Source organism: Crotalus tigris, unplaced genomic scaffold (genome assembly GCF_016545835.1).
Source record: "Crotalus tigris isolate CLP2741 ecotype Arizona unplaced genomic scaffold, ASM1654583v1 scf7180000023746.1698619, whole genome shotgun sequence".
In the NCBI taxonomy this organism is placed as follows: domain Eukaryota; kingdom Metazoa; phylum Chordata; class Lepidosauria; order Squamata; family Viperidae; genus Crotalus; species Crotalus tigris.
In genome coordinates, this window is record NW_024100155.1 from 1,362,370 (window position 1) to 1,431,919 (window position 69,550).

At 46.2% G+C, this 69,550-nt stretch overlaps 3 protein-coding genes across 17 annotated transcripts in view; 2 read left to right on the forward strand and 1 right to left on the reverse strand.

The window, feature by feature from the left end:
• Positions 1 to 1,582: 1,582 nt before the first annotated feature.
• Positions 1,583 to 8,119, reverse strand: NAIF1 (nuclear apoptosis inducing factor 1). 2 transcript variants are annotated; one of them, XM_039321551.1, is made up of 3 exons: positions 7,697 to 8,119; positions 5,541 to 6,122; positions 1,583 to 3,432 (listed from the first exon to the last, which is right to left on the reverse strand). In XM_039321551.1, the coding sequence occupies exons 2-3, from the start codon at positions 6,046 to 6,048 to the stop codon at positions 2,960 to 2,962; spliced, it is 981 nt and encodes a 326-aa protein (XP_039177485.1). In that variant the 5' UTR covers positions 6,049 to 6,122; positions 7,697 to 8,119; the 3' UTR covers positions 1,583 to 2,959. The 2 variants fall into 2 exon arrangements, with proteins under 2 accessions (XP_039177485.1, XP_039177484.1); XM_039321550.1 differs by lacking the exon at positions 7,697 to 8,119 and adding an exon at positions 6,683 to 7,532.
• Positions 8,120 to 8,258: 139 nt separating this feature from the next.
• SLC25A25 (solute carrier family 25 member 25) lies at positions 8,259 to 43,506 on the forward strand. 10 transcript variants are annotated; one of them, XM_039321544.1, is made up of 12 exons: positions 13,258 to 13,275; positions 16,848 to 17,266; positions 34,933 to 35,059; positions 35,194 to 35,281; positions 36,963 to 36,998; positions 37,411 to 37,522; positions 38,404 to 38,562; positions 40,478 to 40,630; positions 40,767 to 40,874; positions 41,662 to 41,829; positions 42,902 to 43,052; positions 43,168 to 43,506. In XM_039321544.1, exons 2-12 carry the CDS (start codon positions 17,039 to 17,041, stop codon positions 43,350 to 43,352), a joined length of 1,515 nt encoding a protein of 504 aa, XP_039177478.1. In that variant the 5' UTR covers positions 13,258 to 13,275; positions 16,848 to 17,038; the 3' UTR covers positions 43,353 to 43,506. The 10 variants fall into 10 exon arrangements, with proteins under 10 accessions (XP_039177473.1, XP_039177474.1, XP_039177478.1 ...); XM_039321542.1 differs by lacking the exon at positions 13,258 to 13,275 and adding an exon at positions 15,761 to 16,338; XM_039321543.1 differs by lacking the exon at positions 13,258 to 13,275 and adding an exon at positions 15,761 to 16,157.
• Positions 43,507 to 55,744: 12,238 nt separating this feature from the next.
• The window catches only part of COL27A1 (collagen type XXVII alpha 1 chain), a 129,670-nt gene continuing 115,864 nt past the window's right edge, over positions 55,745 to 69,550 (forward strand). For 4 of the 5 annotated variants that reach the window (XM_039321566.1, XM_039321563.1, XM_039321567.1 and 1 more), the window contains exons 1-5: positions 55,745 to 55,821; positions 61,128 to 61,273; positions 63,040 to 63,246; positions 65,339 to 65,631; positions 69,366 to 69,436. In XM_039321566.1, coding sequence (XP_039177500.1) covers positions 65,576 to 65,631; positions 69,366 to 69,436 — 127 coding nt within the window. In that variant the 5' untranslated portion in view covers positions 55,745 to 55,821; positions 61,128 to 61,273; positions 63,040 to 63,246; positions 65,339 to 65,575. Of the gene's footprint in view, positions 55,822 to 61,127; positions 61,274 to 63,039; positions 63,247 to 65,226; positions 65,632 to 69,365; positions 69,437 to 69,550 lie in introns of those variants that run through there. The other variant, XM_039321565.1, reaches the window with a different exon arrangement.

Consider the following 69,550-nt stretch of genomic DNA (forward strand, 5'->3'; position numbering starts at 1 on the left):
GGAGGCGTGAACTTCAATGGACTCCAGAAGATGGTAGAGGACAGGATGGCCTGAAGGAACATTGTCCATGGGGTCACGATGGGTCAGATGCGACTTCGCAACTAACAACAACGGGTGATACCTTCTCCAAGCTTGACCATGGATATTGGTCTGCCTCAAAAACCCTGCCTGCCAGGAAACCATCTTGTCCCAGAAAGCTTTTAACTGGTAAGATGCCAAATGGACATTTGGGGCCATTAGCCAAGGTAGGCCTGGCTGATGGCCACGAAATGCAATAGCACTTAATTGGCCTTTGATGGCCCCTATTGTTTCCTGGCTTTTCTATTCTTCCCAATAAAAATGTCCCTGTAGCAGGAAGAGTGGAGAAAGTGCTGGAAAGATTACGTATTACAGGAATGTGGGCTTTAATTTTTTTTTTTTCTTGCTTGCTCTATTTTCTGGGACGCCAGAAAGCTTCCATTCCCAGATGGCTGAGAAAGCTGGAAAAAAAAATGTGGCTTAGAATACCCCACAAAGGTAAATGAAAGCACACAATGGAGAAAAAAAAAGGGGGGGACATTTTGTAAGAATCACATTAACAATACAGGTTTGTATCTTGTTATGCAACCTATTGCTCAGGTTGGGATTTAAAAAGGTAATTAATTCCGATGACTTAGACGGTGTCCTACTTAGAGGATTTCTCAAACCTACCAAATGTTGATTTTATTCAATCAACCACTATTAAAACAAGCCAAGACTGATGCTAGGTATGAATCCATTTTATTATTCTGGGGGATTCTGTTGATTCTGAATTACTTGCCCTGCCACGCTGGTTATGGTTTTTCTCTCTGCTCTTCTGTTTGGACTTTAAAGTCGTGAATAGATGAAAATAAATTGTTTTTTTTTTTTTTTTTTTTTGAGCATATGGAGAACTTGAGAGGTTGACCTAGTGGGAAATCCCAAGCCCTCTGTTTCTGCATTTTGAACAATGGGTTGGTTAAAAGAGGCCAGTTCTCTTAAGAGAATTCTTCCCAGTTATGTAGAAAAACCAGAAATTCTTTGCTTTAAAAAAAAACAAAAACCCTTTATACTTCCTTAAGTTGTCTTGAGGAAAATACCACAAACCAGGAGAGGTGACGATCGCCCTTTCAGCTGGTTTACATAAGCTCAAACTGGTTTGTTCAGTTTCCAGTTGCCTAGCAGTATTGGTTCAGGTGTCCAGGTAGGGATGGGGAGGATAGGTTCACATCCTCAGATATCCTGGTATGTAACAGTAGGCCAAAAAAACCCTGTGGTTGGCAAAAACCATAGAGGCTGGAATTCACACGCCACGCTAATTATATTGTGGTTAGAATTCCGTGCATAAACCTTTGCAGCTGGGGGAATTAAAAAGGGACAACGCAGGAAGAAGCCTACCTAAACATCTGGGGGCACATGTGGAATGGTGGAAGTTGCTGAGGTTGAGAAACACTGCTTTAGATTATCTTCCCCCCCCCCCCCAGAAAAGACTCAGTGTTCTGGAGAGGATTCGTGGTGAATTGCTACCGGCACAGGCTACAAAGTTTAGTCTTTGAAAACTTTTTTTTTTAACCAAACTCTGTTATGGTATATTTCTTATAAATCTAATTGTACTCTACCCTCTTACGACAGTAGACTGTGCTGCAAAGCTAGAAGAGAAAGCTAGACTTTGTGACCGGCCAAATTCTGACACCGCAGATTGTTCTCTCTTTTTTATTCCTATATAGATAGAACATCACGGAAGAGAAAGTCCTATCTGGGACCTAAGGAATGCCAGGCCAGGCACGAAAACCACACTTCGTGGCATTTGTTTCATCTAATTATTTTAGGAGAGAGTTGGCCAGTCTAAAAAATGTTCTTTTTCTCATTCGGACTACGTGAGGATAAAAGGACCAGAAGTACGAATGTAGCTTCTTGCTTATCCATCGTTTTGACACTGCGGTGTTCATTTGTCACGGTGTACGTGGCTGATGGTGGAACAAAGTTCTCAGTTAATGGCCTTTTAGATTTATTTTAATGTGGGGAGCCCCAGGGCTTTATGCTTAACAGTATACTAGTTTTCAAAGATAGAAACGTGGGGGTATTATGCCCCCTGCAGGTAGCATAAACACCAGGAAATATATAGGACATCTGGACTATTTCATCTTTCAGATCCAAGTTACTGAAAAAACAGTCTTCCCTACTGCTCTGTTTTTTAAAGCTTCAGATACTGGGAAACCTCTGAAACAGGATTTGTAAGTTTTTGTCGTAGACCTGTTGTATAGACGGCCAAATGCAACAAGCATCCATCCACAAAGTGATGGCTGAGTGCATTGTATTAAGCCAGAATGACTTTCTTGCTGTGGCTTCGGAGTGTCTCATTCAATCAACTAAGGTCCATCCTATCATCTCTCATAATGCTCGTGTTTGTGATCAGAATGTGTGTCAGTCCAGGCACCACAGCATCATCAGTGTGGCGTAGGAATGCTTAGAAATCCCATTTAAGCGATCAACCCATCCCAGCCACACAATTCAAGGATCTCCTACACTACGGTGTCTACAATGATTCACGCTTACTTTGCTACCAGCCTTTTTCAACCTGGTCTCCTTTCTCTGAACTGGGATTTCTTTTCCAAGAATTCCTTAAGTAGGATGGCAAAGGCTGTCACCTGTCTCTCCCAGCCTGAATCGTGGAAACAGCAACTTTTGGACCAATTTAGAAAAAAGAAAAGAGACAGAAAAGCTGCTTTGTGTTTATATCAAAATCTATTTGCCAATCTTTTCCTTTAAAATCCAAGTTAGGGTTTATGCCTAACAGAGTCAGTTCAAGGAACTGCGTAAACGATTAAAAAAAAAAAAAAGGACAGAGGCTGAGCCAGGTTAAGTAATCCTGAGCGAAGTTTTTGGCTTCTAAACCACAAAACAGGGCACCCAGTCTTCCCGGGCCAAGACTGGGTTTAGAAGACTTTCCTTATTCCAAAGTTCATTGAATGAGGCTGTCCTGTCCGTTCTGGGTCACTTGGCTCGGATCGGCGGTCCCCGAAGGAGCGACGGGGGTGTTGGTCTGCAAAAAACGGCGGAAGTCCTTAATCACCGGGTGCACGATCTGGATGAGGGCGTTGAGCGCGGCCTGCATCCCTTCCATGGCTTGGGCCTGGCGTTCCTGCGCGCAGGCCTGCACCTCCTGAGAGTGGCGGATTTTCTGCAGCAGGTCGCTCTGCTGCTCCAGGTGCTGGGCAATCTCTTTGACGTGGAGGTTGGTGACTCGCTGCTCCTGCAGGAGCTTGCCGGAGTTCAGAGCGATCCTGTTTTTCAGCTCCTGGGGCTTGGCTGAGACATCGGCCTGCTGGGTGATCATCTCCAAGGGGGCTTCGGCGGCGACGGTGGTGGGGGCTTCGGTGGTGCAGTACTCCACCACCCCGTCTTCCAGACTGTGGTAGGTCATCTCTGCTGGAACTAAGAAAAGAAGGAGATCTTTTTGAGAAGCGGGACGTTTGCAATGTGCCTTTCGACACAACGGTCGACGGAATTAAATCTGGGAATTGAAGCGTCCCAAACAATTGGGTTTAGAATTAAATCTGGGAATTAAAGGTCCATGGAGATTCTCAGTCATCCAGGTCAGGGTTGTCCCAAAGCTGCTTTTTCAGGAGGCAACTGGATTTCCTTTTTTTTTCCTTTGAAGGCGTTTCGCTTCTCATGATCTGGATGACTTGAGAATTTCCACAGACATTCAGCAGGGCACCTTAGGATGAGCCCCCTTGGAATGGTGAGGGAGGATGAATGGATTTCCAGAAAACTTTGCAGACTGCAGGAACCGTTTGCGCTTCAGTTTGAGATGTAGATAACCCAGACTCATCCCCAACAAGGAAAGGACCCAGGGCAGACACCATCCTGCAGCCAAGAAGGCTCCACACCCATTTGCACTGCTCAGGTGACCCTGAGGACACAGATAAACCTCCAAATGGCCTTAACAACTCTCTAAAATAATGCAAATGACCAGCTGTCTGCAAGGAGTATAAATCCTTCCATTCCCCACCATCCAGTCAGAGCTGAAGAAGCTTCTGGGATGAGAAGCAAAACGTCTTCAAAGGAAAAAGGATTGGAAAAAACTCCTGGAAAAGCACCTTTGGATCTGGGAATGAAAGCATCCTAAACATTGTGTTTCAGCTATAATCTTAATAAATAAAGGTTTGGAAACAAAATGGAGTTCCTGGGGTCCAGAAAACACATGGGATAACTACATTTCCCACCCTGTAATACTGTATTTTTTTTGTTATTTTGAAGACACCGTACCCTGGGTAGCAAAGTGGACTGAAACGGCAAGGACGCAGGATCCTCCTCTTTTGCCCCTTAGGACTTTGAAAAGAGTCCCATTATGGATCTAGCATAATCACTGCTCCATAAATACCGGATGGTATTACAGTCTCACGCTTGATAAATGGCCCAGGGTGGTGAAAAAGCAAACTTTTATCTACTGCTTATCACACAAAGCCTATTGACTGATAACAACGTGACCTATTCATGGCCTTAAGACGGAATGAGGTTTCCTGAGAAATTACCGCTACGGAGTTTATCAGTGCAATTATTTTTTTTTCAAGGACAGGAGTCTCCAAAGAGGCCTGGGTTTGGGGTAGGAACAGAACACGGGAAGAGTCCATTAAAAGGAAGGGAGTGAGTCAAGAACACAACAGATACAGGATGCTTTTATCAAGTATCTCCAGGGCTACCGGAGAAAACAACCATCTGCAACTAAGTCACCTGGCCAGATTAATAGGAGCAGCGCCGTGGAGATGAGCCAGGAGATGGAAAACCCATCTTAGTGTTGTTTTTTTTTTCCGTTCAACCCCACCCTCTTTTTGCGTGCCTTGCCTAAATTTTTCTCCTCCTTGGGCAGGCAAGGACAAAAGAAGATTGCGGTGTACTGAACAGGCTGCAAGCAGCAGGTTGCAGAATCAAGCAGAGGCAGTCAGGTGCAACCTTAAAGGTGCAGGTTACCTGCTGCTGCCAAACACATTGGGCTGGTTCCAGGCGAGCTTTCTTTCCTGAAACTCTAGATCAGGTGCTGGACATGCACCTGGTTCAGACCAGGATGGGAAAAAACCAAAAACACCAAATCAGGGTTTCTCAACCTCAGCAATTTGAAGATGAGCGGACTCCAAATGCCAGCGAGAATTGCGGGAGCGGAAGTCCATCCATCGCCTCAGCCAGAATTCTGAGATTTGACGTCCACATATCCCCAGACAGAATTCTAGGAGTTGAAATCCACATCGCCCTAGCCAGAATTCTGGGAGTTGAAGTCCATCCATCCCCAGACAGAATTCTGAGATTTGAAGTCCACATATCCCCAGATATGGAGGAGTTGAAATCCACATCGCCCTAGCCAGAATTCTGGGAGTTGACGTCCACATATCCCCATCCAGAATTCTGGGAGTTGACGCCCACATATCCCCAGACAGAATTCTGGGAGTTGAAGTCCACCTGTCTTAAGGTTACCAAGCCATTCGCTAATCTGAATGGCTCTGACTAACAATGGCTGTACGGGAAGGAAGGAATAAACTACTTACTCTGTGTAAGGGTGACGGTGGTTGCGGCAGCGGTAATGGGTATTTCCGACGTATGGGGGCCGGTGCAGCTTCCCGCGGGCAAGTTGATGATGGTGGCTTCTCCCAGCAGGTTGCAGATGCGCTGCTGCATGGGGGTGAGAATCACTGGGGCAGCGGAGGTCCCTGTTGCGTCTTCTTCCGCTTCCTGGCCTTCCCCGCCTCCTTCCTGGTCATTGCCACCGTCTTCCACAGCAGCTCTGACTTGGGCCACCTTGCGCCGCACCTCCGTCTTGAGGTCCGACCACTTCTTCTTCACCTCCGGCAGCTCCCGGCGGCAGGTGGCCACCGCGTTGACCCGTCGCAGGATGTTGTGCCAAGCAGCGGCCTTGACGGTCAGCGGCACGCCGGCGTTGAAGTGGTTGATGAGCAGGTGCTTGCTCCGTTCGAGTTCTTCCACGATGATCTCCACCTCCCGCTCGGAGAAGTTCATCTTCCGTTTTTTAGCTGGAGGGGCCGGAGGAGACGACATGGCTGTAGGAGGGCCCGAGGATGAAGACCACAAGCCAGATCAGGGGTCTTCAGACGAAGTCCGGGGGACTGAGCCTGCGAAAAGAAAGGGGATCATGTTGAAAAAAAACAGACCCAGGGGGCCAATTTTGGAGCAAGTCACTCTATTCTGGAAGGAAGAAGAGAGATTTTCTTATGCATGGATGCAAAATTCAACCAAAGGGCTGATAAACAGAGCCAGCGAAGTATTTATAAGCCACAGGACTGAAGGTAAATGGCAAAACTTAGGTAGGCACAAATTATATTTTGGTTAACGCCAAGCAGAAATTAGCTCTCCAAATTAGCGTGCTCCTTTTTGAAGAAAATTACTGAGAACCACGGGGAAGATGGGTGGCGTTTTAGGACCAATTGTTTTTGTTGTTGTTAATTGCGAAGTCGTGTCCGACCCATCGCGACTCCACGGACAACGTTCCTCCAAGTCTTTCTGTCCTCTACCATCTTCTGGAGTCCATTTAAGTTCACACCTACTGCTTCAGTGTTTAGGACCAATACAGAAGCCAAACGAGAAGCCATCAAGAGGGTGGACACAATGGCAAATACAAGGAGTGTTTAATGGACCCTGGTGCTGTTCAGGTGGTCCTTTTGTACAAACTTACCTACGACAGCATCTCATTTGGTATTTCTGGACTTGAAATCCAGAAATCAGGGTTAGGTTTGTGCCAAAAGGAAGCCAGAGATGGCAGGCTGAGGTTTAGGATGGCATTTTGGAATCGGATCATCTATCTCTAAGGCTGATGGGGAAATGGGACTCTCCCAATGGGATATTTGGGGGTCTCTGAAATAGGGAACTACATGGAAAAATCCCACACAACTGTAACAGCCCTTAGTTAAAATAAAAAGCGGAAAAATGAATAGCAATAAGGCTGACCCCTGTCATTTCTGATGCATGAAAAAAAGGAATGGATTCTCTAGTTATACACTGGTAAATTCAATTTTTGGGGGGGGGCAGGAGTGGGAAAGTGGCCCTTTAAAGGACTGAATAGCCACATCATGGATATAAATGCATTTCTCATAGAATTCCCGAGGAAGGCAGACCAAAGAAGTCTCAATAATTTTAATTTTTTTGGAGGGGAGGGGAATGAGCAAAATTGAATTATCCTTCAATTACAGGGATAAAAGGGGGGGGGGTTGAATTCATCTAATTTCCACTTCACCAGTTCCTTTTCTCAGTTTAATTGCTCAGGAAGGGAAAAGAAGCCTCAATAATTATGATCAATATTAAATTTTTGGAGGGGGAAGGGGGGGGAAATAGACATTAGGCAGCCTTGGTGGCTTCCATTTCAGGGGTGAATTTGGGGAGGGGGGAAAGAGAAAGGCATTGGTGTCATTTGCATTCCGGCAGGCAAGTTAATTCTAACTTATAAATTCTAATTTATATATATTTTTTCACCCCCCCCCCGCCAAAATAAAAGGAAGTGGGGGGGTCAGGGGGAATTATAGGGGGCTCAGCGAGGGGGCTTCAGGCTTTGGGCCTGGTGGGAGAAAAGCCCCCCAGCATAGCCTTGGACCCCCCCCAGCGCCCCCCCCGCCATCCCCCCATTTCGTGCCCCCCCCGCTCTTCCCGCCGTCCCCTTTCCCAGCAGGCGAGGAAAGGTACGCAAATGGCGTACCCCAACTACCCGGCGACACCCGCCCCGCAGAGAGTCTCTAGTTTGCGGCAGTGGCGTAATGGCTTCCAGAATCGGCCTCCTCGTGGCCCTGCTTCTCATTGGCGCAGCTCTTTGCCCATTAGGGGTCAGAGCCCGCCCTCTCCCTCCCTCCCCGCGCCTCGCGCGAAGGGGCGGCGATTGGCGGCGGGGAAGGGCCCCCCTCATCCGGGGGAGCTTGAAGCCGATTGGCGGAGAACGCGAGTGCTCCGCCGGCCGCTATTGGCTTCCGGCGTCGTCCGTCCAGCGAGAGTGTTTGGATTACTTGGCAACCCAATCCCGCCTCTCCTTCAACGGCCGCCCGTTCTTTCCTGTGACTGGGATTGGGTGTCCTTCCGCCGGCCAATAGGAGGCCGTTTGCGCACCGCCTCCAATCGCGTGGCGGGAAGACGAGAAGGAGGACGAGGAGGGGGGGGAGGAGGAGCAAAGCAGACACGTCTTTCCGTCCTCCCTGTGATTCTCGCGAGAATTCCTCCTCTCCCTTCGGATTGGCCCAGTTTAGAGAAGAAGCGGCGCCGTCGGGCAATGAGAAGGCGGTGCGCCCTCCACGGAGGGCGGGGCTTCGCCTCAGAAAGGCCACTTCCGCCGGGCGGGCGGGCAGTTCCGCTGAGAGGCGGGGCGCGGGCGGTGTGTGGCGGTTATGCCGGCTGGCGCGCGGCGTTCGCTGGCTTCCCCGGCGGTGGTGAACGGCGTGCTTTGCCAGTGTGGCGGGGTCTCCGCGTCCCCTTCCTCCCCTTCGGCCTCCTCCTCGTCGTCCGGCGAGGCCGCGTCCCGGTTCCTGGCCGAGCACGAGCGGCGCCTCTACAGCCTCTTCGTCCAGCTGGACGTTAACCGAGACGGCGCGCTCTGCGTCCACGACCTGGCCGTCGGGCTGGAGCGCCTCGGCCTGCACCGCTCCGAGCGGGACCTCTGGGTGAGTCTCTCTCTTCACCTCCCCTTCCCCAGGGTTATTATGAGGGAGCCCTGACAGGGACGTTTATTTTTATTTTTTATTTGTATTTCATTTATTATATGGATATAGATATAAGGGACACACAGACACACATATACACACACACATATATATACCTGAGGTATATATATACCTCAGAAAACACACACACACACACACACACTCACACACACACAAATGGAATGAATAAAGCGCGTTCACCAGGAGAGTTTGAAGTTAAAATACTTTAATTAAAGTATTTTACTATATTAAAAGGTTGCCAAGCTTTCGTTGGGAAAACTCCCCAACATCTTCAGGGCTGAGAGACCGTTTCTAACAAGGTGGTTTAAACGGGTTCCATAGACGTCTGCGCTTGGTTCCTAGACCGTGCCAGCATTCCCCGCTGAACAGCTGATAGGTGGGAGGGGGAATCGGAGTAAAGATTTCTTCCCTCGTTCTCTGGAGCACTTGTGTTCACATCATATGTTTTTGTGTGTGTGTGTGTGTGTGTATGTATGTATATATATGTGTATATGTCTGTTTGTGTGTGTGTGTGTATGCATACATACATACATACATACATACATACATACATATATTTTCTGAGGTTTTCCCGGGTGTTTGTATGTAGGTCTTTGGTTATTCGGGTTTTCTCCCACGTAAAATTGGAAGTGTCTTGGCGACGTTTCGACGAAGTCCCATTCGTCGTCTTCAGGCTGGCATTTTCAGGTTCGTGCGTCGAGGAACATATATATATATATGTTGAGAAAAGTAGTCAAACACCGGGATAAATAAAAATAACTGTTTAATAAACTAACAACTGTTTAATAAACTAAAAACTGTTTGATAAACTTAGCTTTCGTTGCTAACTGCCAACGTCGTCAGAGTGGAATGCCATTGGACTAGATGACCTACAAGATTCCTTTTCTATTCATTCAGTTCTATTCTGCGTTCTATTCTATTCTCTATTCCATTCTATACTCTATTCTGTTTCTGTTCTGTTTTCCATTCTATTCTATATTCTATACTCTATTGTCTATTCTCCTATTCCATTCTTTATTCTATTCTCCATTCTATTCTCCATTCTGCTTCTGTTCTGTTCTCCATTCTATTCTCTGTTCTATACTCTATTGTCTATTCTATTCTCCTATTCCATTCCTTATTCTATTCTCCATTCTTTCTATTCCATTTATTCTATTTTAATGTAACTAACCTCCCTATGCAAAGCAGAGGTTACTTTTATCCTGTCCAATCAACGTTCCTCTTTCATTTTTCTTTCTTGTGTTAACTATATAAAAAAAATGTAACATGGGGCTCAAGGCTCCTTTTCATAGAGAGACTGCATTTTATCAGAGTACTCTATAAACTGTTTTTATATGATCTTCCGACTCGGTTACTTATTGGGAAGGTAAAACCAGGCAGAGCGTGTAACTCTTCTTGACTCTGGTTAGCCCACCCAGGGGGAATTCCTTTCTGGACCGGCTCCTGTAGCCTGCTTGGTGTGGGGCTTTTTCTTTTCTTTCTTTTTTCTTCAAATTATCCAGGTTTATCTTGGATTTTCGTGGCTTGCTGATTGTCTGTACAGATAGTCCTCGATTTGCAACCACTTGTTGTTAATTGCGAAGTCGTGTCCGACCCATCGCGACCCCATGGACAACGTTCCTCCAGGTCTTCCTGTCGTATGTTGCTAAGTGAGACATTTGTAAAGTGAAGTTTTGTCCCGTTTTACGACTTTTCTTGCTACAGTTGTTAAGTGAATCATTGCAGTCATTAGCAATCTGGTTGTTAAGCGAATCTGGCTTCTCCCATTGGCTTTGTCAGAAGGTCATAAAAGCTGATCACATGATCCCTGGGACATTGTGACTGTCATAAATGTGAGTCAGTTGCCAGGTGTCTGAATTCTGATCATGTGGTTTATGGGGATGCAGCAGCGGTCATAAGTGTGCAAAATGGTCACAAGTCCCTTTTTTCACAGCCGTCGTAACTTTGAATGGTCACTAAATGAACTGTTGTAAGTGGAGGACTTGCTTGTATTGACACCTAGGCGCTGTGTTTCTTCATGCGATGATTTTGTGGAGGGCTTTTTTTTTTTTTGCAGCTCTGGCAAAAAGAACTTGATAGAAATGTACTAAAGGGTCAGAAAGATTAAAAAGTGTATGGATTCAGGGAGTCCTCCACTTACAGCCATTTGTTTAGCGACGGAAGTTGCAATGGCACTAGAAGAAAAAAAGTGACTTGTGAGCAGTCCTTGCAGCATCCTCATTGGTCACGTGATCAAAATTTGGATGGTCGATAACCTGCACATGTGATTGCAGTGGCCCGGAATTGCGTGATCAGTTTCCCAGCCATCTCCAGACCAGCAAAATCAAAGAGGGAAGCTGTATTCGCTGAACGACCGGATGATTTGCTTAACGACTGCCCTGATTCCCTTAACCATGGCAAAAAAGGTCATAAATTCAGGCACAACTCACTTCAGTGTCTTGCACAGAAACACAAAGTCCGGTCCCAATTGTGGGAGCCTCCCTAGTGTGTGTGTGGGGGGAGACACCTGCAAGGCTCTCTGTTATTGTAACCTTACAACGTAAGCAGTGTTCGCACTCATGGCTTTGGTTTCCTGCCTGGACTACCTCGCAAGGATGTCGGTATCTTTGGTTTCATCCACAGCTTGTGCTGTCCTTCCCGTTATTTAATTTAATTTTTTTTCCAGCCTCCAAATGTCTACGGTAAACTCCATTGAGGCGGTGCATCGCGATCCATTGATTACCTTATAAAATGCACGTACATCATTAGTGTTAAATAAACAACGATTTATCTAGCTGGCTTTCTGCCTCCTTCCTCATAACATGATTCATAATCAGTTGTGTTTAGGCTAATGCAAAGAAAGGCAGATAGCGAGGCCTTTGTGTCCTGAGCGTTTTGCGTTGCCTGCTTCCCAACTGCGTAACCCTGAAATTGGAAAGGATCAGAATCTTGTCTTCACCAACCAGGCTTTGTGCTTCGTGTCGTGTGTGGTCTTTTCCAGAAATGGCAATTTCTGAGATTAACAAACCCTAGGATTTCTTGCACAAATACGTCACATGCGCCATTTGCTATGCAGGCACCAAACCCTTTTTCTGCCCATCCTTCCCCCCCCCCAAATAAAAGGCCTGCATGGGTCCTTGCAGATTATTCGAGATAATCTGAATAACAGGCTAGTCTCACGAGAATATATCATTGAGAACAGAAGCTGCTTTTGGGGGAGGCGTGTGTGTGTTTCTGGGTAACACTCTAGAAGTTGTGACAAATTGGATTGCCTGGACTGTAGTTGGGGGGGTGGGGAGAAAGAGAACAAAGCAGGGGGAAAAAACAGAATAGTTTGGCCAAATTAGTTTTATTGATGGAAAAGGATGAAGGTGTAAACCAGTCAGGAAAGAGGAGATCAGAGATAGTGAATAATCCGCCAGATGTTTGAAGGGCTTTTATTTTGGGTTGGGTGGGTGGGCAGGAAAAGGGTCTGCTGCACACAGAGTGGTGGTGGTGGTGGTCCTTTGTGATGGATTTGTGCAAGAAAATAGGGGTAGTCCCCGACTTAACAGCCACAATTCAGCCTAAAATTGCTAGGTGAGACAGTGAGCTTTGTCCCATTTTACGACCTGTCTTGCCACAGTTGTTAAGTGAATCGCAGCAGTTAAGTAATCCAGCTGTTATATGACTCTGGCTCCTCCCCCCCCCTTGACTTTGTCTGTTAGAAAGTGATCACTGCAACTGTCACAAATATGAGTCAATTGTCAAGTAGCCAAACTCTGATCGTGTGACACAGGGATGGATGCTGCAATGTTTGTAAGTGTGGACAGTGCTCATAAGTCACCGTTTTCAATGCTGTTGTAACTTTGAGCGGTCATTAAACAAACTTGTAACTCGAGGACTGTCTGTACTGGTAGGTAAGCACGTTCCTCGCACTGTGTGTAAATAAATGCCCTCTTCAATCATTCCTCTTGTTTGCCGTAGTTCGATATGATTGCTTTGGCATCTCAGCCCTTATCAAACAGGCCCAATTTGTCCACCCTTGTTGGCTTTGGGCTGTTAACTGTGCTGTTAACCTTCGTATTGACTTATCAGAGGCCTGTGCCTGTTGTAGTCTGGGATGTTGACCAGGGTCCACAGTATTGTCAGGGATGCCACACATCCTCTCCTTGACTGGTTTTCTTCGTTACCATCACTGTATCCGAAGCAGAACAAGTAGGATCCGTAATAGCTTTATACCATCTAGTATCAACCTTGTTAACGCTCAAGATTCTCTTTTCCGCTATGTATTCTCAATGGTCTATGATTGATTTTTATATGTAAATATATATAAATGTGTGTGTGTGTATATATAGCATATGTATATATAGCGTGCATATGCAAGAACTATTTTAAAAATCCGAGTCCCAGGTATATTAGTTTGGAAAAAGGAAGACATACTGATCTCCCGGGACATAAAATTTATTTTGCACTGTCATTTCGTTATTGCAGCCTTGGCTGGTTTATAAAAAAAAAGAAAGCAGTTAAAATAGCCCAGCAATAAAAACATGCTGAACCGTATATTTAGGCTTGACTGCCCTCTGATTCTTTGCCAAACCACTTCTTTCTCGTGAGTATTTAATTTTTGTTGCTGACTGACAGCTGTTGCTTCCTCGTCTGTTAACGCTGGAGCGGCTGCGAAGAGCAGTTCAAGAGGCCATCGTTGTGGCTTACAGTGCAGATAATTAGTTCTGCCCAGGGTAATTTAATCTCTCTGTGAGCCCACAGTGGCATGTTTTTGTTGGATTACATAACGAGGATATTTGAGAGCTGATCTGCCTGGCTTTGTCCAAACTTGAGCAGTGATTTCTTTCCCAAAAGCATCCCCGTGTTGATTTTGTATAATTTTCAGAGGGCAAATACTCTTGGGGAAATATCTGAGTTTATAGCAGGCCTAAGGAGATTCACATTGCTTGATCTTAAGGGCCTTTCCGTTGGCCGGACAGATTTATTTTTTGATTTATTTATTAAGTGTTTATTTAATTTCATTGTGAATTACACAATGACAATAAAGATATTCTGTTCTATTCTATTCTCCTATTCTGTTCTACTCTCTTCTGTTCTATTCTCTTTATTCTATTCCCTATTCTATTCTATTCTATTCTCTATTCTCTATTCTCTATTCTATTCTCTATTCCAGTCCAGTCCATTCCATTCCATTCCATTGTGCCACTATTTTCTTGAACATTGGGGGAACAGCTTCCTGATTTTAGTCAGGTTTTCCTGATTATTTACTGTTGTTCTCTTATGTTTCTATTTGGCGACGTGATACTTTTGAATCATTTTGATGTTTGTCTGAACGGGAAGCAATATTGGCATTTTGTTTATGAATAAAGCTACATAGTAAAGAATACAGATCCGAGAGAAGGATGTGGGTTTTTTTTTTTTTTTTTGAAGACAAGGTCATACAATTGAAAGATGGAGAGGCATTGCCATTTTTTGACAGTGTTCCACTAACCAAAAACAAATACATTACGGAGAAGCCACGTCCATTTTGTGCTGTATTTGCTTCGTCTCATTTGGTTCTTCGGGAACTCACTTTTTTTCTTTATTTGTATCAGAAGCACCCACAAATTATAAGCCTTCAACACAGAGCAATTAAAGCAGGTATAAAATAGGTCATTGAATTGTAGCTCATGTGAAAAGTATGCAGAATAAATAAGATTAAAACCAAATGACATTTGCCCAGTATTGGGCCACGCCGATAGCATTTTCTCTTGCCAGTATAAAGTCTTCCTCCGTTCATGATGAACGACTCCTTCACAAATGCAACAAAATACGAATTTGAACCAGAAGGTCAGACGTTGGCCACTTGCATAACGCTGGAAATTCACAAAGTCAACCACAGGTTGAAAGGGAATGGTGCCCAAGAGGAAATTTCTTTTCCTGCTTGCCCCATAAGCATCTTGCTTCCCCCTCCAAGTTGACCAATGTTTGGAAACGCAGAAAAACCCTCATTTGCAATTTCCCTATGAGCTCAAGAGAGGAGCGCGTTCTTCTGATCTGCTGAAACTGTCATTTAAAAAAAAAAAAAACATTCTCCACGCTATCTTTTTATCTTTCTCAATGGCCCAATGGAGTGGATGGAGGGTTCCATCTGTTCCAATGGAGGGAATAAAAGAAATCTAACTTAGCCTTCCTTTGAAAACGGGATGTGTCATGCAAGAAATATGTTCTGAATTAACGCTCTTGTGGAACAAGTTTGCTTTGATCTTAGCGCCTGCTCTTCGTCTCATCCTTAGTCAAAATTAGGAAGCGAATATAGAAGGACTTGCAATCCTTATTGTCTTCCATCAGAGATGGTAAAAGGATATGCCTACCTATATGGTTTTGGCAGGAAAGTTTTACAGATAATGTCTGGATCAAAACTCTTCAGCCTTCTCTTTTACACACACACTGGGGATACGTGTTTTAAGCAGAATATAACAAGCATTCCAATTAAATAACAAGCATTCCAATTAAATAGCTTGCTTCCCTTTCCGAATAAAGGCCAAACCAGACCCAGATCTTGGCAAAATAAAAAACATATGTTGGGTCCTTCTTATTCCTGACAATATTTCCAATATTGTGTTCTTCTGGACCCTGCATTATCCATTTTTTCTTTTCTTTTCTTTTTCCTGGTCTTCTATTTTGCTCGCTGCAATATAAAAAAAAAAGATGCTGAGAGTATGGAAAGAGTGCAGAGAAGAGCAACAAAGATGATTCAGGGATCTGGAAGCCGAAACTTACAAAGAACGGTTTGCATGAATTGGGTATGGCCAGTCTAGAGAAAAGAAGGACTCGGGGTGACATGATAACAGTCTTCCAATATTTGAGGGGCTGCCACAAAGAAAAGGAAATCAAGCCTTTCTCCAAAGCACCTGAAGGCAGGACAGGAAGCAACGGATGGAAACTAATCAAGGAGAGAAGCAACCTAGAACTAAGGAGAAACTTCCTGACAGTGAGAACAATTAACCAGTGGAACAACTTCCCTCTAGAAGTTGTGGGTGCTATAACACTGGAAGTTTTAAAGAAGAGATTAGACAACCAGTTGTCTGAAATGATACAGGGTCTCCTGCTTGAGCAGGGGGTCGGACTAGAAGACCTCCAAGGTCCCTTCCAACTGTTATTCTGTTACTTTCTGGGAGTGTTGTGCCAAAGAATCCTTTCGTCGGGTGCTCCATTACTAATTCTGGAAACTGAAGGACGAAAACTGATGGAAGAAGTCAGCTCCTTCCTTTGGCGATCGTGAACGGGAGAGTCTATTTAATCTTTGTCGGGCCTAACCAGGTTTAAGTAACACAAAGGGCGACAGAAGATGGAATCCTTGGTTTTTGCTGACACGGCACCACACCGGACCTGAGCAGGGCAGCTTTGTGGGGTTTATCATGTCAGAGGCAGAAACCTACCAGACAGGAGACTTATCTAATCTGTCCCTTTGCATGCCCAGACTGCCTTCTTCAATTCTGCATGGTGAGCTGTATTCTCTTGCCGGACCCAACGTATGTTTTGTTTTTTGCCAAAGATCCGGGTCTGGTTTGGCCTTTATTCATCTTGGAAAGGGAAGCAAGCTATTTCATTGGAATGTTTGTTATATTCTGCTTAAAACAGTTAGTAAGAGGGGGAAAAAATACTCGCCTTCTTTATCCTCTAGGTAGGTCTGGAGAAAGTGGCACATTTTTTACCAACAAAGGAGAATATTTGTAGGTGTTGAACGGAGGGTCCCCGATGCTCTCTGAGCTTGGTGCTTTTCTTGCAGAGGTGGTAGTGGTAGTGACTTTTTGTGTTGTTGTTGTTGCACTTTTTCCCCCCCAAAAGAGTGTCTTCTTCTGTTGAATGCTCCTCTCTCAGCTCTGCACCTCTCCGCAGAGGCCCCCCCCTGTCTGCTAGCCAGAAAGTGTCCAGTCACCGGGTCTTCTGATTGGCCCGAGGCGACTGGTTTGAATAATGAACCTTTTAGTGTTGGGCGCGGCGATTGGCCGGGCCCTGCTGCAGTGAGAATGCAGGCTGGATCATCATCAGGGCTGCTGCTGCTGTTCCTTTGACGTGCATTGTATGAGTTGGGGCAGGCTCCATCGGCTAAATCCTGCAGCTGCCGCCCAGCGTGGGGCTCCCATCATTCCTGCCTCTTACCTTCCTTTTTCTCCCTGTTTGTGAGTCCAGGCACGACGACACCCGGCCAGCGTTTTCAAAGCCAGGCAGGAGAGCTAGTGTAGCTGCAACATGAGCCTCTGGCAGGGCTGAGCATCCAGCTGTCTGTGCAGGACCGATTCCTTCTCCTGGAGCACAGCGGATCCATCTTCTCCGCGCGGCGAGCATCCTTCCCCGCCTCTCCCTTCCCCGGGGATCAAGGGATGCTGCAGACGCTCTGGCGTGTCTTCTCGTCCCTCTTTCTCGGGGCTGGGTGTCAGGGCCCGGCCGGACCCCCCCAGGAGGATGTGGCCCAAGAAGGACCCCCACTCCCCAAGCTTGCCGACCAAGCGCCCAAGCTGCCTAGAAAATTAGACAACAAAGAAGCCGATCCGTCCGAAAGGAGGCCGACCATTCTCCTGGTGGTCGGGCCTGCCGAGCAGTTCGCAGAGGTAAACGTTTCGAACTTGGACCTCTCTCCGCGACCGGGACCCGTCGGGGCAGGGAGGGTGGCGAGAGGGTGGGGCGATGGGAAGGCTGGGACCTCTGGGTCTTCAGAGAAAGCCAGTTGGGGAATATGGGAGCCTTGGTAACACTTAATGCAGATGAGGAAAAACACACACACACGCACACGCACACACACATCAAGAAGTTTCAGCGGGCATGGTGCAACTCCCCATCTGATATTCTTGCGCTATCTACCGTTCTTGAATCGCTTCCGTTATCTGCGGAAGGCCGGTAGCGTTGATACTCTTCCAGGTTGCTAATGCAAGGGGAGGTTTTTAAATCACTGCTCCTGGCGAGGATTTTTGTCTTAACTTGGGATCTCGTGGCCTTGTGTGAGCGATTCCCTGATAGCCGGCCGATCCCGTAGCGCTCTCCTCTTGCATTGGTCACAAGGAGAGCTGAGAATCAACCTTGATGCTCGCAGCAGGGCATAGAATTAAAATCTACACGGTTAGGTATGTAAAAACGAAGGGGGGGGGAGGCTTTCTGTCGACGAGCACACTCGGAAGGTTTGCTTTGGTTTCCAATTTGGAATCCAACCACTGGGTACCATTGAACAAAATAGCTGGATTAAAATTGTAATACGCCAGAAAGAAGGTTGACGGTGGTGAGTGAACTTTGTAGGATACGTAGAACTTTTAGATAGGAGGTGAGTAAGCCAGGCTTAAAAAGAATTGAGAAGAGAGCATGGAGTTGCTGAAGCTTCTCACACCTTGTAGGAAAGATGGAGGAGAGGATGGAGATGTAAGTAAGAAGTGGGGGGAAGAGGCGATCTGTGCTATGTTCCCCTCTTAATGTAAAAAGTTCTTTCTTTTTATGTAGAAGTTTTTATTAATTTTCCCCCCATACATACAGTGATAATTTTTCAACCAATGTGCTGTCCGAATTTACATTCGCTAATACATATTTAATTCCTAATCCTTTATTCTTTCCTCTAGCCATCGATAAAATAAGTCCCAAATTTGATACTATCCTGTTTCTTCTTTTTCTTTCAGTCTCCTAGTCAATCTTGTCCATCTCTGCGCATTCTAGAATTTTTTTTTGATTATTTCTGCATCTGATGGTATGCCTTCATTTTTCCAATATTGTGCAAATATAATTCTTGCCACTGTTGTGACATGCACAGCCAAATAAAAGCGTTGTCTATTAGTCTTTTCTGGTATTATACCTAATTAAAAAAAAGTTCAGGTTTAAAGGTGACATGTTCTCCCAATGTCTTTTCTAGCCTTGGATGTCTCTTTTTCCAATAATTCTTTATCATAAGTCCACCAAACATGATAATATGCGCCTGACTCATGTTTATATTTCCAACATCTACCTGACATGTTTTTAAACATTTTTGCTAATCTTGCTGGTACCTCTTCAGTTCTTTCTCCCCTACAATTGTAGAAGTGCTGTCCCTCTGGATCACTTCTTTTAATTCTAGGGACACAGCTGGAGGTGGGCTTCCTTTGTGCAGCGTCTAGGAGAAACTCAGCCTTAAATCTTTTAGGCATCCATTGAAATAAAGCTAGGTTAAAAATGCGATCGGAAAAAGCCGACATTTCCTTTCCAAAATTTCCAGGGTTGTATAAGGCACCCGAATTTAAAGAATCGAGGCAAACTGGTTTTAGATGTTCATCTGATAAGATCTCCAGAATTACCAATGTAGGTGAAGATAATAACAATAACAGAAAATGTCAAAGCATACTTTCAAGTTGCCAAACATCTGTCAAGGCTCCAGAAAGAACCTGGATATTTCCTTTGAAATATATTATTCCGGGAAGAAAGAAATTAATTATCACAAAATCTCTTAGATCAGTTACGCGGAACATGCCCCAGAGATGGAGTATCTTAAGCTGCGGCTTAGGACATAGCAAAGAGACAACCTTGCGTGGTTAATGGTTTCTAAGGTTGCGTAGTCCCTTGTGGACCGAGGTTAAAAATTTTCCACATCTTTGCTGTGTTAATCTAGGTCTAGGAGCTTCCTTTAGCCTCTTTCCCACTTTATCAGGGATGTAAACATTCAGCGTTGTTCTTTATCATTTTGCAGCTGAAATATGCAAAGTCTAAAAATCGGGAGGCAGTTTTTAAAGGGGTTTCAGGTAGATAGATAGGTGTGAAATCAGAAACTATAATAACATTGGGGGGTGTTTGTGTTGCAGTTATGATTAGGCTACTTTTAAGACGAGCTCTTGAAACTTTGGGGTATAGGAAGTTGGAAATATAGCCATCTAGAAATGGCTTGCCTCTAATGAAAAGAAAGACAAGGGGTGACATGATAGCAGTGTTCCAATATCTGAGGGGCTGCCCCAAAGAAGAGGGGGTCAACCTCTTCTCCAAGGGGCCTGAAGGCAGGACAAGAAGCAACGGATGGAAACTCATGAAGGAGAGAAGCAACCTAAGGAGAAACTTCCTGACAGTTAGAACAATTAACCAGTGGAACAACCTGCCTCCAGAAGTTGAGGATGTTCCAACACTGGAAGTTTTTAAGAAGAGATTGGACAACCATTTGTCTGAAATGGTATAGGGTTTCCTACCTGAGCAGGAGGTTGGACTAGAAAACCTCCAAGTTCCTTCCAACTCTGTTGTTCTGTTCTGTTCTGTTCTGTTCTACTCTACTCTACTCTACGCTATTCTACGCTACGCTACGCTGTGCTGTGCTATTCCATTCCTATTCCATTCCACTCCTATTCTATTCTACTCTACTCTACTCTACTCTACTCTACTCTACTCCTACTCTATTCTATTCCTACTCTATTCTATTCCTACTCTACTCTACTCTACTCTACTCTACTCTACTCTACTCTTTTATACTCTATTCCACTAATTCTGTTCCTCCATATCTCTTCAATGTTAGCACCCCCTAATTCTCTAGCCATGTGGCCTCACTGGTGCAGGAGAACCCTGTTGGGAAGGACGCAAATCTCCAATGTGTTGGAGGGCCATTTGTACAAGATTACCCACCATGGAATTCCTGTATTCTTCCCTTGCTCTGTTGATTTCAAGGTCTGCTGAATGCGGCTTTTGAGACTTGAAGCATTTCTGCCCTGTTGCTTCTGTTCCTTGGATACAGGGTGTACTTGCTCTGAATTTGAACACTCTAAAAAATGGCACAGAGGACATTGCCGCTCGATCTGTTGCTGAACAACTTTCCCATCAACTTTGTCACCAGCCTTGATTTGTGGACAAGAAGGTTGGTCTCTAGACCAAGGGTGTCCAGCCTTGGCAATTTTAAGGACTTCAACTCTCAGGATTTCCCTGGGCTGGCTGTGGAATTTCTGGGAGTTGAAGTCCAGAGGTCTTCCAAGTGGCCAAGGTTGGACACCCCTGGGCTGGAACGAGAAGCTAACAGAAATCCATCGGCTTTGAGATACTCCTTCTCTTAAGTGTGCAATCAAGGGTTTTACCTGGATCTAAAAGCCTGGGATCTCCCAAACTCTGCAAGGAGAAAGCTTTTTCAGCAGTTCTCAAACACATCCGGCAAAATTCCCCCCCCCTCAAGTCTTAAAAACCTCATGATTGCATCACGATTTGAATGGGGATTCCCCCCCCCCATTATTTCCACTCGCTGCTTTTTATGCTGCATTTGAAATTTAATTTAATTTAATTTTTAAAACTTGGTCCTTCTTTTAGTCATCTCACGAAAGGGCTGCCCTTTAAAGGAAGGCAGGCAGCACCCTTCGGCCATCGATTCCCCCCCCCCCATCTCTTTTGTTTATGCTGCAGTCATAGGATCTGATAATCCCAGTAAGACCCAAGTGTCATAAAATTGCTTCACCTATTTGGAACAGAAGTAATGTTTGCTGAGCCAGCCTGCCCGCATTGCAGCATCTGTGATTTCAAGAGTCTTTTGTTTGCTCTCTCTCTCTCTCTCTCTCTCTCTCTCTCTCTCTCTCTCTCTCTCTCTCTCTCTCTGCAAAAAAAACCAAAAAAAACCCTATCCTGGACCCTGCCAAGATTAGTAGATCTGGTGCTGAGATGCTTCAGAGACTCAGGAACAAACAAAGTTAATGCCGGGCAATCAAAGCAGTTCCATAGTCCAGTCGGACGTGATTTTGTTGACTCTTCCCCTTGAGGCCAACTGGGCCAACTCGCTTCTCTAACCAGACTTGCTTCCCACCCACACCCTCCCCAGCTTGGTGAAATACTAATGGGCACAGGATGGATCGGTCCAGCTATCCTGTTCAGAGCACCTCAGTTGTCTGCCTCTCGTTTTGAAGGGAGAGACTGGTTTTTCTCGTCGTTCCGTCCTGCAAAGTTTTACACCCAGGCAGGAAAAATCCAAAGGCACAAGTACAGATTAGGGCGAAACCTGGCTCAAAAACAGTAACTGTGAGAAAGACCTTGGAGTCCTAGTGGACGATCACTTAAGGATGAGCCAGCCGTGTGTGGCAGCAGCCAAAAACAGCTAACCCAATCCTTGGTGGTATAAACAGAGGCATAGCATCAAGAATACGCGAAGTATTAGTACTGCTTTGCAAAGCCTTAGTAAGGCCACACCTGGAATATTGCATCCAGTTTTGGCCGTCAGATTACAAAAAAGATGTTGAGGCTTTGGAAAAAGTACAAAGAAGAGCAGCTAAGATGATTAAAGGAGACTAAAAGATACAAAGAACGGTTGCAGGAACTGGGTTTGGCTGGTCTAGAGAAAAGAAGAAATAGGAGTGACACGATAGCAGTGTTCCAGTATTTGAGGGGCTGCCATAAAGAAGAGGAGGGGGTCAACTTATTTTCCAAAGCACCAGAAAGCAAGACAAGAAACAACGGATGGAAACTAATCAAGGAGAGAAGCAACCTGGAATTAAGGAGAAACTTCCTAACAGTGAGGACAATCAACCAGTGGAAGGGCTTGCCTTCAGACGTTGTGGGTGCTCCATCACTGGAGGTTTCTAACAAAAGACTGGACAGCCACCTGTCTGGAATAGTATAGGGTTTCCTGCTTGAGCAGGGGGCCAGACTAGAAGACCTCCAAGGTCCCTTCCAGCTCTATTCTCAGTCTGAGTCTTGTTTTGAAGTTGCTCTTGATTTAGCTGGGATTGGGTGGGATAATATAACCCTTGAGTGTCTGTTGTCTCCGTCCCTTCCCCCAGGAGCTTCAGTTGTCTGTAACTCTCTCTCTCTCCTTGTCTCCATGGAAAATGCATCCATTCCCTGGGAAATTAATCACGAATCACTTTTGAGGAGATAGGAAAGGCAACTTCTGTTTGGAAAGCCTGTATCATTTCAACAGAAATAGGTCATCTTGTGAAGGTTTCACCTCGTTCCCCAGAAGATGTTTTCCTGTTTTAAAACAGGAAAGAAGTTTTCCTGTTTTAATAATCTCATTTTGAAGTGGTGAGCCAGTTCAAATAATAATGATGATGATGATGATGTTATTGTTGCAAGGGACCTTGGTGGTCATCTAGTCCAACCCCCTGCTCAGGCAGGTAACCCTATACCATTTCAGACAAATGGCTGTCCAGTCTCTTCTTAAAAACTTCCAGTGTTGGAGCATTCACCACTTCTGGAGGCAGGTTGTTCCACCGGTTAATTGTTCTGACTGTCAGGAAGTTTCTCCTTAGTTCTAGGTTGCTTCTCTCTTTGGTTCCACCTGTTGCTTCTTGTTCTGCTTTCAGGCGCTTTGGAGAATAGCTTGACTCCCTCTTCTTTGGGGCAGCCCCTGAGATACTGGAAGGCTGCTATCATGTCCCCTCTTGTCCTTCTCTTCATTAAACTAGACACACCCAATTCCAGTAACTGTTCCTTATATGTTTTAGCCTCCAGACCTCTAATCATCTTTGTTGGCCTTTCGCTTCTCATCCAAGAAGCTTCTTCAGCTCGGACTGGATGGTGGAGAAGGGAAGGATTTATACGCCTATCATGTCCCCCCTCGTCCTTCTCTTCGTTAAACTAGACTTGGTTGCTCCAAAGGTGTTTTTTCAAAAGGCCCATGAACTTTGGTTTTTTTCCTGAAGATGTTTTTTTCCTGAAACTTCTTCAGCTCCTTGGAGGAGAAGCGAAACGTCTTCATGGAAAAATGGACTCCAGATGCCTTTGGAAAAAGCTCTTTGGGACAACTATGACCTCAAGGACTGAGAATTTCCATTGATGCGATGAAGTCTTGCGGTTCCTCAATCAATTCCAGCTTGATTTGGTCAAAATGGGACCACGTTTGTTCAAATCTTAAATTGTTTCAGAACTGGAATTTGGGGGAACTCCCGGGATTAATCTGGGTTTGGCAGCTTAGTAAGTTCTGCTTTAAGACAGGAGGAATTTAGTTATAGGATTGGTGAGTAAGCCAAAAAGTGCTGAACTAGTTGAATATCAGCACAGTTCAAAAGAAATGAGTCTAACTGACCAACCTTGATCCGGTTGGCTGCGCTGTCTTATTGTCTAGAATGGACAAGTCATAAACCATGGTTTACAGAGTGAAACTCACTGTGTTCCCCTGTTGCTTAGTCCAAGCTTCGTAGATGACACCCTGGTTAGACAAGATAGCTGAACTTCGGCGTGGTGTACGTGAAAGTTGAATTCAGCCAAGATCAAAAATCTTTTGACAAAACAATGAAGTTGTTTCTTTTCGCAGGGACAGAAACTGGACAAGTAGTCCTGTGTGCGCATGTTGATAAGTGCTGATTAGTGGAGAATGGAGAGTCTGTAGAATTGTAATTTACACTTCATGAAAGCAACTTTCCAAGAGGGTTTTTTTTTTTGTTCCCCTGAAACATTTTATTTCTTGACTGTGGAAAGCTTTTCTCCTTGGCTAAGTGCCATTTCCTTCATAGAGCTTCTATTTTCAAGAAGAGACTGGACAGCCGCTTGACTAAAATGGCATAGGATCTCCTGCTTGAGCAGGGGGTTGGACTAGAAGACCTCCCAAGGTCCCTTCCCAGTCTGTTATTCTATTATTCTCCCAGATTTGCCTTGAACCTATTCTCCAAAGCAGGACAAGAAGCAACGGGTGGAAACTAACCAAAGGAAGAAGCAACCTAGAACTAAGGAGAAACTTCCTGACAGTGAGAACAATTAACCAGTGGAACAACCTGCCTCCAGAAGTGGTGAAGGCTTCAACACTGGAAGTTTTGAAGAAGACATTGGGCAGCCATTTGTCCAGAATGATATAGAGTCTCCTGCTTGAGCGGAGGGTTGGACTAGAAGACCTCCAAGGTCCCTTCCAACTCTTGTTATTCAGTTCTGTTATTCAGTTCTGTCCTGTTCCTTACTCGGTATTGGGTGTATTGATTCATTTGGTTTTTATCCTCCCAATTCACGAGCCAGTTGTCTTAAGGTCACTTGACGCTCTCCACCTTTTGACTTAGCGTGTTGCACCTACCCCGTTTCTTTAATTTCTTCTTAAGCGTGCCGCTGGCTTGAGTATTTCTCAGTCGGGTCCTGTAGCAGAAACAGGTGGAAATTAAAAAACACACCTTCGTGCCAAGGGCAGATTTCTCTCCCAAAGTACCCCAGAGGCTTCCATAAAAAAGAAATATTGGGGAGGGGGGGGGCTGATTTCATGATGGACCATCCCACCGGTCGTGCTAGGTGTTGGCTAAAGCAGTGTTCGTTTGAAATCAGGATCTGCTCTCCTGATAACTCAAGAATATCAATATCTCCAACTATCCTGGCCAGCTTCTGCTGGGGGTGTCTCTCTCAAACTGGGGGAAAAATGTCAGTGGGGGGCAGCAAACCTGTTAAACCCCCCCCCCAAAAATATTTAGGCCATGATGGGTTTTAGTTGAGCAGATGGCTGCCGCAGCTTCTATGTTTGGTTAGTAATTAAGCCTGTTACCAGGTTGAGTATGCCAGGGACAGAGGCCTAATTAAACTTTAATTTGTCAGGATTTATTACAGTGGACCTTCCCCCCCCCCTTCTTTTACCTGCACAATTTGCTTGCCAGGCTAGTTTTGTGAAAAGAATTAGCTGAGGCCTTCTTCAGAGAATTGACCTGCTTTTTAAAAATATCCCTTAAAGATTTTTGTCATGGTGTTTCCTGCTTAGACTTCCTTTTTTTTTCTAAATGACGTTTATGATGACAATTCTGGGAACTGGCCAGGCTTTTGGTCTTGAGCACTAGAATCTTGGTGCTGAATAGGATGGTTTTAAATGTCAGAAGGTGCAGGGGGTTAGACTAGAAGACCTCCAGGGTCCCTTCCAGCTCTGCTGAGATTGATTGAGTGATTGATTGATTGAAATGGTCTAGGCTCTAGGGTCTCCTGCTTGAGCAGGGGTGTTAGACTAGAAGATCTCCAGGATCCCTTCCCGCTCTATTCTGATTGATTGATTGATTGATTGGACTGATTTGACTGATTGAATTGAAGGTATAGGGTGGCACGCCCCAAGCCTCAGCCAGCAGCTCCTCCAATTCAGGTCACTAAAGTGGGCTGACAGGTAATCTGTTCCTTTTCCTTGTCTCAGGTCCCCTCCCCAAAGCAATGGGATGACCCGTTGCTTCCTGGTTTGATCCTATATCAAATAATATATCCAGTTGCGTTTTTTTCTTCTTCTTCTTTTAATGGAGGAGTGTTCCTGGCTGGGAGCCAGCCTGGCTTTCCGAAAGGGCACGCTCTGGGCACTACGGAGCCGGGCCAGCGAGAACTAGCCAAGAACGTGTAATTCAGATTGGCCTGGAGGGTGGGTGCCCCCCCCCCTTGTAAATCATGCAGTATCCTAGCAGGGAAGCGCAGGGCTGCCGTGTTAAAAGGAAGGGATTACATCCCAAATAAATGAGATGGAAAGGAAAAGGGGACCAACATTTGTCCCCTCTGGAGAAGAGGCGCCGTGACTTTTTGTTAAAGCCCTAGCTCTCATTTCTGGGTTTCTCTCTCCTCCACCCCCCCCCAAGCGAGGTAGAATTTAAAGCCGTTTGGAGGAAGGAGAGGCTGAATTCAGTGAGTAGATGGCCTTCCTTCCTTCCTTCCTTCCTCCCATTCCTGTCTCCTTCCTTCCCTCTCTCCCTTCTTTCTCTTTCCCCTCCTTCCTTCCTCTCATTCCTGTCTCCTTCCTTCCTTCCTTCCTTCCTCTCATCCCTCCCTCCCTCTTTCTTTCCTCCCTTCCTTCTCTTTCCCCTCCTTCCTTCCTCTAACTCCTGTCTCCTTCCTTCCTCTCATTCCTCCCTCCCTCCCTCCCTCCTTCCTTCCTTCCATTCCTGTCCCCCTCCCTCCCTCCCTTCAAGGTGGACTTCAACTCCCAGCATGCAAGTTGGGGAATCCTGGGAGTCGAAGCCCACCCATCTCAAGTTTGCAAAGGTGAGAGGCCCTGCCCTAGAGCATAAATAGGCAACCCTGCCTTATTCTGCCGGCTCAGGCCCCCCTCTCCATCCCATCATGTCCTCTGTCCTGCAGCCATCCCCGACGCTCTCACCCAAAATGACCTTGAATTGGAGCTGCCCGGTTTAAAGTTGGCACCTTCTGTCTCCCAAATATGGGCTGCTTCAGTCACCTGCTCTTCCGCCCCCAAATCTTGTAAGGCAGCTTAAAGGTTGGACTTGAGCAAGTCCTTCTCTATCACCTACTTAACTAGCTGCTGCTGCTTCTTCTTCTTCTTCTTCTTCTTCTTCTTCTTCTTCTTCTTCTTCTTCTTCTTCTTCTTCTTCTTCTTCTTCTTCTTCTTCTTCTTCTTCTTCGTTCCTTCTCCTTCTCCTCCTCCTCCTCCTCCTCCTCCTCCTCCTCCTCCTCCTCCTCCTCCTCCTTCTCCTTCTTCCTCCTTAATCCTCCTTCTTCCTCCTTAATCCTCCTTCTTCCTCCTTAATCCTCCTCCTTCCTCCTTAATCCTCCTTCTTCCTTCTTCTTCCAAACTCTTCAGAATGTCCCTCTTCCCCACAACCTCCCATCAGGGACTCGCCAGGTTTCTGCACACTGGGTGTTTGAGAGAGTCCTGACAGCGAGCATGGCCAAAACTCCATTTGCCCCCTCCCAAATAATAGGCCAGTTTAGAGAAAGAACTGAGCAGAGGATCTGCTCTGGGTTTGTCACTGTCCTTTTTGGACCCGTCTTCTGGTCCAGGTCTCATCCTGTTGGACGAGGTGGCTTCCCCTGACTTCCTGGGACTTGTTTCCGGCCAAAAACAATGTTTCCTAGAAAACGGGCTGGGCTCGCGTCTTTTAAGACGGGCTCGTCTCCAAAGGCATTGGCCAACTCAACCCCAAGAGGTTTTTGTGCGCTCAGGCTTAAATCAAGACCAGGCTTGCTTCTCCAGGAGGCCCCGAGGCTTCTCCTGGCTTGCTTTCTTCCTCCTTCCTGTTTCCACACCGCTTCCAAGAACCTGGAAAGAAATTGCAGGAAATTTCACTCCTGTTTATCTAAAGCCCTGCGCCCTTCTTCTCTTCTCTCCAGCTGGCTCGTCTCTCCCTGCAAAATTGGTGCCCACAGCCTGCAGAAGTTTTTTTTCCTTCTCCTGCTCCTGCTTCTCCTCCTCTTCTTGTTCGCCTTCTCCTCCTTCTCCCCTCCTCCTCTTCTCCTCCTCCTCCTCCTCCTCCTTTCTTCTCCCCATCTCCATCCTCTTCTTCCTCCTCCCTTTCCACTATTCCTCCATCTTCCTCCTCCCCTCCTCCTCTTCTTCTTCTCCTCCTCCTCCTCCCCCTCCCATCCTCCTCTTCTTCTTTCTTTTCCCCATCTCCATCCTCCTCCCCTCCTCCCCCTCCTCCCCCCCTCCTCTTCTTCTTCTTCTTCTCCTTCTTCTTCTTCTTCTTCTCCTTCTTCTTCTTCTTCTTCTCCTCCTCCTCTCCTCCTCCTCCTCCTCCTCCTCCTCTTCCTCTTCCTCTTCTTCTCCTCCTCCTCCTGTGCCATGCAGCTCTGCAGGCTGCAGAGAGTTAAATTTCTCTGCCAGGGAAAGTGAGTGACGAAAGCGGGCTTGAGCAACGCCCTCACAATCACATGCCTTGGCAGGGAACGATTCCCGTAGACGGAGACTTCCCTTTTTGAAGCAGGGAGGGCAGGGCTGCCTCAGCCAATGGGAGCCCAGCCCAGCCCCGTTCATAGCCAGGCGCGTCATGCCCCTTGCCGGCATTCCGGCATTTCCTCCCTTCCCGGCACGGCCAGAGAGCGAAAGAGCAACCCAGCAATCCGGCGGGATCCAACTCAGCTGCGCAACTTGGGCGAGAGGGAGATGCTTTGCCTGTGCCTCTATGTGCCAAACTTCGGCGGCACCCAGGCGGAGTTTGAGTATTTCGAGTCCAGAGGCCTCCCCGCCCAGCTCAAGTCCGTCTTCAGGTTGAGCCTTTTGATCCCTTCCCAGGAATTCTCCACCTATCGGCAGTGGAAGCAGGTAAGGATGCGGCTGGGAAGCAGACGAGAAAGCGGGTGCGCTTTTCCGGTGTGGTGTTTGCAAAAAAAAAAAAGCCACATCGCCTTCTCTTTCCCCCCCTCCCCTCCTTTGCCCCTTCCCCGAAGCCTTTGGGATTGAGAAAAGGAGAAATTCATCTCAAGGATGAATTTGGTTGAGACCTCTGAAATTAGCCCCTTCCCGGCATTTTGTCTTCTGAATTGAGGTTGGGGCTTCCTTCTCAACTCCCCTCTCTGGGTGCTGCTACTACTACCTGGTTTTGCTTCAACTTTTCTGTGTCTTTCTCAGTTCCTCCTGCACTTCAGAACTTCCCACGTTCGGTCTTAATTCCTTCCTCTCTTCCCAGTGACCGGCTTTCCCAAAAGCCAGGCTTTTGTGACTTCCCGATCAGTTTACTCAAGTACATAAATTTGGAGCGCCGAAGCAGGAGAAAATTTCCTTCCTGTCTTGGTGTCAGAGACAGCGGAATGAGTAACGCAGATGGAATTTCTCTACTTCCTTTGAAAACGCGACTTCCTTGGGCTTTTGTGCAAGCCTCTGTCTCTTGTGGTCCTAGCCTGGCACCTTCCAGAGATGTGGGAACTATAGCTCCCATCAGCCTCAGCTAGGTCTTCCAGCTGAGAGAGATTCTTTCACCGTAGTTCCTGACACTGCACAGGATGCAGAGAAAGGGTGGGGAGAGTCACCTGGAAGGAGGAGGGAATTAATTGGGTGTAATTGATGGAAAGTAATGCATCTTCGAAACGAAGGAAGGTGCTTCTTAAAATCTTCAGCTTTCAACTGTGATGGGCCGACTTGAAATTGGTCCGGGAAAATTTCCAAACCTGGCTTAGGCAAATCGATGTGTGCCAAGAAGAGTCCTGCCCTCGTTCTGTTGTATCTGCTGAGCAAGGAGCTGGCAATGCTCTAGCTTGGCATTTCTCTCCCGGAACCACCTCCGTGGCCAACGAGGCTTGGCGGACCGCATTCCTAGAGGGCCCTTTTCAGTACAGCAGCTCATTGTAAGGTTTACAACACCGGGCTGGGGGCGTTTTGCTTTTGCTCGAAAAATAAAAAATAAATGCAGGAGTCTCCAGTTGAGGTCTTCATCCATCCCACTCGCCGACACTGTGAGTTTGAATGGATCAAGCTCTCGGCTGAAGGTCTCAGCCTAGGCTGATTCCAGACTTGGGACGCTGGAGATGGGCAGCAGGTGTTCAGCAACCTGGACTTCTAGTAGGCCCTAATAATTGTCCCACAAACACAGCACTGTGGCACACCCTTGAAAAGGAATCCGTGGGCTATCGGCATTTGTTGTTTTATTAGGGCACCACCAGCTCGGTGTAGGCACCTCTGCAGGGTTTGGTGTTCTGTTCCTCCTGTTCCGTAGCAGATAACAGGTGTTCTCCTTTTTTTATTACGGCATTGATTAATCATTAATTGACCTGGAGGGACAGCTGTGGGTCGAGCAGGAGCATGTGACCGTGTGGTAATTTCAGAATTGGCCATGGACCTATCCCACAGGCTGCTCTTTTAGACTGGCGTGTTGCCCGATCAGGCCTAAGATCCTCTTTCCCCATGGTTTATCCCCTGACTCTTTTGATGTGACACCCACAGGCTAAAGCTATTTGGTTAGTAGGCTATTCCAAACTAATAGAATAGAATAGAATAGAATAGAATAGAATAGAATAGAATAGAATAGAATAGAATAAAATAGAATAGAATAGAATGAATAGAATAGAATAGAATAGAATAGAATAGAATAGAATAGAATAGAATAGAATAGAAAAATAGAATAGAATAGAATAGAATAGAATAGAATAGAATAGAATAGGAATGTGGAATAGAATAGAATAGAATAGAATAGAATAGAATAGAATAGAATATAGGAATGGAATAGAATAGAATAGAATAGAATAGAATAGAAAATAGAATAGAATAGAACAGAATAGAATAGAATAGAATATGGAATAGAATATGGAATAGAATAGAATAGAATATGGAATAGAACATGGAATAAGAATAGAATATAGAATAGAACATGGAATAGGAATAAGAAAAGAATAGAATAGAATATAGAATAGAATATAGAATAGAATGGAACAGAACATGGAATAGAACATGGAATAAGAATAGAGTAGAGTACAACATGGAATAGGAATAGAATAGAATAAAACATGGAACAGAACATGAAATAGAACATGGAATAAGAATAGAATAGAGTAGAACATGGAATAGGAATAAGAATAGAATAGAATATGGAATAGAACAGAACAGAACATGGAATAAGAATAGAGTAGAGTAGAACATGGAATAGGAATAGAATAGAATATGGAATAGAATAGAATAAATGGAATAGAATAGAATATAGAATAGAATAGAATAGAATAAAAGGAATAGAATAAAATAGAAGCTGGAAGGGACCTTGGAGGTCTTCTAGCCCAACCTGCAGGAAACCCTCTACCCTTTCAGACAAATGGTTCTCCGGTCTCTTCTTAAAAACCTCGACTGTTTAGGCTCAAGCTTAGCCACCAAAGGCATCTGCGGGGTCTTCCTTATAAGGAAAGACTTCCATGGATTTTAGGAAACTGTCTTAGGTTTTCCCAGTAGGAGTTTCGGATATGCTCCCCTGTTGAGACAGGGAAGGATTTTTCTCTCTCCCCCCCCCCCTTCTTTGCTGCAAGAAGATTAATGTGAGACCTGAAATATTTTGGCACCGAGTGTGACGGGAATTGCTTGTTGCAATTTGAGAAACACCCTCGCCTTCATACCAATTGAGCAGCTGTGCCCACGTTCCTTCCCTCTTTCGTGGCTACCCATGGCAGTCGTTTTTTGGGAGGTGAATCCTGTATTTTAGGGCGGCTCCGGGATTGATTTATGAAGCCCTGTCCAGCATTTCTTAACTTGCTTTCTTTCTCTCCAAAGGGGCCCTTTGCCAGGAGCAAATTCTGAATAAGTCAGCTTGCTCTGATCAGCTGACATGCCTCTTTCTATCTTTAGCCTGCAAAGGGTGATCTCTCTCTCTCTCTCTCTCTCTCTCTCTCTCTCTCTCTCTCTCTCTCTCTCTCACACACACACACACACACACACACACACACACACACACTCCTTTTTACAACCATCATATGATTGCAGATTTGGCAGCTTAGACGAACCAAAGGTCATTGCAGAAGGTGGCTGGATGTCCTTACTGACCAGAAAAAGGGGATTAAATTATATAACAGTCCCACTTTAGCAGTTAAGTGTGAAGGAACACGCTCAATAAAATAGTGTAGTAAAAATAGTGTAGTAATTCTCTCTTTGAAAAAAAATATTGCAGAGTTATTTGTCAGTTTCCCTTCCTTCCTTCCTTCCTTCCTTCCTTCCTTCCTTCCTTCCTTCCTTCCTTCCTTCCTTCCTTCCTTCCTTCCTTCCTTCCTTCCTTCCTTCCCCATCCCCTTAAGAAGCTTTGTTTTCTTCTTGGCTTCCACTTTTTGGCAAACTCGTCCAGCTTCGTTCTCTTCCAAATTCAGACAACCCCCCCCCCCAAAAAAATCCTGAATTTTACATGACATGCAAACATCCCCAACACATCATTTTTGCATCCTTCATTTTGCAGGCAGCTGCTTCGGTGATATATTATGATATCCTGGGTGCTTCTTAGAGAGATTGGTGACTCAACTCAGGCTGACATATGGGGATGAGTAACCGGCCCAGATGAGACACTGTAGGGGTGTTTCTTCCAGGGGGTGGAGCTGTGTTATTCCATCGCAACAAAAATGTACACCAACAATCACCTCATTTGTTTGTTTTTCGGCTTTGCATACCAGCCTATTTATTTAGTCAACAATGGTCGGAGAATAGATTGAGTATGTTGGATGATTCTTAAGTTGTGAACTTTCAGCGCAGGAAGAAAGTCTTTCCTTCCTGGATGGTATTCAAAACCAAGTCTGTCTCTGAACCCAGTTTCCCAACGGCTATGCAAAGTAGATGCCACAACTGTGTGGACCAAGCCAAGATGGGCTGCATTGAATCAAGATCACATGGAAGTGTTAATAACGCTTTACAAGGCCTTGGTGAGGCCACACTTGGAATCCTGCATCCAGTTTTGGTCACCACGATGTAGAAAAGTTGTTGAGACTCTAGAAAGAGTACAGAGAAGAGCAACAAAGATGATCAGGAGATTGGAGGCTAAAACATATAAGGAATGGTTGCTGGAATTGGGTATGTCCAGTTTAATGAAGAGAAAGACCAGGGGGGACACGATAGCAGGGTTCCAATATCTCAGGGGCTGCCCCAAAGAAGAGGGAGTCAAGCTGTTCTCCAAAGCTTCTGAAGGCAGGACAAGAAGCAACAGATGGAAACTCATCAAGGAGAGAAGCAACCTAGAACTAAGGAGAAACTTCCTGACAGTTAGAACAATTAACCAGTGGAACAACCTGCCTCCAGAAGCAGTAAATGCTCCAACCCTGGAAGTTTTTATGAAGAGACTGGACAGTCATTTGTCTGAAATGGTACAGGGTTTCCTGCCTGAGCAAGGGTTGGACTAGATGACCTTCAAGGTCCCTTCTAACTCTGTTATTGTCCCCTCGCCCTCCTGCCCATCTTGGTGAAGTCTGGAAGGGTTTGTTCCGGTTCGCAGGAATGTTCAGGGTGAAGTGTATTTACGAACAAGCTGACCTTGCCATCTCTTAATCTCTTTTGTAAAGATACACTTTGCTCCTGAAATCTAGTTTCCCCCAGGTTCTTACACAAGAATGTAACTGCAGGGCGTCCAAACCAGTTGAAGCTTGTTTTAGAGCCTTTCTCGATCGCATTTTAATGTTACTTCTTAGCTCACCCAGCAGCTTTTCTAGCGGTAGTTAGATTTCCCCAGAAATAGCTAGTTTTCCTGTTAAAAGAAATATATATATATATATATATTTCTCTGGGGAGGGCTAAAAAGCCAGCGTAAGAGACTTGGGTTGACTGAGCTGCTTTTCAGAACCTCAGTTCAAATCACTTTGGGTGTCTTGAGTGTGCAAATGTGGCCGAATGTGGTTTTTGTGCGGCCGGAATTGAGCCCAGAATCCATGTTGCTAAGCGAGACATTTGTTCAGTGAGTTTTGCCCCCCGTTTTACGACTTTACTCGCCACGTTTGTTAAGCAAATCGCTGCAAGTGTTAAGGTATGAACACGGTTGTTGAGTGGAATTTGGCTTCCCCGTTGACATTGCTTGTCGGAAGATTGCAAAAGGGGATCACACGATCCCGGGACACTGCGACTGTCACAAATAGGAATCAGTGGTCAAACATCTGAATGTTGATCACGTGACCACGGGGAAGCTGCAACAGCCGTAAGTGTGAAAATTGGCCATTAAATCACTTTTTTCAGCAACTTTGAATACTCACGAACTGCTGTAAGTCTAGATTTCACAGTTCCGACAAGTGAAACTCTTCAAAGAACTTTGAGGCATTGTTTACCGTAAAGAATCTTTATTAGAGAAGCATAGTAGCGGCACTAACCCAATCGAAGCAAAAATCTGAATTCCCCTCCCCTGAGCACATAGTATCAAAGCACAATTCCCTCTTCCAATTAACAGTCGTACATCACATTCTCCAATTAGTTTGAAATGCAAGCTTTCCTTCCAGTTCTCCAGCTCGCCAATTCTTATCATCTCTTATTTCAATAACCTTGGTTCGCAGGCTAGGTCCAGTGTTGTTATGTCTGGCTGAACTCTCATGCACATTCCTCTCCCTTCCCAGCATCATCTAATTCTAACTCTAACTCTAAGAGTAAAATGGTTGCATCTCCAACTGTTGTCAAAGCAAAAACATCCGATGTTAGCAGCGTTGACACTAGAATTTCCTGTAGTTGGGGAGAAATGGCTTTATTCCTTTATTCTTAAGGCCCCAAATCCTTTTTAAAATTAAAAAACAAATGGCAGAAGTGTGTTTATAATGAGTTGTGGACCATTGATGCAGCTTTTCCCAAAGCCAGTCTGGAATCCATTACACATCCTGGCTACGTTATGAAAGATGCTTTGAGTTTTTCCAATTAAAAACCTCTTAAGCGAGTTGGTTTGGGAGAAGGTTCCTGATTCTTTTAGGATGGTGAAAACCATTCTTCTCCAGGATTAAGGAATCAGCTTCTACTCTCCCAAAATCCGTATTTTAAGACATTGGGAGAACTTTGGGAAGCCAATTTGAGCATGTGATCCTTCGCCTCCTTTTTCCCATTCCTTGGAAGAAAATAATAATGTTTGTTTTGGGTTTTTTTTGGCACAGAGTTGTGTTCCTTTCTTTGAACGTTTTGTTGCTTTTTCTTTAAATAGGAACCAGGGTGGACTCTATGCTTCCCTGACGCTGAACAATAGCAGTTATGAAGCCAATCAAGATTATTTTTGTATTTTTTTCTCCTCCCCCCTTGCAGAAAATCGTAAAAGCTGGAGATAAGGATCTGGATGGCCAGCTGGACTTTGAAGAATTCGTTCACTACCTGCAGGACCACGAGAAGAAGCTAAGGCTGGTCTTCAAGAGCTTGGACAAGAAGAATGATGGTGAGCAATCCGACTGGTTGGCTTTCGGCTGGCCCCTTTTCCATCGCCAGCTTTGAGGTTTACTTCTCTCTCTCTCTCTCTCTCTCTCTCTCTCTCTCTCTCTCTCTCTCTCTCTCTCTGTCTGGATTTTGCAGGTCGCATCGACGCTCAGGAGATCATGCAGTCCCTCCGAGATCTGGGCGTCAAGATCTCCGAACAGCAGGCAGAGAAAATCCTCAAGAGGTAAATGAATAAACAGTTGGCTCCCATCTCCAAGAAGCCCCTTGCAGAGACACTTTGCTTTATCATTGATCCTTCCAACAATCCTTCCATTGTAATAGCAAGTCAAGGAATAGGCTGCCCACATTTTTGTCTCTCATCTCTCTCTCTCTTTGTCTCTATCTCTATCTCTATATAACTATACTCTATAACTATATATTCTCTATAGCTATCCATATCTATTCTCTATAGCTATATCTATATATATCTATCATCTATTCTCTATCTATCTATCTATCTGTTCTCTATAGCTATCTATCCTATCTCTCTCTCTCTCACACACACTCTTTCTGTCTGTCTATCTATCTATCTATCTATCTATCTATCTATCTATCTATCTATCTATCTATCTCTATCTCTATTCTCTATAACTATACTCTATAACTATATATTCTCTGTAGCTGTCTATTTATATCTATTCTCTATAGTTATATCTATTCTCTATGTATATCTATCACCTATTCTCTATCTATCTATCTATCTATCTATCTATCTATCTATCTATTCTCTATAGCTATCTATCCTATCTCTCTCTTTCTATTCTCTATAACTATACTCTATAACTATATATTCTCTATAGCTGTCTATCTATATCTATTCTCTATAGCTATATCTATTCTCTCTATATATATCTATCATCTATTCTCTATATCTGTCTATCTGTCTATCTATCTATCTATCTATCTATCTATCTATCTATCTATCTATCTATCTATCTATCTATCTATCTATCCTGTATCTGTCTGTCTATCTATTCTCTATAGCTATCTATCCAATCACTCACTCTCTCTCTCTCTCTCTCTCTCTCTCTTCTCTATAACTATATATTCTCTATAGCTGTCTATTTATCATCTATTCTCTCTATCTATATCTATTATCTATCTATCTATCTATCTATCTATCTATCTATCTATCTATCTATCTATCTATCTATCTATCTATCTATCTATTCTCTATAGCTGTCTATCCCCCCTCCTCCCTTCTCATTCCTCTGTCTCTCTGTCTAGTTTAAAGGAGAATATTTTTAGCTCCAGGTCGAAATGAGAGATCCTTGGTGCTGTTTGACCTTGGGCTTTTTTTTTTTTCCTTGTAGACATTCCATCACCTCAAATTAGATAACATCAACAGCACTGACAGTGTTACCTAATTTGGGTAATGAAACGTCTGCAAAAATAAAAGAAAAAAAAAACAAGCTCAGGAAACACCAAGGACTCCTTGTTAAATAAACATATTTGCCACCCAAGCGATTCTGGGCAGTTTACAGCATAATGCACATTAAAATCATCAAAAATGCCCTTCGTACTGGAGAATTTGAAGCCCGTGGTGCTCCAATTATCTCTCTTTATAGCAGCCTCTGTTTTTTTTTTCTGGTAACTTTCCAGCTCATGGAACAGGCCGAGAGGGTGTTTATCTGGGTGATGTTTAGCTACAGGATGACTGAGCAGCACACCTGGGCAAACAGCACGGAGAAGTGATTAGTAGAGCTGCCTCTGATAGCTGAAACCCACTTCAGTTCTAAAATACATAGATACATGTGTCTGTTTGACTTTTTGTGAGCAGGCAGCCCTGTTTTTTTTTTTTTTTTAACAATCACTTACTCGTCTTTCTTTGCATTCTCCCCTTTGCTTGCCTGCCTGTCTGTCAGAATAAGGACAGGGCACGTCTGGGGTCCTGTCACTTAGTAAGTACAACGGAGTCTACTTCTGCCTGGCCCCTTGCCCTTGTATATCTCCTAATACCGTCCTCGGTGAAATTGGAAGCGGGTTGCATGCCTCTCGTCGATCTGGCAGCGGAGGAGCGAAGCAATTCAGCAACTGCTTTCCTAAACAGCCTCAAATCTGTCTCGTGAGAGCTCTCGATTTTCCGGGAGAAAGAATTTTGAACCCGAGAAAAAAAACCACAATTTTGTGCAATAAATCCTCCTTCAGGGAAAAAAAAAATGCGTCTAGAATAACTATCTGGACGTCACCAGATCAGTTCTTCTTCCTCGCTGCCAGAACCTCCCATTAGAATGTCTAATCGGACAAGCTGTTCAATTTTATTTATTTTTTTAAGTAATATGTTTAATTTCCTCTTCCGGCGGATCCTTGCAGCATGGACAAAAACGGGACGATGACGATCGACTGGAACGAGTGGAGGGATTATCACCTCTTACACCCGGTGGAGAATATTCCAGAAATTATCCTGTATTGGAAACATTCAACGGTAAGACAGAAAGCTCTCACCTGCATACAGAACCAGAATCCATTTTTGTTACGGTCACAGACCAGCAAATAAAAGCATTAGAAATAATAATACTCCTAGTAAGATAAAAATAAAAGGCAGGCAGAATAATATATTGCGATTCGTGGAGGGTTGAGAGTTCAGCGGTCAAAGTTTGCCGAAATTTACGTACAGCGTAGCAGGATTTGGCCACGTTCAGAGGAACTCACAGCACGGGTCCTCAGCTTACGACCACAACGGAGCCCAAATTTGTTTGTTGCTAAGTGAGACGTTTGTTCAGTGAGTTTTGCCCCATTTTACGACCTGCCATGCCACAGTTGTTAAGTGAATCATTGCCATGGTAAACGGTCGTTAAGTGAGTCATGTGACTCCCCCGGGATGTTGTGACTGTCGTAAATGTGAGTTGAGTCGCAGACTGCAATGGTTGTAAGTGTGAAAAACGTTTATAAGTCATTTTTTCCCCCAGTGTGGTTGTTACTTTGAATGGTCACTAAACAATAATAATGATGATGATGATGATGATATTGGAAGGGACCTTGGAGGTCTTTTAGTCTATCCCCCTGCTCAAGCAGGAAACCCTACACCAGTCCAGTCTCTTCTTAAAAACTTCCCATGTTGGAGCATTCACCGTTTCTGGAGGCAGGTTGTTCCACTGGTTAATTGTTCTGACCGTCAGAAAGATTCTAGGTTGAATCGTTATAAGCTTGAGGACTACGTGTATTTTGTGCCTGCACAGCTACAACTTTTTAGGCAGGACGCTGGTGCTCGTTTGGTGACCAAACAGATGGCCGTGATGCTCATTAGCATCTTGAGAGTCCCTGAGGGTGGCGGAGGCTGATGGGTCTTGCTGGCTTGCCTTTCAGATTTTCGACGTGGGGGAGAATCTCACCGTCCCAGATGAATTCACGGTGGAGGAGAGGCAGACGGGGATGTGGTGGCGCCACCTGGTGGCAGGAGGAGGCGCCGGCGCTGTATCCAGGACCTGTACTGCCCCCCTGGATCGTCTGAAGGTGCTCATGCAGGTAGGATAAGGCCACCAGGGAGGTTGAGCATCTACTTTTTTCTACTGTCTATTTTTTTCACACAAGTCTTCCTCTTGATGTCTACGGAGGTTCTCCGTCCTCCAGTCCATGGTTGCCCCAAAGGTGCTTTTTTTCAGGAGGTAAGTGGACTTCCTTGTTTTTCTTTGAAGACATTTCGCTCCTCATCCCAGAAGCTTCCTCAGCTCTGGCTGGATGGTGGGGAATGGAAGGATCTATATTCCCTGCAGTTCCAAGAAAGTTCCACGCCCGTTTGCACCACTCGGGGGACCCTGAGGACACAGACAAACCTCCAAGTGGCCTCTAAAAGGAGGCAAAGGACCAGCTCTCTGCAAGGAGTATAAATCCTTCCAGCTCTGAAGAAGACAGCTGGTCATCTGCATGCTTTTAGAGAGTCGTTGAGACCACTTGGAGGCTTGTCTGTGTCCTCAGTGTCACCTGAGTGGTGCAAATGGGCATGGACGTTTCTTGGAACTCCTGAATATAAATCCTTCCATTCCCCACCATCCAGTCAGAGCTGAAGAAGCTTCTGGGATGAGAAGCGAAACATCTTCAGAGAAAAACAAGAAAGTCCAGTTGCCTTTTGAAAAAGCACCTTTATGGACTTGATTGGATACAGTGTGGTGGACAAGGGACATTTGGGGGGGGGGAGAGAAGTTGAACTTAGGGATTTGGGCGTGAAATTCACAGGCCTGGTTATGCAAAACTGCAACACACTTGATCTGAAATAAAACTATACCTTTCTGAACAAATGGAGCCAAGGATCGCGTCTGTGTAGAGGAATAAGTTGTGGCCAGTTGGACAACTTGTGATGAGCACTTAGCTGGAAGACCATCAAGAAGTTGCAAACAATGTCAAGCCGGGTTCCATTGTGGTTGTTGTTAGTTGCGAAGTCGTGTCCGATCCATTGCGACCCCATGGACCACGTTCCTCCAGGCCTTCCTGTCCTCTATTGTCTTCTGGAGTCCATTGAAGCTCACGCCTGCTGCTTCAGTGACTCCATCCAGCCACCTCCTTCTCTTTCATCCCCTTCTTCTATTGCCCTCAATATGGGTTCCATATTCTTGCTTTAAAAACAACAACATGGACATCTCCATCCAATCGCCAGCAATCGTCCCCCAATCTAGGAAGGCCTCCAGGACTCTCGAAAAGAAGGCAAATGACCAGCTGTCTGCAAGGAGTATCAATCCTTTCATTTCCCCACCATCCATTCAGAGCTGAAGAAGCTCCTCGGATCAGAAGCGAAACGTCTTCGAAGGAAAAACAAGGGACTCTTCCTCTTGAATGGAGGAGACACTCAAGGTCCTAAAGCCACTCTGTGAATGGCCAAAAAGCTGGCAAACACCACACAGCTTCAGAGGTTGAGGAAGCCAATATGAAACAGGTTCTTGGACATTTGCCTTCGGCATATAAGTTGCCCTTACATCATTCTTGTCATGCTTTGCTTCCCAGAGAACTACGGGTTCCCTGGAGACTTGGCAAACTGGACGCAGGCCAGGTTGATGACCTCTCGGTCTTTATCGGTCCAGCCTTGGCAGGACAGCTTTAGTGGGACGGGAGACAACTTGTGACTTTTTTCCCTCCCTGTTGGTGATCAAAGGACAGCAGAGCTGCTGTGTGTCAACCGAGGAATCTGGACTTTGCACAGACATGGTCAGAGCTGTCCATCCACACTTTTTATGGAATTTGCTGTGGATCCAGCTGGTGCGCCAAAGTCCGTGTTTTCTTTGGACGTCTTGTTTTCCCCAAAGCTACTACATTTTTTTTTTACAGGTTGATCTGCATGGAGATCAGCTCCTTCGGCTGGCTAAGACAAATTGAAGGGGTGTTGGCGAGAGACGGATGAAAACTCATTGGCGGGTCTCCATCCAACCCCCAAGTGGTCTGTCTCTTTCAGGTCCACGCTTCGCGCAGCAACAACATGTGCATCATCGGAGGCTTTTCCCACATGATCCGAGAAGGTGGGCCCAGGTCCCTTTGGCGCGGCAACGGCATCAACGTCTTGAAGATCGCTCCGGAATCAGCTATCAAATTCATGGCTTATGAGCAGGTAAGGCGTCAAGGACCCCCCCCCCAAGAGGCAGGGGTGATTTGTGTGTTCCCATGGCTGAGGCCGTTGAGGGAGGGAGAAGGAAGCAGTTGAGGTAGACTTCTCCAGTCTAAGCATGGGACCCCTTTCCTGGCAGATCAAACGCTTCATCGGCACAGACCAAGAGGTGTTGAGGATTCACGAGAGGCTGGTGGCCGGCTCGTTGGCTGGAGCCATTGCACAGAGCAGCATTTATCCCATGGAGGTGAGTTGTCTTCTGTCCTTTGATCCTCTGGGCACGGTTCCCAATGTGGCTGGAGGTTGAAGACCTCAAGAATGACCCTCATTGGCTGCCATCTTGATCAGAGGTCTCCAAACGTGGCAACTTCGAAGATTTGTGGACTTCAACGCCCAGAACGGGAGGAGGAACTCTGGGAGCTGAAGTCCATGAGTCTTAAGAGTGGCCAAACTTGGAGAGCCTTGATCTTAGATGGACTAGCCTTCAAGGGCATTGCTGATCATGCTGGGAAGAATAACAGGGACTAGAACAGAGGTCTCCAACTTTTGTTGGCTGGCGGACCGGACGGAAAGGGACGGGGAAGCATTTTATACACGTGCGCAAACGGGGCCGCGAGCATGTGTGTGAGACGCAAATGGGATGGCGCCAGGGCCCATGTGACACTCGCTAGCCCTGCCCTGTTTTTGCACTGCGTGGCACCTCGCAATGCCCCGTTTTCGTGCAGTGTGGTGCCCCATTTTCCCACGGCCCAGTGGCCAGCAGGTCATGGCCCGATAATTGGCCGTGGCCCGCCGGTTGGGGACCCCTGGACTAGAAGACTGGAGGGGGGGCCAGATTGGGGAAGATGGTTTGAGGGCATTCAGCCTTCCCCCTTGACATTCTCAACCTTCATCGGAGACATTAGTGTACCTCTATTGCTCCATTGCTTTTCCTTGGCGGTTAAATCTCCCGGGCATCGGACCCAGAGGTGCTGTTCCTCTCCTTTCTCCTGCCTGGATCACTGACACTCTTCTTCTTCCTCTGGTTGGCATAGGTTCTGAAAACCCGGATGGCCCTGCGTAAAACCGGGCAGTACACCGGGATGCTGGACGGTGCCAAGAACATCCTCGCCAAAGAAGGACTGGCTGCCTTCTACAAGGGGTACATTCCCAACATGCTGGGCATCATCCCGTATGCTGGGATTGACCTGGCTGTTTACGAGGTAAGCGATTGGACTCTGACACTCTCTCTCTCTCTCTCTCTCTCTCTCTCTCTCTCTCTCTCTCTCTCTCTCTCTCTCTCTCTCTCTCTCTCTCCCTCCCTCCCTCCCTCTCCCCCCTCCTTCCCTCTCTCTCATTCTCTCTCTCATATTCTCTCTCTCATTCTCATTCTGTCTCCTCTCTCTCTCTTCTATCTATCTATCTATCTATCTATCTATCTATCTATCTATCTATCTATCTATCTATCGAAAGTTTTTTTATAAATATTTTACTAATTTTCTATTTTTACAATCAAGTGCTTAATAGACAACATGTTGACTGAGTCCATTAGTAATTCCGTGGTCCATATAAGCTTCTTCAAACTAAATCCACTATTACACCCTCCAATACATCCTCTCTTCTGATAATAGACATTTTTCCACACTAAGCAAATACAATTCTTATTGCTGTTCGTAAATATACAGTTTAATATCAACATTTGTGACAGTTTTCTAACAGCATCAATAATATCATTTTAGATATATATCTCTTCTAACCAAATCATATCTTCATTGCATTTGCGCTCAATATCCATTTATTCAATCCATATCCTATTTTCGTTTTTTTTTTCAATTTTAATTTTCCCATCCATGTTCAAAATATCCCAATCATTTATCATTTCGGAACACGTTATATTTGGGTAACCAAACTTCTTAGCATGTTCTTATTTCCCTTTTCATACCAAGATATGATATTCTGTTTACTAATCCTATCTATCTAGTTATAATACTTCTGTTTCTAGCAATCTATTCTTAACCTCTAATTAATAATATAACCCCCTCTAATAGGTCAAAGCTTCTGTTTTCTTCAGTCTTACTCTAGCTTTCTTCCTTTGCCAACTAACTTTCCAGAAAGGGAGTTTCTGAAGATGGTGGCTGGTGGCCCTCAAAACCCCAACGTGAAGCTGAAGGTCTAGCGGACCTCGGATTCAGCTTCTTTGAAGCTGAACAGGTCCATGCCAAATGGATTTGCTCAAGGCTCTTGATCAGGGTTGGCTTCTCCGTTGACGCTGGATTGTTGACACTTTCCTTCCAGACGTTAAAAAACAGCTGGCTGCAGCATTACGCCGTGAACAGCGCAGACCCGGGGGTCTTCGTCCTGTTGGCCTGCGGGACCATCTCAAGCACTTGTGGGCAGTTGGCCAGCTACCCCCTGGCCTTGGTGCGGACACGGATGCAGGCGCAAGGTAAGAGGATGACGCCCCAGGATCTCTGGAGAAACGGCCACAACAGCCGAGGGGGTTCTTTTCTAGGAACCTTCAGCCAGCCCTTCAACGCCTCTCTCGGGACTTCTCTTTTCAGCTTCAATCGAAGGCGCCCCCCAGGTGACCATGAGGAGCCTCTTCAAGCACATCCTGAAGACCGAAGGCGCCTTTGGACTCTACAGGGGCCTGGCCCCCAACTTCATGAAGGTGATCCCCGCCGTCAGCATCAGCTACGTGGTCTACGAGAACTTGAAGATGACGCTGGGAGTGCAGTCGCGGTGACCGCCAAAGCAGCCCCTCTAGACTCCGTGATCTAAACCTTGGGGCGACCGCTCCTGGGTGAACAGCCGTTTCATTCTGTGAATGGGTTGAAGACACTAAAGTTGTGTGAACCAAGCTGTGAAACTCCCAGACCCAGAGAGGCCTGGGGAGTGGGTGGGGGGTGGAGGGGAACAGGGCTGGGGGAGGGGGGGGCGGCTTTTATCTTTGTGTTTCTGTCAGAAGCACCAGAGGGCGAAGGACCAAACCAGGAACATGCCCCTCTCCTCTCTACTCTTTGGCCAGGAGACCATCCCAAGCTGCTTGGTGGCTTCTAAGGGAGGAGAAGACCTGGGACAAACCAGGTCCCAGGTTTTCCCCCCCCCCTTTTCTCTTAACGACGCTACTTGGAACAGTAGATCCGTCCTCCATCTTGGCTTCTCTCGCTGGGCCGTCTACACATCTCCTACCGCGGCTTTGATTCACAAAAATAAGACCTGCCTTAGGTAGAAATGGCTGAGAGCTAGAGAGAGAGAGAGAGAGAGAGAGAGAGAGAGAGAGAGAGAGAGAACCACCTTGAAAAACAAAAATTACCTTTGCTGTTTACATAACATTCTGCTGGGCGAGAAGCGATTTACATTACAATCCTTACACTGCAATGTAATTTTTTATTTAAAAAAAAACCCAAAACCCAGCTTTGGGGGACAAGGAATGTTACTTTATCCTCCTCCTCCTCCTCCTTCTCCTCCTCCTCCAAAGCTGGTCAGGCAGAGCAGAGAGGTCAATATCTTTGCCAGCCTGCAGAGATGAAATGCACTTATTAAAAGGTCTGCCTTTTTGAAGACCCCTTTCAAGGTGGGGTCTTCGCTGCTGATTATCGGAAGGGGGAATAAACACAAAATCCCTGCTTCCCATTGGTAACCTATTTCCCCCCCCCCACCCCATCCCTTGGCTCTTCCCTTTTTTGGGAAACTCTTGGACCCGGTGGCTATTCTGTCTTTTCTTTAGTTCCTCTAGATCTTTTATCGAGGGACGCCCACACGTTGGTTTAGGGTAGGCGAGCGGATTGCAGCCTTATTATTTATTTGTATATATATATATATATATTGGGGGGGGGGGTAACAAGTAGCTTTTGCTACAGGGAGCAAAAGGGGTTTAGCTGATAATGGCTGTCTTCACAGGGGATGGAAAGGGTGAGCTGCCTAGGGTGGTTTTTATTCCCCTCTTCCCGCGAGGTTCTTTTCCCAAGAAAAAGGGGAAATTGTAGCAGCCGTATTTTGTGACTTTCCCAAGGGCTGCTCAGTCCTCTTGGGGAGGAAATCTCTGACTTTTCGGAGGCCAGCCTCTCTCATTTCACTCTTGTTTTTATTGCTTAGAAACATATTTATTTTGTATTTATTTGGAAGGTGAGGCACGCCTGCCCATCTCTTTTTATAGATGCGTTGCCACAGAGTTTTGTTTGTGTCCTTCTGTATTTTTTTGTGAGAGGTTCTCTGTATTTATGTTCCGCATTAAAAACGGAAACCTTTTAGTTTGCACGTTGAAACTTGGAATTCCCCTGGAAGAGGAAGAAAAGAAGAGGAAGAGGAGGTAGCCTCACCATTCGCCGAAGGTGGCCGACCCTGCTCAGTTCCCCCCTCTTCCGGAGCGAGCGCTGCCTGCTTTACGTTTGAACCACTGAGTCAGGAGGGAAGAATCTAAGCAAAGGAGGAGAAGGGATGGTGACGGCGGAGAGGATCTTGTTTTCCCTTGCACGAGAGTTCGAATTTGCCTCCTCCTTAACTTTCTTGGGGACTGGGGCTGGTTAATGTCCTAACCACGCGTTGGGTTTCGTTGATATGTTGTCTTCTTTGCTAATGAAAAGGGCTGATTGGACTCTAGAGGAAAATCTCAGGGAGACCAAAAACAAGCAAACAATTCACCACGAGGTGCCAGTTTTGTTAATGCACAGAAGGCCGCCGTTTGCACTCGGAGGGAAACTACTGCTGCTGCTGCTGCTGCTGCTGAAAGGCTGTTGGGCACCCCACCGAAGGCGCCTGTTCCAAATTCTCAAGCCTTCACAAAGAGAAGCTACGATCTCCCAGAGCAGCAGCGCCCCAAATGCCCTCCACCCCATCCATTTTCAGCTGCTCTGTGTCCTGAAAGACTGATTCTGATGGGTGGTTGTGGCATTGCCGAGTGTCCTCTGTGCTTTTGTTGGGACCATCCGTTTGTCTTGCGTTTCTGTCCGGATCGGTGATTGACCACAGCGTTTCACCCCACTCCCCCACTTGTTCTTCTGATGAGTTGTCGTGTTTGTCTAGGCAGCCCTTCCTTCCTTACCATTGGTGGCCTGGAGATAGTGTTCAGAACACGCAAATCAATGCAAAATTAACCGCCTTGGTAGCTGTAACCTGGGCTTATGAAGAGCAGACATGAGAAAAAAACCGGAAGTCTTTGATGGTAGGGAACAGTTTGCTAATAAAGGTTTATCATGCTAATATTTCCCCGGCTTCTTTGTTTTTTTTTTCCTCGCTGGTTGATTATCCAAGTATACCAATTCAGACTTCATCCTGTTCCTGTTTTGATCCTTACAGGTGAGCTTCTAGTATAGCCTATAGCAGGGGTGTCAAACTGCCGGCCCGGGGGCCAGATGCGTCACACCAAAACCGCGCCTACCCCCTTGCCGGCAATGGGGAAAAAGTCATGATACATCATGACACGTCACGTGATGTTGCGACTTTGACACCCCTGGCCTATAGGATCACACAGATTCCCTCGCGGTACCCTCTCTGATTTTCCAGTCAAGATGATTCCCTCAACACATATTCTTCTTGAAGACATCCTGCTTTGGATGGTGGAGGTCCAGAGGCCCTAAATTGTGAGGTGGGCAATTTTAAGCCCAACACAAGATCAAGATTACATGCATGGCATTGACTTACATAATTTGGGCCGCTCATGGGACTCCCCTCTTTGATCTTCTGTCCCCTATGGCAGGGGTCCCCAACTCTACCGGGCCATGGCCTGTTCAGAACTGGGACGGGCAAGTGCACGCAGCTCCACTTGCACAAGCAGCGGGCGGGCACACGCACTCGCCAAACTCCATTTGTGCAAATGAAGCTGTGCGCGCCTGCCACTCCTACAGAGCCATCCCTTCATTCACACACACGCCCGGAAAGGTTGGAGACCGCTGCCCTATGGCGTTTTCTCATTTATCAGGAAGCATTTGAAAATGGCAGCAGTACATTCTATCCAACTCCCTCCTGAACTGGATCAGCTCCTTTTTGCTCCACTAGTATTCCATTTCCTGTTTAGCAATCAAGCTAAAAACCTTCTGTTCAGGTCACAGCTGTTATCTGGAGCACTCTGCTGCTGGGCTCGGGTGCCTATTGCTGGAAGAGATGCTTCTATTTAACCGGTGTCCTCTAGTACTTAAATGGGCAAAATGCTAGCACAGGTTTTGATCCAACAAGAAGCATTGGTTTGGAAAGTGGAAGCTACCTTGTACCTCCTGAAGCGGTATCACCTAGAGATCCTTGACTAATCTTGGAAACTAAGCAGGACCAATCTTGGTTAGGATTTGTATGGGAGACACCAAGGATTCCAAGACTGGAAAATCAAAAAAGAAACCCTCTCTAAGGGTTTTCTGGAAAATCGGAATATGGTTTGGCTGATAAGATGATTTCTAAAAGTTCATCTCTGCTCAACATATAGTATGAAACTCGCAGCTGTGTGTCTCTTTGTTTCAACTTGCCATTAGATTGGGGGTGGGGAGGTGTTGCTATAGAATGGGTTAGATGGAGAAATGAAACCTATGATTCAGCTGAAGACACTTGAGAGCTTGAAACCCTTCCAAGGACACCGTAGCAGGTGCGGTGAGGAAGCAGACGGTTCCCATAACTAAGTGAAATTGTTTACATGGACTACATAAGAGATTGGGGCTTTGGCTGGGGAAATTATTGTTTAATTCTATGACCTGGTGTCTGGGAACCTCAGATTTTGTTTTGCTTCCACATTACTATGCCGTGTATTCAACAGACAGTAAGGTTTTCGGAAACGGGATGAACCTGGAGTTTTATTTGGATTCTCCAGCTGGATGTTGACAATATCTTTAGAAGAAATCATTTAAGGAGTTTTGCAATGCTGGTTCCCCACAATGGGTGACCATTCTGGCTGGCTTCTTTCTACAGAAGAACTTTCTAAAAGCAGGTGGGACCTCAAAAGGACCTCTTCCTTTGGCACTCATGATGCCGGAGCAGTGATTGGTGCCAAATGACAGGAACGGAAGTTATTTTAATTGCTGCAGCCCCAGGAACGAATGTTACATAGCTTGTCCAGGAGAGGGAGACTTTTGCAAATAGATTGGCATGTTGTGTGGTGAACTTTTCAGGGATGGTGAAATCCCCTCTTGACTCAAAGCACCAGTAGCAGAGTTTGCATGATAAGTTTCGACATTCTCAACGAGGATAACTCAAAAGTTGTAGAGGAGAAATCTTCCAAGCTTACAGGTGATTCAGCTCATCAGTTTTAGGGTCAATTGGACAGAGCCCATTGCAAATGCCCCTCCCCGATTTTGCTACTCCCAGAATTCCTGACAAAATGAAAGGCAACGTTATGGTTATCCACAAAACAATCTCTTAGCCGCAAAAGAAGACAAGACCGAAAGCCTGTGAAGATCACAAATCTCAATGGACATGAGCAAACTCTTCTTGTTGGATGTTACTGTGGTTCTCCTCGCACATCCATGAAGAGTAGTCCATGGTCACCCAGATATCGCAACCCATGTTTTGAAGAGTAGCGCATAGCTTTGGTTAGGTTCAAGATCTAGCAAACTGGACTTTTCCAACACCTTAGTGGGATCTTCAAGGTCTCATCCCCAAGTTCTTACCAGACAGATGTGCAAAAAATTTGGAAGAACCACCGTCTTTCTTCTCCATGGTTCCAGGTCTTTAGGATTGATTACCCATGGAACTATTCTTCATTTCAGGCAGCAAGTTGAGACTGGTCCAATGCAAGGAGAAGGACCTTTGTTCTTTACAGACCAAAGTCTCCTGAGATCCACCTTTGAGTCCGTCGCTAAACATGGTGCAATCCTGTGTGGATCGTAGTGACAGGAGATGACTTATTTCATTGGTGGTTTCTAGTCTGCTGAGCGTGGGGAGAGAGGAGCTAGTGTGCAAATATTTGGCTCTGAGATGTGTAGATTTCCCTTAGGTGAACTTCTTATGAAAGAGGTCCTCTGTGTTGAAAAATAGACAACTTTGGTTGAAGGAGGAAGGTTTCTGCCTAACATGGGTTTTAGGAGGGTGGCTGCATGAGGGCTGCGAGCCAAGAGTGTGTCTCTAAAGGGTAGTAAGAGATTGGCTGGCCCTTCAAGAAAACATTTTAGAGCAGGGGGTCTTCAAACTTGGCCCTTTTGTGACTTGTGGACTTCAACTCCCAGTATTCCTCAGCTAGCAGAGGTCTTCAAACTTGGCCCTTTTATGACTTATGGACTTCAACTCCCAGAATTCCTCAGCCAGCAGGGGTCTTCAAACTTGGCCCTTTTATGACTTGTGGACTTCAACTCCCAGAAGTCAAAATGTCCTACCCAAAAGCAAGGGTGAAACCATGGTATAGCTGCTAGGAAAACTGCACAAATGCTCACGAAGACGTATTTCAAAGAAGGCTTTGTATTTTACGGACCATCAACCTCCGCTTGAAAACTGGCATGTACACGTTGTGAGAAAAATGTTGTTGAGAGTCAGATTTGGCAATAAGGTGGCCTTCCATTGCTAACTAAGGCCAAGGGTGTAGCAATCCATCAGGCAGAATTGACAAAGGAGTGAAAGGCTTCAATTTGGCAGTCAAGAGAGCACTTTTTCATCTGCTGTGATGATTTTTTCAGCTTTTTCCTTTTTCTCTCGGACAATGCGTTTCTCTTTGGTGTCCTGAAAATCAGAATGTTTTATCACCTTCTAGTTCAAATAAACTTTCTTTGACATGTACATGTTTTATGGAGAATGACCTTTCTCTGGTCCCATACGCAATGAGGTAGCATTTGCCTGTGAGACCTCTTGGAGGAGGTCTTAGATGTTTCTTCTAAGAAGATCCTAGAAGAGGTCTCACATATATGTAAGACCAACAGTACAATTCCATGTATTTTGGAGAAGCTACCCCAAAAGACGTTTCATTCCCAATGGACAAATTGGTCATGAAGTGTTGGAGCTTGGAAATGGCCATGGAGAAGTCAGAAGCCAAACCCTTGAGGTTGGGTTGAGTTCAGTAGACTGCTAGGAGGGGTTTGGGTTATTCTCCAATGGTTTGGAACAGAGTGTAACTCCAGTTCAATGGAGAGCAGAAGAAAAGTCTTAGGGGAGTTAAGAAAGTGGTTTAAAAAAAATATTTCAAAGGTTGCCATGCAGAAGATGGGTAGATGACTTCTCTAAATTCTGTTTGAAACCTTAGAACAGGGCTCTTCAAACTTGGCCCTTTGATGACTTGTGGACTTCAACTCCCAGAATTCCTCAGCCAGTGTGCCTGGCTGAGAAATTCTGGGAGTTGAAGTCCACAAGTCATCAAAGGGCCAAGTTTGAAGAGCCCTGCCTTAGAAGGACCTTCTTAACACGAAGAGTTCCGCTCTTCAAAACCTGCCGTTTATCTTTCTTCCTTCACAACATGATTCCCTACCTTACTCTTAATGTCCTTGAGGACCAGTTGCCTCCTGAGAAAGTCTCTTTAGAACAACCAGGACCTGGATGATAGAGAATCTCCCTAGACCTCCATCCATCCCCTAGTAGTCACAATTCTTCTGTCCTTGTTGGGAAGTCACTTATCAGTCACACTTCAATAATGAGCACCCAACTCTGCCCGGGGCCACGTTTAAATGGCTTGGAGGCACCCCACAATGCTAGGCAAACAGCAGAACGTTCCACAGCTACACCACCACAACTAATAACCCTCCCAAATTTCCAGCCACCGACCTCCTTCCACCAGGAGGAGCAGCGTTAACCAGGACCTTTTGCCTCTGCATTCCACTTCTCTGTCCCCCTCCCAACTCTTCTTGGGCATGAATAGAGGTCCTTCATCCCTCTAAAAGCGAGAGGACAACGCTGCCCTTCACCCCAAAGACACCCAGAGGAGAAAGTCCTCTCTTTAACTCCCATCGCCCTTACACACCGCCCCGCCTTGGCTATTTAGGGTGGTGATGCTGGAACTAAATGAGTGCATTTTCCACCCATTTCTTTCCCTCCCCCCCTGTGTGGAGATCTGTTCCAGCCCGAACAGGAAGCCACGGAGAGAAAGAAAAAGCGTATAGGTAGAAATATTAATGGGGCTTTCCTTCTCTCTCCCTCCCTCTGTTATAAAGGGCTCCATTGAAAAGGGTTTTAAGGGGAGGGAGAATATGAGCCTTCAGGGACCAGGCGTTTATTCGGCCAAACGCAAAGAAATGGTATACATTTTTTAAAACCCTCTTCTTCCCTCTGGTCTGAGAGGCAGGCGCTGAGGGGGCCAAGGGAACGAAGAGGCTTTTTTTTTAAATGGACAACAGAACAGCAAAGTTGGAAAGGACCTTGGAGGTCTTCTAGTCCAGTGGTGGCAAACCTATGGCACGCGTGCCAGAGGCAGCACTCAGAGCCTCTGTGGGCACATGCACCATGCCCCAGAGATTGCAACTGTCCCTCTTCAACCAGTCGCCCGCTAACTCGCCGAGGTCCCACATGGCTGGATGCATCCCAGCCCCCATGCACTCGCTGGCCTCTGTGTGCAGGGGCCGATGGTGTCAGGCAGCAGCCGCCCTGGCCCCTGCCTCGCCTCACCCTGTGACAATGGCACCCCCGCCCTGCCTCGCCTTGCCTCGCCTCACCCCCCAGGACGAGCCTCCTGCCCACCCTCCCACCTGCCAGAGACCCCCTGGATCTCCCCCAACCCTGCCCGGCCCCCACAAGTGTCCCTCCCCACGAGCAACATGGAGGTGATCACGCCCACCTTGGCCACACCCAACCCATCTGCCATGACCACCACAACCATGCCCATCCAGTGGGCCACGCCCACCTGGCACCCAGTGATAAATAAGTGGGTTTTGGGTTGCAGTTTGGCCACTCGGTCTCTAAAAGGTTCGCCCTCACTGGGCTAGTCCAACCCTTTGGAGACCCTAGATCATTTCTTGAAGGAAGAAGAGCAGAATAACAAGAGTTGGAAGGGACCTTGGAGGTCTTCCAGTCCAACCCTTTCCTCAAGCAGGAGACCCTAGTTCAGTGATGGCGAACCTTTTAGAGACCGAGGGCCCCAAAACGTCCCGCCCCCACTCCACCCCTGCCCTGCCCCTACCCCGCCCCCACCACATCCCCCACCCCGCCTGCCCGCAGGGCCACTCACCGCCTCCAGGGCCCACCACAGATAGCCCAGGCAGCCCAGCAGCGCCATGGTGGCCATGCCCTGTGCCCGCGCCCCGCAGCATCAACTGTGCGCAATGGAGCGTGAGGGCAGAGTCTTGCCTACGCTGCCTGGATGCCATGTCCTTGGCTGCGCTGCTCCGCGTGGGCCATGCTCGGGGGGCGACTCTCCTCCAGGGGGGCTGCTGGTGAGGAGGGGGTCGGGGGGAGGTGAGGCTGGGGCAACAGCACGTGTACCCACAGAGAGGGCTCCGAGTGCCGCCGCCTGGCACGCGTGCCATAGGTTCGCCACCACTGCGCTAGATCATTTCAGTCTCGTCTTGAAAACCTCCAGTGACGAGGGAGGGAGGGAAGCAGGGAGGGAGAAAAGGAAGGAAGGAAGGAAGGAAGGAAGGAAGGAAGGAAGGAAGGAAGGAATAGAGAATAGAGTAGAGCTGGTTTGCTGGAGTACAGGAGAAGAGAAAAAAAACGGGACAAGAAGCAATGGGTACAGAATACAGAATAACAAAAGTTGGAAGGGACCTTGAAGGTCTTCTAGTCCAACCCTCTGCTCAAGCAGCAGACCCCAGACCATTCCAGACAAATGGTCCTCCAATCTCTTCTTAAAAACCTCCGGTGATGGAGCATCCAAAAATTCTGGAGGCCAGCCGCTCCCCTGATGAACTGTTCTAAGCGTCAGGAAATCGCTCATTTCCAGAAAAGAAGAACCAAAAGACACCATGTCTACTTTTCCTCATTCTTTTCTTCGGGCCGGAGTCTCAAGGAACTTCCAAAGTTGGCAGGAGGAGACCCAAGTTTGAGAACGTGGCAGTTCCACATTTCAGGGTACATCGGGGCGGAAAGCTCCTTCTCAATCAATCTCTGTTTGGGGAGTTGTGAGAATCCCGCTAACTCGGCCGCAAGAGGCCAAAGTCAACGAGGAAATCTACATGCCTGATTCTTCTTACAGGGCGTTTAAAGGGTCTTTATTCTCCCGTGGGCTGGTCTCCCAGTTGAAGAGGTTAATTTGGCACAGAAGAAGCCACACCTTAATACCCCGGGCAGAAATGCCAATCCAGGTGGACTGTAGGTTTACTGTTCCCACCCGGGTCTGACTTGCTATAACCAACAAAAAAGCTCGTTTCTCCAATCCTCCAATCGATGGGGTGAAGCCACATACATCTCTTAAAAATAATAAAAAAAAAAAAATGAAAGGATCTGCAGGTACAAGGAAAAGGGTGCCCCCAATTTCTGCGGCTAAAGCAAGACAGTCGTCACGTGACTTTTGTCCCGTTTTACGACCTTTCTGCAAAGCGAATCGCTGCGCTTGGTTAAGTTAGTCGCCCGGTTGTTAAGCGAACCTGCTCCCCTCCTTGATTTCGCTCATCAGAAAGTGACAAAAGGGGATTGCAGGACCCCAGGAGACACCGTGATCGTCGTAAATATGAGTCAGTTGCCAAGCGTCTGAGTTTTGATCACGTGATGCTGCATGTGCGTGTGCGTGTGTGTTTTAAAAAAGGAGGGCTTGTTTAGAAGCTTGCAATCTCAGTTTCTCTCTGGTGTATATATGTGTGTGTGTGTTAAAAAAAGGAGGGCTTGTTTAGAAACTTGCAGTCTCAGTTTCTGGTCTCTGTGTGTGTGTCTCTGTGTGTGTGTGTTAAAAAAGGAGGGCTTGCTTGTTTAAAAACTTGCAATCTCAGTTTCTCTCTAGTGTATATGTGTGTGTGTGTGTGTGTGTGTGTGTGTGTGTGTGTGTTAAAAAAAGAGGGCTTGCTTGTTTAGAAACTTGCAATCTCAGTTTCTCAATGCTGCATGGAACTATTTAAAGCTGGCTCAGAAGGAAAAACCAGAGGTAACAATTGTTTTGGAGCCCAGGGAGAATACTGCCTCCCCCCCCCCCCCCAACGTGAAATACCGGGCAATAATAACCATTTTATTCCAGACAAAGCTTCATTTCCCTTTCCTACCAACTTGCAAAATGTAAAATAAAATAAAATAAAAAACCCCAAATAGCTCTCTTGGCTCTGCCAGCTTCTGGACGAACAACCTTGAAATGTCTCCGGAAGGACAAACTAATTTGGAGGAATAAATCACATTATTCACCTCCAGCCCTTTCAAGTTAAAACATTTGTCTCAGATTTGATTAAGAAAAAAAGCGATCCGCTGGTGAACACGGTAAAAAGGCAGCAGATTTTTTTTTCTTCCCCTTCTTCTAATATTAATTAGAGGAAAAAAGCTCTCCAGCCAACAATATAATTTAGCCCGGAGACTTCAAATCACCTGCAGAGTCATGCTGACGGAAAAGGAAGTTCAATTTGATCAAAGCTTTGGGCCTGGACTCCGCGCCGTAGTACGTGTAATTTGTACGTCTAGGTGTAATTTGGGAAACTTTACTCTTTCATCTGACCTTTCACTTTCCTAAGTAATAATCCTTTGTGAGACAGGAGAAGGGGTTTGCGGAGAAAGGATGCTGGACTGTTGGAGGCGAATTCCAAAATTGTAGAAATAAAACAAAACCTAAAGCACAAAATATAGCACCGGTAGTCCTCAGCGTACAACCGCAAGGGAGCCCAACCAGGCATTTCCGAAGTGAGCCTTGCCCCATTTTTACGACTTTTCTCTTCACCGTTGTTAAGTATCACTGCTGCAGTCCACAGGTTAGCAACCCGGTCGTTAAGCGAATCGGCTCCCCCATGGATTTAGCTTGGCAAAGTCACGTGACCTTGGGACAGCCAGCAACGGTCATAAATATGAACCAACCCTTTCTGTTAAGTGAATCACTGCACTTGTTAACTTAGCCACCCGGTTGTTAAGCGAACCTGCTTAACACACACACACACACAGACACACACACATACCAGAGAAAAACTGAGATTGCAAGCTTCTAAACAAGCAAGCTCTCTTTTTTAACACACACACATACACATACCAGAGAGAAGCTGAGATTGCAAGCTTCTAAATAAGCAAGCCCTCTTTTTTAACACACACACACCCACACCCACACATACACACACACATACACACATACACTAAGCAATTTTGATCACACGACCATGGGGATGCGGCGAAGGTTGTAAGTGTGAAAAATGATCCTAAGTCACTTCTCCCAGTGCTGTTGTAACTTTGAATGGTCACTAAATAAAACTGTTGAAAGTTGAGGACTACCTGAATTGGGTGGTAAGGTACCTGGCTTAGAAACACTAACGGTGAGAGGGACCTTGGAGTCCTAGTGGACGGTCACTTAAACACGAGCCAGCCGTGTGTGGCAGCCTCCAAAAAAGCTAATACAATCCTTGGTTGTATAAACAGAGGCATAGGATCAAGATCACCCGAAGTCTTAGTACCACTTTATAAAGCCTTAGTAAGGCCACACCTGGAATGAAGCATCCAGTTTTGGTCGCCACGATGTCAAAAAGATGTTGAGTCTCTGGAAAGAGTGCAGAGAAGAGCAACAAAGATGATCAGGGGACTGGAGGCTAAAACATATAAGGAACAGTTGCTGGAATTGGGTATGTCTAGTTTAATGAAGAGAAGGATGAGGGGGGGCATGATAGCAGTCTTTCAATATCTCAGGGGCTACCCCAAAGAAGAGGGGGGGTCAACCTATTCTCCAAAGCACCTGAAGGCAGACAAGAAACCATGGATGGAAACTAATCAGGGAGAGAAGCAACCTAGAACTATCCTGACAGTGAGAACAATTAATCAGTGGAATAACTTGTCTCCAGAAGTTGTGGGTGTTCCATCACTGGAGGTTTATAAGAAGGGATTGGACAACCATTTTGGATGGTATTGAATCTCCTGCTTGAGCAGGGGTTTGGGCTAGAAGACCTCCAGAGTCCCTTCCAACTGTGATTCTATGGATTGTCTCCAGAACTTGCAACTGCTTCATCAATGGAGATTTTAAAGAAGAGATTGGACAACCATTTGTCTGAAATGGTATAGGGTTTCCTGCTTGAGCACTATTTGGAGGAGAAGATCTCCAGGGTCCCTTCCAATTGTGTCATTCTGTCATTCTGTTGTTGCAAGAACCTTTTTTTTATTTTTTATGTTGCAGATCCAGCTGGGGAGAAGAAAGACAGCATGGTGGATTCCTGGATACTCTCCTGACTGATCTACACGGCAAAGGGTGGAGTGGAGTCCTTCCCAGGCAGAGAACATGGGTGAGTCTGGGCAGCTTTGTGTTGAGTTGGCGAAGGCCAGTGGCTGGAAGGACAGATGTTGGATTTGTGTGCTGTGAAAAGCATCTTTCTTCTGAGCCTCTGGGCTGGCAGCTGGTTGGCACCGAGGGTTTGGAAGACGAGACCAATCTGAGGTCAGGCCCCGTGCCCATCTTAGCTCAACAGGGAAGGCACAGAGCTGTTCTGCCATGTTGCCAGATCCAACATCTACAGTTGGCCAACGTCTTCGTTCCCACCCTGCAAAAATATCGCCAAGTAATCAGAAGGTTGCAAATTGTGTTCGGGGAAGGCAAACGAAATGGGGAAAGAGAAGATGTTCAGCGAAGATTCAGCTCTTTTTTTCCCCTCTTCCTTCCCCCTTCCCCCCCCCCAAATGAACATCTTTCGTCAGATGGAGTCATCCTAGCTAGCTTCCCTTCTGCATGTAAAAGGAAGTGTGTGTGTGTGTGTGTGTGTGTGTAATTCTGTAAGGTAAGAGACAAAGCTTAAAATTTCCCAGGAAGAAGATTGAGAAATAGATATTGTACAACGGATGGCTTGGAATTCTGTGTCCGGTTCTGCTCACCAAGAGACCCAACAGAGGATGAGATTCTAGAACAGTGGTTCTCAACCTGTGGGTCGGGACCCCATTTGGGGTCAAACGACCATTTCACGGGGGTCGCCAAACAACGCAGTCCACCATTTTCTTTTCCCCTTTTCCTTAGCTGTGCTACTCCCTTTTATTCTATTGGCTTTTGAAAGCCAATAGAATAGACTCTCTTGAATAGACTCTCTTGAAAAGGTCTTCTAGCCCGCCAAAAGTCCCATTCTGCAAATGGGGCTGCATCAGTTGAGTAGTCCTCGACTTACGACCGGTTGGGGGTCGCGGCATTAAAAAGGTTGAGAACCACTAGTCTAGAAAGAGCATAGAGAAAAGCAACAAAGGGGTCTTCTACTACTTGAGGGAAGAAGAGGGGGTTGACCAATTCTCCAAAGCATGTCCCAAGGTGCCGTCTGCAAGCTGGTTTCATTTTGCCCCGTCTTGACCTGAAAGAATCCACCGGTTCCAAGCTACCTTTGGATGCTCTGCGGTCTTTAACCGCCAGCTATGATTAGCCTCTTGAGATCTGTAATCTGCCGTAAGGTTCTGCCTTGAAGACCATTTGCTAAATTAAGCCTTCAAGGTTGAGCGACTTGAGCCTTCTGAATTGAATTTCTTCATTCAAGTAAGGGCCAAGATAGGATAGCTAGAGATGGGCTTGTCAAAGGCCCCAGGTGCAAGATCTCGGCTTCTCCACACCAAAAGATCTAAGGCAGCCTATCAATGGATCAAACCCAAATCTTACCTAGCCTGCACAGAATACCCAGAGCCATTTCTTGATGCCTAACTTGGCTGGCTGGCTGGCTTGCCAAGAGAGTGAAATTTCACCTTACTCCCTGGGGAGAATTTGAATCCAGATCAGGCTGCAACTGAGGCTGGCTGGACAGCTCTCCTACTCTCCTTCATCCCTTTTGATGCATACTCAGAGATGCTGAACTTTTGAGGAAAAACACCCCCCTGGATTCCTTCTCCTCCTTTTTCCTTCTTTCCTCCTCCTCCTCTTCCTCCTCTCCCTTTCCACAGACCCTCTTCCCTTCTAGCACTGATGTTGTGTGTCTCTGTCTCTCCTCTCTCTCTCTTCTCTCCTTTCTCTCTGTCTGTCTGTCTCTGTCTCTCCTCTCTCTTTCTCTCTCTTTCTTTCTCTCCTCTCTCTTCTCTCTCCCCTCTCTCTCTGTTTCTGTCTCTGCCTTCCAGCTCTATTGAGATTGATTGATTGATCGAAATGGTCTAGGGTCTCCTGCTTGAGCAGGGGGTTAGACTAGAAGGCCTCCAAGGTCCCTTCCAGCTCTATTGAGATTGATTGATTGAATTCAAGCTATACGGCGGCATGCTCCAAACGTCAGCTAGGAGCTCCTACAATTCAGAGAGTAAAGGTGGGCTCACAGGTAATCTGTTCCCCATTGTCCTAAGTCCCCTCCCTAATCAACCGATGGAACAGTTTGCCTTCAGATGTTGTGGGAGCTTCAACACTGAAAGCTTCCAAGAAGAGACCGGACTGCCATCTGTCAGAAATGGTATAGGGTCTCCTGCTTGGACAGAGGGCTGGACTAGATGACCTCCCAGGTCCCTTCCAGCTCTGCCATTCTATTCCAGCCCAGATCTTTGACGATCGGGGCCATGAAAACAGAGACACACGAAGAAGATTGCCATTTCAACGGATCAACAGTTTACTGATGGATTTTTCAAGGTTGTTTCTTCCTGCAAACCGATTTTTGTTTTTATTTTTATTTAACCAGTAAAGCGAGCTGGTGTTTGGGGGGACAGTTGACTGACAATTACAGCTCTCTGAGCTCGCAGAGAGCCCGAGAAAGACATAATTATAGTTCTGGACCAACCAAACACCCATGGAAAGTTTAGTCTTGGCTCTGCCAGAAATAACGAAGCAAAGTAAAAAAAAAAAAAAAAGGGAGCAGGAAAGCCCAAAATTAAATCAGGCAGAACAAGAAGCTACTTATTAAGTCCCACTACAAGAGGCTCTGAAAAAACTCGCCGCAACACATTGCAGGGGACAGAGAAGCAGCTGTGCCTTCCCAGCTCTGCTTAACTTCAAATTTTGAAGGATATTTTTCTTTGAGTTTAAAAAAAAAAAACCAACACCCCAAACCTGGAGAGCCCTACACCCGCTTACTCTCAGCCAAAGCTAGCTTTGATTCTTAAAATTGAGAATTGTTGCATTTTTTTTTTTTAACCAAGGGAGGGTCCTCAGATGCCCTCAGTCCCAACCCACGAGCACGTCTTGCATCCAGGTCTTGCTGAAATATATCCCAACCGGTTGGGTTCCAAGAATTAGAAAGGGAACTGGTAAAATCGTTCCCTGGTTGGCAGAGAAATAATAATCTCTGAGTTTTCTAATTCACTGGAGACTTGGGTGGGATTTTTGGGCACCTCCCAAAGATAAAATCTAAGAAGATGATGGAGGAACTGGCCTGCTTTACCTGGAGCGTGCCTTCAGAAATCGTGGGCGCTCCATCCCCGGAGGTTTTTAAGAAGAGACTGGACAGTCATTTGTCTGAGATCGTATACGTTCTCTTGCTTGAGCAGAGGGTTGGACTAGAAGACCTCCAAGGTCCCTTCCAGCTCTATTCTATTTTTTATTCCTTCCTTCCCTTCCTTCCTTCCTTCCTTCCTTCCTTCCTTCCTTCCTTCCTTCCTTCCTTCCTTCCTTCCTTCCTTCCTTCCTTCCTTCCTTCCTTCCTTCCTTCCTTCCTGTGGAACAGCTTGCCTCCATAAATCATGGATGCTCCATCACTGGAGGTTTTTAAGAAGAGACTGGACAGTCATTTGTCTGAGATGGTTTAGGTTCTCCTGCTTGAGCGGGGGGCTGGACTAGAAGACCTCCAAGGTCCCTTCCAGCTTCTATTCTATTCCAGCTTCTAGAGAGGCTGACACACAGTTGTGTGTTTGCTTCTTGATGATTGTAATTCAAGCAGAGAACTCGGGAAGGATATTTCTTTAGCGTGCAGTAAGACACACACACACGCACACGCACACACACACACATTGTCGTGTGCATAAAAATGCTTTTTATAAGATAAGGGTTGCTGTAATTTCACCGTCCCCCCCCAGTAAGATGGACCGACTGGAATTTCGATTTCGGTTATTTCTATTTCAGTTCAAATAAAACCAAACATCCTTGACCAACCTTTGCAACAGAACCGTTCAGTAAAAAGGAATGATAGACCTATAGAGTGACAGGGTTGGATGGGACCTCGGAGGTCTTCTAGTCCAACCCTAGGCCTAGAGTCCATTTCAGACAAATGGGTTTCTTGAAAAACCTCCAGTGATGGACTCACGGGAGTCTTCTCCAGCACCAGAGTTCAAAGGCCTCCATTCTTTGGCGCTCAGCCTTTCTTAGGGTCCAGCTTTCACAGCCATACATTGCAACTGGGAAAACCACGGCCTTGATAATCTTTCCATTCCCCACCATCCGGTCAGAGTTGAAGAAGCTTCTGGGATGAGAAGCGAAACGTCTTCGAAGAAAAAGAAATAAGTCCATTTCTTCTTGATAGTTCCCTGCCAGAAGCTTGTACGTCTTTGTGGCTCCAGTTTATTCATCCACGGAACACAGCTCCGGCGATTCACCCCTGCTCAATTTTTTAATCAATTGGAAACCAAAGCGGACCTTCTCTCCACCTGGCGAAAGAGAAGCACCTTGGAAGACTCCCCAAAGCAAACTTTGTCTTGAGGGGGGTGGGCCTCCTGGCTTTTCGGTGGCCTGGGGAACAAAGGCCCCGAGTGTCCTGGGAAAGAATGCCAAACATTTGACATCAAACAGTGGCCGAGATTTAAACACGTCACGGCTGTGTCATTTCTCAAAATGACAAATGTTGATGTTTCAGGAGGCACCAGAGCTGGGAATGGACCGAAAGGAACAAACCCCACTTTGATCTTCCTGGCTTTCTCGCTCATCACTAATCTGGGGTTCATTTCATGGGACGACATTCGCCCGTGGAGCGGATCCATTTGTGAACATGACAGAGCAGTAGAGATATTCCTTAACACTTCCTCCTCCGTGGAAGAAGGAATCCATGGCCCATCGGACAGCCCATCCCGAATCTGGAATTTGTCGGGGAAGGAAAAGACGCTGATTTACACCTCGAATGCAGAGAGTCCCCCACTTTACAATACTTCACTTAGTGACTGTTTGAAGTTGCAAAAAGTGACTTGCGACCGTTTTTCACCGTTGCGGGTCACATGATCAAAATTCAGAGGCTGGGCAACTGACTCCTATTTACGATCCCCATGAAGACGCAATCCCCTTTTGCGAGAAGCGAAGTCAACGGGGAAGCCAAATTTACTCAACAACCATGTTACTCATTTAACAAGCGTAGTGTGTCACTTAACAACTGGGGCAAGACAGGCCGTGTAATGGGGGCAAAACTCACTTTTCTTGGCGATGGAGCAGCCACAACTTCTGAAGGCAAGCCGTTCCATTGATTAATTGTTCAAAATTGTCCGGAAGTTTCTCCTTAGTTCTAGGTTGCTTCTCTCCTTGGTGAGTTTCCATCCGTTGCTTCTTGTCCTGCCTTCAGGCTCTTTGGAGAATAGCTTGACTCCTTCTTCTTTGGGGCAGCCCCTGAGATTTTGGAACACCCCTGGTCCTTCTCTTCGTTAAACTAGACATACCCAATTCCTGCAACCGTTCCTTATATGTTTTAGCCTCCAGTCCCCTGACCATCTTTGTTGCTCTTCTCTGCACTCTTTCCAGAGTCTCAACATCTTTTTTATAAAGCACGTCTGAACTCCATTCATCCCGGGAGCCGTTTCTGAAGAACTTGTCCTGTACCTTTGCGATCAAATGAGATGACCTTTTTTTAGCGTTGGCCTGTAATTTGGTGGACTCTTATTTCTGAGGTATGTTTATGAGCTCAGAGACTTTTTCGAGCAAATGCTGGAGAGGCCAGCTTGCCCAGGAGAATTCAGATGTGACTGGGGGAGGGGGGGCAGGTGTGTGCGTTTGAGCGGGTCTTAGAAAATATAAACGCACAAGAGGGAATTGTGTTTGTCGTGTCGAGGGTATAGAATTTCATTTTCTTTCCTTAAAAAAAAAAAAAAGGGGACGATCTGGTGGGAGAGGACTGGATTCATCCTCGCAGAGATCAAATGTGCCCGAAAGTTTAGTCTCACTTCTAAAAGGATAGTAAAAAAATGATCAGGAGTGCAAAGTGGCTTTCTAGGGAAGAGAGACAAAAGGGATTGAGTTCCTTCTGCTTATAAAAAGAGGTGGTAGAGTAACATTTCGTATTTTAAAAAAAGAAAGAAGGTGGATGTCTTTAGGAAAAAATGAATTGCTCTAGCCTTATGTTTGCAGCAAAGAATAATTTGAATGACACTTTTCTGCCTGCTCACCTGTGGACAGGCTATCTACTCAATTTGTTTATCTACCCCTCTGTCTGTCCATCCATCCATCTATTCTTTTTCTCTATCATCTATTTTCTACCACCCATCATCTATTCCACTCAACTTTTCTTTCTTTCTATCTATCATTTATCTATCCATCCATCCATCCATCCATCCTCTGTCCGTCTATCCCTCTATCTATCTATCTATCTATCTATCTATCTATCTATCTATCTATCTATCTATCTACCTACCTACCTACCTACCTACCTACCTACCTACCTACCTACCTACACACTCAACTTGTCTATCAGTCCATCCATCCATCCATCCAATTTATGTATATACATCTCTCTCTCATCTACCTACCTACCCATCTATTCTATACACTTGTCTGTCTGTTTGTCTGTCTCTATCTATCTGTCTGTCTATGTATCTGTCTGTGTGTCTCTATCTGTCTGTCCGTCCATCCTTATCTATCTATCTATCTACCTACCTACCTACCTACACTCAACTTGTCTACCTGTCCATCCATCCATCCATCCATCCATCCATCCATCCATCCATCCATCCATCCATCCAATTTATGTATGTACATCTCTCTCATCTACCTACCTACCCATCTATTCTATACACTCGTCTGTCTGTCTGTCTATCTCCGTCCATCTGTCCATCTATCTATCTATCTATCTATCTATCTATCTATCTATCTATCTATCTATCTATCTATCTATCTACCTACCTACCTACCTACCTACCTACCTACCTACCTACCTACCTACCTACCTATCTACTATTCACAAATCACAATAGGGCCAACTTTGGTGTCACCTCCAGCGTCCCTTCATCCCTTCTCCGATGCCAGCCTTGGGCCGGAGGAGGACCTTCCACATTCTTCTCCTCCCCTCCCCCCTTCTGCCCCCTCCCTTTTTTCCACGGTGGGGCATCTGCACCTTCGCAAGGTGGAAGGAGAGCCAAACGAGGAAGGAAAGATCTGGCCCTTCCTTGCCCAGCCTGCCATTTGGAGTGGAGGCTGAGCTTCTGGCTTTGGGGGAGTCCTTCGTGGAAGCAAGCTTAATGCTCATTAGTTTGGAAAGCGCTCAGAAACCAGACACCTGGTTCCCGAAGTTGTTTTTGTTTTTTTTAAAGTCCCTGCAGCTATTTAAAAGCAACAGGAGGCACCAGAGAAAGAATTTTTTTTCTCGCGCTCAGCTGCAGATCCATCCTCTTCCTTCACCCGTTCTCTGCGTCTGATTTTTTTTTTTTCCTTTTCCTTCCAGCATCTTCGTCTCGTGGGGGTGAAGCTACCTTTACCCATCCAGACAGGGGAATCGGTCCAAAATTTTGCTATCTTTTTAGCTCAGAAGTTGAGAAAAAAAAAGAGAACCATCTTTTCTAGAAGAAAACTGCAAGAGATTTTTCTTTACTTTTTTAAAAAAGGGTCTGTTTGCAGAGAGACTCCTTCTTCATCTTAACCTGGATGTAGGGTAAGTACCAGTATATCCACGATCCCAAATTCCTCTTTCCGCGTGGCTTTACGTTTAAAAATCTAAATTTACATCGGAACGATGCTTAGAGCTCTAAGAAAGAAAGCTCCTTAGCCGATTCATTGAAATCCATTCTATTTTATTTTATTTATTTTTTCGGCTAGGATGAACGTTTGTGTTTTAAACTTGAACTGCAAATGATGTTTGTTGCAAATGAATTTCTGTTTGTTTGTTTTTTTTTTCAAAATTTTGATTTTTGGGGAGGTTAGCTTTTCTTTTAAAGATCTGGCAAAACACTTCCATGGGCACCAGGGGGAGATGGTAAATATTATTTTTAGTAGCTATTTTGCTACTAAAGGGGAGGAAGAGTTTTTTTTTTTTCTAATGGGATGGGAGCGTGGAATCCCGGTCTGATTGAATTAATAAATCATTTTGGAGATTGTCATTGCAATGTTTAAAATATCTAGCTGGGATAACCATCGAGTTGGTTTTACTACCCTGTTTTATTTATAAACTGAATTTGAGAAAGCACAGACACCTACCTATCCTTTTTTTATTTTAGATAGCTGGAAAGAAGGGCGGAATATCTGCCCAAGTTCAGGGCAGTAGGGAGAATGTGACCAAGTCATCACTTAATATCCCCATTCAAGACTTTTTGCCTGCAGTTTGAGGGGGGAAAACCTGGTGCTCTCTCTTTTTGATCATTTAGCAACTTCTATTCCAGGAGAGGGAAAAAAAAAAGGCATGGAAAGATGGAAACCGAGTGTTTATATTGGCTTGAGCCGTTCTCTGGGATTAGGCTGTAAATTCTCATGGGGACTAGCAGCTTTTCCATCCGATGGGCGACATTTAAGAATTTCTAGAAAGTCATTCTCTGTTCCAAACCCTTTCTTTTTCAGTTAGGCGTGTAAATTAAGTAGAGAATACCTTTTCAATGAACTTCACCTCTATTATCTGCCGATTAGCGTTCCCGATCATCCATATGAGACTAAACCTCAAGGAAATATTAAGGACTGGAACCTTGGTTACCTTTCACTTAACCCATTTTTTTTTTTAAAAAAAGAGTTGGGTCAGTCTGTTGCAGCAATGCCACGAAAACCAGACTGAAGGAACACAATTTATTTTACCAGATTTATACGCCTAACTCCAGGTTGGTGACCCCAGAGACTTACGGCCAGTTAAACCCCAATATCCAAAGGTGCTGAAGTTAAAAACAAAGAAAGTCTAGTTGTCTTTTTTTGGGGGGGGGAAAGCACCTTTGGGACAACCTGGATGACTGAGAATCTCCACAGACATTTAAATCCCCAGGAATGATCCCAACACCCCTTTTTGTGGGTGCTAGGAAAAAAAAAAAACCACCTCCCTTTAATTGAACAGATGCAATTAATTTTTTTTTTGCAAGCCAGAAAGATGATTCGATTCGGTTCAAGCAGGCTTCTTCGCCTTGGATTTTTTTTTTTTCCAAGGGTTTAATTTAATTTCCTGGCCCCCTTTTTGTCATCCTTCACCCCTCCCAACTTTGCCAAGGGGGGGGGAAGACAAAAAAAAACCACTTTTATTCGATTGTAGCTTCCCAACCAGACCACCAGAGGGCAGCACCGACCGGCTGGCTGCGGAGCGCTCCGACCAGCGCTTTTTTTTTTTTTAAACCCTGTTTTTTTTTTTTTTAATTCCTTTTTCTCCGTTTCTTTTCCTCCTCTCTCCCCTTTCCTTTCCTATCCTTCCCTCTTTCCCCCACCAGACGCGGCTTTCCTTTGGGGCGGAAGAGCCGCCTCGCTTAGAGCCGCTAGAAACCCCCCCCATTTCTGGAATCCCCCCTTCCCCTCCTCCCCCCCCAAAGACCCCTCCCCGGGACCAAATTTGCAAACGCCAGGTCCGAGCTGAGCCTCGCGAACCGAAACCTCCTTTTATTGCTGCTGCTTTCTGGGGTTTTTTTTTTTTTTGCAAAAGGCGTTCCAGCAGGAGAAGGAGCCACGCTGCTGTTGGGGCGGCGGGGGTCCCCCCCTGCCTGCCTGGGTGGGTGGGCGAGCATGGAGCCCCCCGGCTGCCCAAGTAGCCTTCTTCTCTCTCCCCCCCTTTGCTGCCCCCCAAGGCACCCGCCAGCGGAGACTTAAATGGGAAGAGGCGCAAACTTCCAGCAGCCAGGATTCCTCCGGAGACGGGAGCGCAGCGTCGGCTGAGCCCGGGAGAAGACTTTCCGAGCGGGCTGCTGGCGTTTCAGCCCCTCGGGGAGACGGGTGGGGTGGGGGGAGCCGGCTGGAGCGGAAGATGCACCCCCGGGCCAGCTTTCCGAGGCTTCGCCGCGAAAGAGCCATGCACTGAGAACGGGATGACGCTGGAACCGAGGCCGGTTGCCTTCAGACTCAAAGCCGCCGCGCTAAGGGGGTGAGCTGGGGCAAGGCAAAAGGGGGTGGGGGGGAGAGCTGCTGTCGGGGAGGGGCCGTCCTCTGGGTCCTGGGGGAAGGGGGGGGAGGCCGTCCAGATGTGGGAGCAGGCCTGGAAGGAGCCCGGCGAAGAAAGGGGAAGGCATGTTCAAGGCAAAGTGGGGGGGGGGGGAGGAGAGAAAGGAGGAGGAGAAGGAGAAAGTTTGAAGTGGAAGAAAGTGAGGTTGTTTTTGAAAGAAAGGAAGGAAGAAAGAAAGAAGAAAGAGAAAGAAAGAAAGAGGAAGAAAGAAAGAAAGAAAGAAAGAAAGAAAGAAAGAAAGAAAGGAAGGGATTCCCCTCCTCCTGAAGATGCCTTAAAAGGTGGCCCGAATATAAGGGGCTGAAGTCCCACCTTTGAAGAAAGGGGGGGGGGAGAAAGGCAACTGGGAGGAAAGGGTGGGGGGCACTGGCATTCCCCAGGAGAGTTGCTTTATTCCTAAAACTTTGAAGTCCACGGCTGCCCGCTTTTCCCAAGGGGGCCCTGGGGAGCGCCCGAGGCAAGGAGAGCATCCAGCCCCAGAGGTGCTCAGGAAAAACCCATTCAAGTCCTTTGCACTCATTCATTGCTCCGTCCCTGTTGGGAGGAGGAGGAGGAGGAGGAGGAGGAGGGGGAGGAAGAGAGAGCATTTCCCAGAGCAAGAGAGGAAAGACACGTGGTCCCTCCAGCTCCCTCCCTCTTCCTCCTCCCTCTCTCCTTCCCTCCTTCCCTCTGGCTCTGCCCCAGGCTTCCCCTGGAGCCCAAGGGGTTAAGTGAGTTGGCTTGCCCTCCGTCTGTCAGAGGCGATCACACTTTGCAGATGCTCCCTTGGTGGAATGCTGGCTGGCTGGCGGGGGGGGGGGGGGGGGGGGTGGGGAGGATGAAGAGGAGAAGAAGAAGGAGGAAAAGAAGTTAGATAAATAGCCAAGAGGAGGAGGAGAAAAAGATAGATAAATAGAAGATAGAGAAGATAATGAAAAGAGGAGGAGGGGAAGATAGATAAATAGAAGATAGAGGAGAAGGAGAAGAAGATGAAAAGTAGAGGAGGAGAAAGGAGGAGAAGATGATAGATGAAAAGAGAAGGAGACGAAGATAGATAAGTAGAAGATAAAGGAAGAGAAGATGAAAAATGGAGGAGTAGGAGGAGAAAGGAGGAGGAGAAGGAGAAGATAGATAAATGGAAGATAGAAGAGGAGGAGATGAAAAGTAGAGGAGGAGGAGAAAGGAGGAGGAGGAGGAGAAGACATGAAAAGAGGAGGAGGAGACAGATAAATAGAAAGATAGAGGAGGAGGAGAAAGAGGAGGAGAAGGAGAAGACCGATAGATGAAAAGAAGATGGAAGAGGAGGAGGAGGTCCACCCATGCCTGCCAGCTGTGCATTCTGGTGGATGGGATGGACCTGTGAAGGCATCTGGACGTGGAAAGGGGAGGGTCTTAGCTGTGCTGAGGTGGGAGCCCTCCCTCCCAAAGGCCCACCCAGCCCTCTCCTGCCAAGAGCCCCATCCCCAGTTCCTCCTGGCTGAAAGATGACTAGGCAATAGGATGATCTTCCAAGACTCGGTCAAGGAGAAGAAGTCCCTAAAAGTGGGACATCCCTTTGGTGGCCTGGCCATCCCCCAACTTCCATCTGGGGAGGCATTGGCTGGGCATCAAGAGCGGGATGGAGGCTCTTGATGCCTGGGCTTTGAGGGCTGGATGACTCCTTAGCCTTGGCCCGCCGGCCTGTTCCACCACTGCTGTTGGTCCTTAGCCCAGGTCCTCAGACCTCGCCTGCTTGCTCTCTTCCGTGCAGGCCCAGCAAGGCGTTGAAAAGACCAAGGGTCTTCTGGACTCACCTGGAACAGGGGTCCAGGTGTGTGCGGGTGCAGGCACTGCCTCCCTGCAGGTCGATGATGCTGCAGACATCTGTGACTTTCTGCCTCTTTTCATTTTTCCGTAAATGGATCTCTGTGGAGTGAAAAGGGATGCTGAATCCTTCGCTCTCTTTTCTCCTGATGTTTCTAAACAAATCAAATGTTTGTTTAGGTATCAGTGAGTGCTGGGCCTTGATCAATATGGGACAGTAGCAGAGAGATTCCTTCCTTCCTTCCTTCCTTCCTTCCTTCCTTCCTTCCTTCCTTCCTTCCTTCTTTCTTTTCTTTCCTTCTTTCCTTTCCTTCTTTTCCTTCCTTCCTTCCTTCCTTCCTTCCTTCCTTCCTTCCTTTCTTTCTTTCTTTCCTTCTTTCCTTCTTTTCTTTCCTTCCTTCCTTTCTTCCTTTCCTTTGTCTCATTCCTGTCCCCCTTCCTCCCTTCTTTCTTCCTTCCTTCCTTTCTTCCTTCTTTCCTTCCATTCCTTTCATTCCTGTCTCCCTCCCTCCCTCCCTCCCTCCCTCCCTTCCTTCCTTGCATTCCTTCCTCCCATTCCTTTCCCTCCCTCCTTTCCTTCCTTCCTTCGCTTCCTCCTTTCCTCCTTTCCTCCCTCCCTCCCTCTTCCTCATATTCCTTCCTCTCATTCCTGTCTCCTTCCCTCCCTCCCTCCCTCCTTTCCTCCCTTCCTTTTATCCTAGGTCTCCTCTTCAGAGTCCTTCTAAAGCCAGACGGCCTCCAGCCTCTGACCTCTGCTCTCCTCTTTGAACCCCCCACCCAGTTTTCACCCCACCCTGAACCAGAAGCTCCACCCAGTTTCGCAGGAAAGGTGCCCCTCTGCAATTTATCCTCCAAACTCTCTGCATTCAGGGATGTGTTTATTTTTGCATGGGGGGGGGTCAGGCAACCCATCCTTCCTGTGTTTCCAATTTTGCAAAGCCTAAAACAGGAAAGGGAGACGGGGTGGATGATCCCGGCATCTCTCCTCGCCTAATTGCTACTTCGCTTACACATTTCTCTGGGTCTTGTTTTGCAACCCAGTGATTTGCATTCAAGTCAGTTGCTGCACGAGAGAGAGAGAGAGAGAGAGAGAGAGAGAGAGAGAGAGAGAGAGAGAGAGAGAGAGAGAAAAGGGGGCATATGCTTAAATAAACCAGTATAGGGACTCCACTTTTTAGGCTAATAGGATGTCAGGAACAACCCTCAAAATTTGTAGAAGTCTCTAAAAGGGCTGTGAGGATCGCAGAACGGCTGATGGGAGTTTCTGAATATGACACAGACTGATTTCTTTTAGGACAGAAGAAGAAGAGTGGTAGAATAGAATAGAATAGAATATGGAATATGGAACAGAATAGAATAGAATAGAATAGAATAGAATAGAATATAGAATAGAATAGAATAGAATAGAATAGAATAGAATAGAATAGAATAGAAGATGGAATAGAATAGAATAGAATAGAATAGAAGATGGAATAGAATAGAATAGAAGAGAAGATGGAATAGAAGATGGAATAGAATACAAAATAAAATGGAATAGAAGAATAGAATGGAATGGAATAGAATAGAATAGAATAGGAACAGAACAGAATAATAGAGTTGGAAGGGACCTTTTGGGTCATCTAGCCAATCCCCTACCCTACATCATTTTTGACAAGAAGAAAAGGGATCTCATAACACATCCTTTAAGAAGGCCCAACACCCTGGTTGAAACCATCCACCATTATCCTTTCATGCTGTAAAACAATATTCCGGCTGTCACGTCTTTGTTTTTCTTGGTTTTATTATGTTCCCCGATTCTGTTGGGAAAAGAAATCAGGAATTGATTGATCATGTTTCTCCTTTTTTAACATATTTTTAAAATCTTTTCCCTTTAGGGGGTTCCCTTTTCTCTGGACGGTTTTTTGTCTGACTTGCTTCCTTGGATTCACGCGTGGAAACCGTGAAGGTAATTTTTTTCCCCCATCTCTTTGGGTCTCCCGTCTTCACGTCTTCTGGGGAAGGGTGGCTGGTTAGCCTCCGTGCTGCCAATCCCAGAACGGCAGAGTGGAGAAAAAGGTTG

What these genes read in the sequence shown, in the direction of transcription:
- NAIF1 (XM_039321551.1), bottom strand. Translation starts at nt 6,048, where the DNA reads ATGTCGTCTCCTCCGGCCCCTCCAGCTAAAAAACGGAAGATGAACTTC. An exon ending in CACCGTCACCCTTACACAGA is followed by an intron (nt 3,433 to 5,540) that starts GTAAGTAGTTTA and finishes TTCTTTTCTTAG; the next exon opens with TTCCAGCAGAGATGACCTAC.
- SLC25A25 (XM_039321537.1), top strand. Translation starts at nt 28,231, where the DNA reads ATGGGAGCCCAGCCCAGCCCCGTTCATAGCCAGGCGCGTCATGCCCCT. An exon ending in GCAGAGAAAATCCTCAAGAG is followed by an intron (nt 35,282 to 36,962) that starts GTAAATGAATAA and finishes CCTGTCTGTCAG; the next exon opens with AATAAGGACAGGGCACGTCT. An exon ending in GTCTGGGGTCCTGTCACTTA is followed by an intron (nt 36,999 to 37,410) that starts GTAAGTACAACG and finishes GGATCCTTGCAG; the next exon opens with CATGGACAAAAACGGGACGA.